This window comes from Galeopterus variegatus, unplaced genomic scaffold, assembly GCF_000696425.1.
Source record: "Galeopterus variegatus unplaced genomic scaffold, G_variegatus-3.0.2 Scaffold5268, whole genome shotgun sequence".
NCBI lineage: Eukaryota > Metazoa > Chordata > Mammalia > Dermoptera > Cynocephalidae > Galeopterus > Galeopterus variegatus.
Genome location: NW_007731379.1, coordinates 1 through 63,619, shown reverse-complemented (window position 1 = coordinate 63,619; position 63,619 = coordinate 1). Strand labels below are relative to the sequence as shown.

The 63,619-nt window shown below is 38.1% G+C and overlaps 1 protein-coding gene across 1 annotated transcript; it reads right to left on the bottom strand.

Moving 5' to 3' along the window:
* Positions 1-11,002: 11,002 nt before the first annotated feature.
* On the bottom strand, positions 11,003-58,831 carry ADAMTS18 (ADAM metallopeptidase with thrombospondin type 1 motif, 18; the record flags this gene model as incomplete). The annotated part of the gene is made up of 11 exons (XM_008589164.1): positions 11,003-11,646; positions 13,811-13,958; positions 16,340-16,552; positions 20,948-21,152; positions 24,602-24,728; positions 28,040-28,181; positions 46,317-46,561; positions 47,316-47,439; positions 48,276-48,406; positions 52,596-52,768; positions 58,683-58,831. Coding segments are annotated over 11 exons (1,773 nt in total), but the record flags the coding sequence as incomplete, so codon positions are not given.
* Positions 58,832-63,619: the final 4,788 nt, after the last annotated feature.

The following is a 63,619-nucleotide window of genomic DNA, read 5'->3' as shown; positions in this document are numbered from 1 at the left end:
AAAAAAAAAAAAAAAAAAAAAAAAAAAAGAAAAAAGAAAAGGGGATATGATGGACCCGGACAATTCCCTTTGTCCCTGCCACTTCATGGAGTGGGTATAAAGGAGCCGGGGCTGACATCAAATTGTCACTTGATGAAGGGGAAGAAGAAGAGGGGTTGGGTGGCAGAGGACGAAGAGAGGGAAAAGGTGAAGGGGCTGGTGGAGGATGTGAAGCATAAGGAGGTGGTTGGGGAGCAGAGTGGTCTGACAGATCAAAAGATTGATCCAAGTCTGGAAGGGGAGGTTGGGCATGAGCTAGGAGAATTTGAGACATAGGACAGTTTTGATAGAGAGAAGGATGCCATCAGAGATAGAAGAAGGCTTGAACATAAGGATTCTCTCCAGCCTTGCCGCTTTGGGGACAAAAGTTTTCTAGGTCTCTGAGAGTATCCAAATCGAAAGTGCCATTTTCTGGCCACTGGGATCCATTGTCTAGTCTGTATTTAGGCCAAACCTGATTGTAGTAGAAAACAAGGCATTTGGGTTTAACATCTTCCTGGAGGCCAAGAGGTGGGCCAGGAGACAGGCCAGAGGGCATAGAGATTACAGTAGAAAATGAGACATTTAGGTTTAATGTCTCCCTGGAGGCCAAGAGATTGTAAATTGGCCAGGAGACAGCCCAGAGGCATAGAGCATGGAGGTCTGGATTCTGAGGACCCCATTTAGAGGGTGAGAAGGAGGTGATCCATCCCACTAGAAGAAGGGTAACACCAAGGAACATCCTCCTTGGTGTGTACCTTCCTTTCAAGAGAGGAGCCACCGACTGGCTAAAAGAGTGTCCTCCAATAGCTGGGGGGCATGAGAGGGGTTCCCTCAGCCAGGCACCTGGGCCTCATAACAAGTAGATAGTAGTCACAGAGAGTACTCAGGGGATCCCATAGAAGTAGGACAGACCCACTGACTCATCCTGAATTGAGGCCAATGGTGGATGCATTGGTCTGAAATGGCAAAAGGAGAGAGTCCCAGAGGTACCCAGTTTGACAGGCCCAGGAAGGGCGGCTGGGAGGGCCAATCAACCCAAGAGAGAGGAACATCTGAAGGTCCCAGCCAGGACCCTTCCCGGGTTTCGGCACCAAAATGAAAGAAAGTGAGCCAAAATGCCAGGTACCGAACAAGCTTTATTAAAGGAAGAAAATCTGCTGGGCTGTGCTCAAAATGGAGGGCAGTGCCAGGTGCGGGGGTGGGGAAGCTTATATAGGCTGTAGGGAAGACTGACATAATCAGGGAGGGGTTTGGTGCTGGAGTGGAAGATAAGGCTGGCGGATGCAATCAGGTGGAAGGTTGCTCCCATGCAGAAGTAGAGAAGTTTCTATTTCTCAGAAACCATGAGGTTTCTTGTAAGGGAAAGGCTGGTGGCCATTTTGTGCTGAGTGTGTATAAAAATGGTGCCAGTCATGTCCAAGATGGTGCCAGTCACGTCCAAGATCCACCACTTTACCCTCAAAAGATCCTTAGCTGTTGCAGGGGCATCTGTTGACTTCTTCACTGTTGTCTTCTTTTTCTTGTTTTTGTAGTTACCATTTGTTGAGTATTATGATGTGTCAGATATTCCCCTTTAGTGAACAATACCTTATAAAACATTCAAAACAATTCTAGTTACTATAGTTACTCCTAACTAGGTCAATCACTAGTGAATGAACGACACATTGGTTGAGAGTCTACATGGGGCTGTCTTGGGGAGTAAATTTCCAGGTACTTGTGGTTTTCTGTGCCTGCAGGTAAAGTGGGTGCTCACAGGGCTAGCATGCCCTTGGGGAAAAAAGTGAAGGTGATAGATTTGGGAGTAAAATCACACCACAGGGTTGAGCAGAAGGAAATGGCTAAGGGATCCAAGCAGGTATGGTTAGAACACTATGTATCTTCTGCTACAATCATACACCTTTTCTGCTTAGCCTTATCATGGTTGCAATTTTGCGTTTGTCTGGGAGACTTCTTGGTTAATGGCTGTCCACACCAAGAATCATTAGCCCATTGAGGGCAGAAACCCTGTCTCTTCACCCTTTTAGAATCCAGCACAAGTGGTGCTAACTTTTTGTTGAATAAATGATTAAATGCCTGTTCCTAGATGAAGAAATTAAGGCTCAAAGAAATGAAGTGACACTGCCATTGACCAGGTTGGTTCTTTGGGGGAACTCAGGATATGAACTTGAGGTTTGTGTGGAAGCAAATGCCTTGCTGTTAATCAATATAATAGGGTCTCCATGAATCCAGTACAATTGTATAAAATGTGTGTAAGCTTTGGTTCATATGCAAAATGAGAAGCATTAATAATAATTTCACATGTTGTTTTAAGATTCAGATAATCACATAAATTTAGAATTTTATATAGAAAATACAAAGTATTCCCCTTGAACATAGTAGACACATTAAAATCAGTTGTTGTTAACATCATCATTATATCATCATTGCTTTTTCCGGATCTGCCTGCTCCTATTGCTAGTCTTTGGGAACTCTATCATCTTTTATTATTTATTTATTTATTTACTAATTGACATATAATGCACATATTTATGGGGTACAGAGTGATATGTTGATACATGAATAAGATGTGTAAGGATCAAATCAGGGTAATTAGCATATCCATCACAGCAAACATTTATTGTTTCTTTGTGTTGAGAACATTTAAAGTCCTCTCTTTCAGCCACTTGAAAATATACAATAAATTGTTAATTACAGTCATCTATTACTACTATAGAACACTAGAACTTATTCTTTCTATCCAGTTGTAAGTTTCTCCATTAACCAACCTCTCCCTATCCTGCCCTGCCCCCAGTCTTTCATAACCACAATCTAACATCTTATTACATTGTCATTCTTGGTTTGTCAGGTAGGTCCTAGGAAAATGTTATGAAAATTAGCAAAGTGTTAAAATTTCATCAGATGACCCTATAAAGAAGATTTCCTTTAAGAGGACTGCAATACTGTTATAATCTTTGTTTTAAAGATCTGTTTCAGGGCCGGCCCGGTGGTGCACTGCTACAGTGCGCCGCTTGGGAAGTGCGGCATTTTAAAGATCTGTTTCAGGGCCGGCCCGGTGGTGCACTGCTACAGTGCGCCGCTTGGGAAGCGCGGCAGCACTCCCTCCGAGGGTTCGGATCCCACATACAGACCGGCCGCTCACTGGCTGAGCGAGGTGTGGGGGCAACACCGAGGGTTGCGATCCCGTTGCCGGTCCCGGTCCGGTACGGGCACGACACTGAGGGTTGCGATCCGTTGCCGGTCACGAAAAAAGACAAAAAAGGAAAAAAAAAAAAAAAGATCTGTTTCATAAAATCCACCAGGTATTAAAAAACACTGTGTCCCAAATCCCTTCCCCTACGTATTTTCTCTTTTAATGTGTGTAGTAGAAAGAAGAGAGTAATACCAACTTAGTTCTTATCCTCTACCCTCACCAACCCCAGCCTTATCATAGATATTTTTACCCTTTGAGATGGCAGTGGCTACAACTACAGATGTGGCTGCTCCTGTGGAGCTCTTAAAAAGTAGGTTGAATGTGTGAGGTGTAAGGCCAATGGTAGGCTGCCATTATTTCAAGTGTTTCTGCAACCAGAGTTCAGAATTTTAAACTTTCCACCCTTCTCTTGTCTGGAAGAAACAGGTTTGCTCCTTACAGATCCCTGTCCTTCAATGACATCACAACAGGTGTGACCACAGACAGTCCTCATTTCTAGCATCTTCTTTTTAAACATATTTATTGGGATATAATATACATACTATAAAACCCATCCATTTAAAGTGTCCTGTTCAATGGTTTTAGTATATTCATAGAGTTTGCAACATTCAGCATTATTTGTAATTCATCACTCAGGGCAAAGCAATTTCTCAGTTCCCTGAAGATAGTGTACTTTCAGAAAGGTAATGGGTCAGATAGTTTTAAAAATTGATACATTTATAAGGTTACCTTTCCCCTACACATAGGGAGTATGAAAACATTCTCATGTTTTTCATAGAAGCAGAGCATTTCCTCTGGGGGAGGGGAACTTAAGTTAATATCATGTATATCATATTAACTCAGCAATGTTTCTTATTAGATTTTTATCTGAAATGCACTACTTCTTCATTAAAATTGTCCTTAAACTGAAAATAGTGTTTGCCTGTCAAGTAAAAATGAATAAATATTTTATAATACTGTGAAAAGTATGCTTGCCTGAAAATGATTGTTAACTGACTTGGACTTACATTAACTCACTGGGTAAATTTAGGAAAGGTCCTAATAAGTATGATTCTCAGTCTACATCTGTGAAATGAAGAGAGAAATGCTTGCTAAATTTTCTTCCAGTTCTTAATTTTTATACATTAATTTGCAGTGGACCACTCTCTGCTTAATGCTATAATTTTGTGATTTTCTTATTTTAAAAGAAGGTCAGAAACACTTTTGCATGATCCTGATGTGCGTATGTGATATTGACAATAACAGACTAAAAAAAAGCATTATCAAATGTTGGCTAAGGTGAATGTAAAAGTGAGGGCTTTAAAAAAACAATCTTAGGACTCTATGGCCTTGTAAAATTGCCTAATTGTTGCATGGATAAGCATTCTATATTTTCAAGTATAAGAACTTTTGGGTCAGGAACAAGATATTTTTCCATGCTTGGTTCTCACATTACAATTGATGCTCAATAAATGCTTGTTAAAAGAATAACTGTAGGGCCGGCCCCGTGGCTCACTCTGGAGAGTGAGGTGCTGTTAGCGCTGAGGCCGTGGGTTTGGATCCTATATAGGGATGGCCAGTGCGCTCACTGGCTGAGTGTGGTGCTGACCACACTGTGCTGAGGGTTGTGATCCCCTTACCCGTCAGAGAGAGAAAAAAAAAAAAGAATAAATGTATTTTAGTTAGCCAAAGTGCAGGAAAAAAAATGTGAGTTGAGGCAGAACAACCTATAAAAGGGTGAATGTGACACTTTATGTCAGAGGGACTTTAAGCATGAAAACAAACACTAACCTCTAAGAAAATGTGAAATGTCCCCTCAGCAGACCTAGCTGCAATAATAAAAGCCCTGGACAATATGGGCATCATAACAAAGAAAGAAATTTGCTGAATACAATGACAATTATTATTTTATTGGTTTCAGACTATGCAGATATTTAAATAGACAACATGTTAATTTTTAAATATCTGGAACCAATCTTTTTTTAAAAAAAACCACAAAAACTGTGAATTAATAAAATTAGCTATTGAACAGAGAAATCAAAGGCTCAGAACACCACAAATGAAATTAAGTTGTTTATACTTATCTTGGCCAAAAAACATTATTCTAGCAGCTCTTCCCTATATCATCAAAGTTTTTTTTGTTTTTTTGGTTTTTTTTGTCTTCTGTTGTACAACAGAAGTTACCATTTCATTCAGTCAAGTTTGTCGATGCATTTTTGGTGATTTATAAAGATGGTGACATTCATAAAAATGATTAATTCATTTCTTAGCACCTAATGACCAGGGAGGAAATAGAACAGCAGCCTTCATTTTTCCTGACTCTGGATCTCAGGAGCACAACTGTTTTCATGTGCTGCGGGTTTTCCCATTCATATACACACGAAGACCTGGGAGTAATTTGCCAAAGACATGTCCCCATGGGTGTCCTCATTGGCTTCTCTATTGTACACCTTTTCTTTAAAAAACCAAAACAAAACAGTACTCTAGTTCTTGCCTGTGGGTGCTGGGCTGAGAAAAACAGCCGACTTTCCTTAATACTGCTGCTCCCCATCCACCAAATCCAGACCATAGGCTACCAACGTGCTCGGGAATGAGAATAAACTAGAGAAAGATAACCAGGACACTGGGTCCCTGCATGTGAATCCTTGTCATGACCAGCCAAGAGTTTCCCAGGTGAAAATCTATGAAGAAGATGAGACTAGGCAAAGGGCCACTTAATGATTAGCTGAATTTGGCCCAACCACTGCAGAACTGCTCTGAATGGCATGGTGACAAGGGGACTCCTTTGTCTAACTAGAAAGACAGACCTGGGCACTTTCTTATTGTGCCCTACACCAGTGGTTCCTAAACTATCTGTTCCTCACTGAAACTTGAATGCTTTAAAAATGTAAATTCCCAGACCCACCGCCAGGCTTAATGAATTCAATTTCTTGAAGGGGGCATGGGAAGTTTGTGTATAAAATACCCACAGGTGATTGTGATGCAACTAGTTATTTAGAAACCATTGTCAGGAGACTTATCTAGATCCACCTTGGCTTTCAAAGGTCATGGGAGCAGGAGAGAGAGGACCCTCTTTTCCAGAGAGAGGAGACACTATGTCCCCAGCCCTCGTGTATGGAACAAGAGCACAGGAACTGAGGAGCGTGCTAAAGAACAGTAGAGCTGGTGAGGCCCTCTGCCAAGGGGGGCTGCCCAGTCATTCCTGGGCTCCAGCACAGGAAAGAAGGGACAGGAGGGAGTCAAAGGAAGAAACTTGCCTGGACCTTGTCTCCAGCAGGAACAGCCTCTGGCCCTGGTTCACCTTCAAAGACCATCTCCTCAAGGGCTCAGATGGTTAACTCATCACAGCAAAAGCACCATTCTTTGTACTATGCATCAGTTTTAAAGTCTATTAACCATGAAGACAGAGGACTGAGGAATACTAAATGTTTTCCTCTAGAATAGTGTTTCCCAACATGAAGCATGGGCATTTTGGCACAACACTGGGTAATGTCAGGTGATATCCTAAACCCATATGGGGCAGAGGCAGCTTAAATGGGGAGGCCAAGGCTATGCGAAGAAGAGGAGAATAGGAGCAGAAAAAAATGGAGCAGGGGCCGGCTGGTTATCTCAGTTGGCTAGAGCACAGTGTTATTACACTAAGGTCAAGTGTTCAGATCCCCATACCAGCCAGCCACACACACACAAAAAAGAGCAATATCCTACAGGGTTTCCTTTTCCTAGGCATGGGAGCCTCTTTCTCAGCCCAATTAGGATGCTGGCAACAATCCTTGAACCTCATTTCTCCATTAAACCACCTAATGATTTAAATTACTTTTTGTTATTGAATGACCCAAATGTAGACTTGACCATACCCCTCAATAAACATAGTTTAGAAAAATGCTTAGGAACACCTTGCAAGTATCTCTTCATGATGTTCTAACAAGATGATGGTGTGTGGATGGGTATGACAATTTTCTATTACTTTGCAAAAACTAATAACTGGATATGTTCAGAAAAACACATTCTGGATATTCCTCTCGGTATTTTTCTACACAAAAAATTTGTTGGACAAAAGTCCCTTGCATTGTGACTCTCAGTGTCCTGCTCTATCAACAAAAGTACAATTAAATGGATACAATTTTACCATTCTGGGTACAAATGTGAATTGGGATTCAAGATAAAAATAATTCACTGACAAAAAATTCTATCTTTATCTTAACCTTAGTGATGCTAAACTAGATATTTCTGGGTAACAATGAACAGTTCACTTATTCTCATTCAGAAATTCTTTTCTATATTTTACTCATATTTTTTATAAAAATTAGCAATTTAAATATTAATATTTATCAGGCTTACTTTTATGGTTACCTTCTCTTTATGCCATATAATATAGACTATTTAAAGAAGGCAAGAGAAATTTGCTTTTTGAACAAAATTTTCTTTAGAGCAAATAATATTTTTACTCAAATAAATTGAAATTAAAAATCATTAAAGGTGATGAATCATTGTGGGGAAATCCTGATGACAGTCAATGAGTGATAGCAGTTTGAGAATCACTTCTCACGGGTCTGTGGTCTTCTCTGGAGGAGGAAGGTACAAATCACCCGGATACAAGGGTGATTGATGAAAAGTAAGTTCATGTGTTAAAACCAAATCCTGATGACAGTCAATGAGTGATAGCAGTTTGAGAATCACTTCTCACGGGTCTGTGGTTTTCTCTGGAGGAGGAAGGTACAAATCACCCGGATACAAGGGTGATTGATGAAAAGCAAGTTCAGGTGTTAAAACTTTAGGCATTAGTGGAGACCACAGAGGTATTCAAGGAATTAAGATTTTGGGGGAAAGATGACATAAGATAGACAAAGCATGAAATCCTTATGCATATTTTTACGTTTTCTGAGATAAAACCATGTAGCACATAAATAAATGATCTTTTCCTCATCATGTTTAGCAGTAATGGGTTCTATGCTATTAATTCCATAAACCATTCCTTGCATGATACACATTGCGGTGGGATCATCTTTCCCTACAGTTACCATAGAGAACCCACGCCAGGAGCATTCCAGCTCGGGCTCTCTCCATCCTAATGGACTTGGAACACAGTGGTGCTCTTATCCAGGAAATACTATCATCCCTGAGAGAAACAGTTATTAGAAAATAAAGACTTAGATATACAACAAGTCTTTAACATTCTTTGTTGAAAAGATTGGCTAAATGGGAATGTATTACCTCCTATCCCCAATTCCCCATCTTAAATTCCCAGCTCTGCCCATAATTCATCATTGTTAAATCATTTATTGACAGACTCTATTCGCATACATCTCAGAGGCCGTGAGAGTAAAGTTCTAAGGCCTGAATGTCCTTCTCTTTATCTCTCCCAGGTTAGTGCAGCACAGCTACAGGAGAACCCCTGTGGACCTGGGTTTGAATCCTGACCTCATCACTTGTTGACCATGTGCCCTTGAGCCAAATATGTAATTTCTGTGAATCCCAGAGACCTTACCTGCAAACAAAGGATAATCCTATTTCTGTAACCAAGCTGATGTGAGGATTAAATGAGATAGCATATATAAGGGGTTTAGCACAGTACATGGCACCCCCATTAAACATTAATATATGAACTTCTAATAATAATATTTTATTACTAAAAGATATAAAAATACCTTCTTTTTTCTCTCATTTATTTTATCTGTTGTCTATTCCATTTTAAATTCTTAACCATAATTTATTTTTTGTACATTTGCTAAATAGTAATAATAAATATAAAAATCCTCTTAAATATATTTTAAAGATATGCATGTGAATGTGTGTGTGTGTGTGCGTATATATATATATATATACACACACACACATAGAGAGAGTAACAGATGTAGGAAAAAATACTGTATGTTCAGGTCAATTGAACTTACATTGCTAAGATAATTCTTATTCCCCATTGTTCTGATGATTTAAAATTTGGAAAACCTGAGAACAACTGCTTTATAATCATTTAGTTTTTTTTTTCCTTTTTTCCTCTCTTTTCTCTCTCCTGTCCCATTCCCCCATTCCTCTATCCCTCCAGTCTCCTCCTCTCTCTCTTTTTGCAAAAATATTTTACTAGAATGCCATTTGAGTAGGAAAAACATATGAGGGTACTTCAAAAAGTTCATGGAAAGATTCATTTTAACTTTCAATTCTATTTTTCCATAGACTTTTTGAAGTACCCTTACACATATACGGTAGCTTTATCTTAAGTTATTTCCATAAATAAATGTTTACATGCCCATTACAGTAGAACACAATAATTCAGTGTTTCCTCACCATCGTAAATGTGTCATCTATTTCATTCTAGCATTTGACAGTTTCAGATTTCCTCATGCCCAAACAAAAAACCATTAATTATTGAATGTCTTATCTGAGGCCTCCCCTCAATGAAGTTACTCTCTGAGATTCTTGATCAACATTTACATAGTTTAATTATCTTGGAAATAACTGACTTCTTATTAACTTATTCAAGAAATTAACAAATTTTAAAGATAAAGAAACAGAATACTTTATTATAAAACTTATAAAATAATTAAATATTACACATATATTTTGACATTTCTCTATAATCCATGGTTTTATTCAACATTTTTCCTTAGAATTAATATCACTTACTCAGAGAAGCAAGTGAGAACACATAAGAATAGGCTATTAATTAATAAATTAATTTTTCCATAAAATAATAAAATGATAATTATATAAAGAAACAAATAACTTGCCATTTTTCAGAGTGCAAGGGGGTGGTGGTGTGGAACCATTGTTCTTTCTTTTCCTGGATGATGAAATGGCCACTACTCCAGGCCAAGCCAAGTAGATTGAGAAAAGGTCTTAAGTATTATTTCTCTGAGATTCAGGAACTCATGATTTTAATTAGAATGGGAACAATGAATGCTGCTAAATTAAAAAACAAAACAAAAACAAACACTGTCTAGTTGGTTATGCTGAGCTGGCTAATCCCTGTTTGAATTGAGACTTTTTAAAGAAGTAAAATTGGGTTACATTCATCAAAGAAGTTGAGGAATAGAGTAGAATTATATAAATACGCCCTTTCTAACCACTTCTCAAAAAAATTACAGAAAGATACAGTCTTGTAAGTTACTTTGGTTTTGGCAAAATAGTGTGGTGATTTTCCAATTGAGAACAGTTTTAAGCTCATTAATGCCTACCAACAGCTGGCTTCTAATGATTGAAAATACCATCTGCAAGACTATAAAATACTCTTATTCATTGAAGGTTCTTAGCATATTATAATTTATTAATATTAACGTAGCAAGAAGACAGATGGATTTTTCTGTTGTACTATGCTTTTTTTTGTTTTGTTTTTTCTTGTTAACTAAATCCTAGGGTAAATTTAAACATGTCTGTTGGTGGGAAAAAGCCACACACAGCCTTCAATTTTCCAAGCAACCCTGATAATATGCATGGAGCATTATAAACGATGTTCTCTTCTCCTTCAAAACACTACTATTTTACCATTTTGCTCCTAGATTGTTATCAGTAATGAACATTTCACCAATCTCCTTCCCAAAGAGCAGGCTTTGGCCTCCAGTCTACTTGTTCAGTAAGCACCAAAAGTTGAGGTTGATATGTGAAGGGCATCAGTATTTGTCTCTGGTATGAGTTTTTTTCCCCAAGAGTGAATTTCCAGAATATTCCTTAGAACACTTTTCAAGTTAGTCTTGGAGACCCTCTATAAGTAGTATATACTTTAAACAAAATAATAAAAAACACACACGCACTAAATAACATAACATGCAGCTTGCTAGTCCAGCAGCAAGCACAATATCAAGCACCATTTGGCTTTTCCTCTAACACCTGGTTTGGGTGTTCACAGTTTTAGTCAAACTGTGAACTCCCAGCAACAGTTAGGCAAGGTGTTTTATCCATCTTTGATTTCTCCAAGTCTCAGTCTTTGACCTGAAGTCTTAAAGGACCCTTTAAAACAGGCGTCTTTGTGATTGAACCCTTTCAAATTCAGAAGGGGGATCTATCCCAAAGTTGACAAGATTCTCACTTTGTCAAAATTAAAACTTGACATATTTCAGTGTGATTGATCACTTCTTTTGTGTTACAGTGCAAATCAAAGATTTTGTTTTTGGTAAGTCAGATTTGTCATCGCTTCCCATTTTCAAGTGCTTTGGAGTACCATGTGTTTTGGAGAATTAAATAAGGAGCCTGGTGGCAAGCTGTCCTTTCCTCAGAGCTGGCTCATCAAACACCTCAGCAGTTCACAAAGGGTTTGTAGTGCTCTCCTTCTGATCTGAAAGGTGGCTAGTCTCTTCAGATGTTGAAAGGTAGGACCCTGGCCCTGTGTTGTTGGGGAAGATGTCAAGATCAGCTCTTCCTTGTACATGACTTGCAGCACTGTTTACCATAAAATTTGTGGTTGCAGACACCATGCTGAGGAACTAGTTGACACCAGCTGAACAAATCTACACAGGATGGATCCTCTAAAGTGAGAAAACACATTTATCATGTTAGCTAAGGCTCTCAGAATTTTTCTTAAGGTGAGGGCCTGCAGAACAAAGACCTTGGGCCCACCTACTTTGTGACTCTGTATGACTCTTGCCATAGTACGACAGGAATTTGGTAAGGGAATGAAGCAGTGGTGGGATTAAGATACCAAAAGGGGCTATGACCATTAGCAAAATTTAAACAGGTGGGGAAAAATGGATGTTAAGAAAAAGAAGTCTTATACAGTCAGAAATCAATGTCTGATCCTCTCTATATAGCCTGGGAGCTACCACTGAATGGAGTGTCCAAAGGAAATATCCTAGAATAGCACATTAGAAGTTCCCTGGGGGATCTTGTTAAACCACTGGTTCTAATTCAAAAAGTCTGAGGCAGGAGTTGAGATTCCACATTTTTAACAAGCACCAGAGGGTGTTGGTATTGCTGGTCCACAAACTATTCTTTGGAGAGCAAGGAGCCTAATATATTGGGCACCTGGATTTGATGCTCAGCTCCAATATTCTGTGTAGGTTTGTTTAAATCAGGCAGTTTGCAAATAAGTGCATTTAAGTCAACACCGGTCCTTTCCAATTTCTTTAGCTGCTTAAGTAAGATGACAGATGTGATCATCCATTGGAAGCAAGACATTGTACATTAGAGATTCTTATTCAGAATGGCCTCAGGAGATACAGAATGCATGTGAAATTGTATGTAAAATTTTCTTTATGTAAACATAAAAGCGTGTTTTAGGAGCTAAGGCTCAGTCATTTTACTACAGTCTTAAGGCAGATTTTTGACTTCAAAACTCAGGAGATACAGAATGCATGTGAAATTGTATGTAAAATTTTCTTTATGTAAACATAAAAGCATGTTTTAGGAGCTAAGGCTCAGTCATTTTACTAGTCTTAAGGCAGATTTTTGACTTCAAAATTATTTAGGGTCTTCACTATGCACGAGTAAAATATCCTCATTCATTGCTAGATTTGTTTTCTCTTTTCTCTATGCAAGCTTTAAGTTGCCTCAAGCCCGGCGGTCCTCCCACAAGCCACATTCTACTGCTTCCCTGTTCAGAGTTCTCCACCGATTTCCATCTTACTCTTCCCCATGTAGAATTCCAGCATGGACTGGAGCTGATCCGGCTCTGAGCAATTGCTACATAACTAGTTTTCCTGTCTTGTGCAAGCCTCAGAAAAGATAGGGAAGGGAGCAGAGGAAGGAAAGTTGATGCCCCAAGCCTGGCGTTAAGACTATAAGAAATAGATAAATAAGAACAACTTAGAGGTGGACAGTGACAGGGCAGAGCAAGTAATGGTCATGAATCTGATTCACCACAAAGTGGAAAAAATGGGGTATGAGCTTGGACCATCTTGGAAAAGCTGAGATTGGATTTAAAAAAAAAAAAAAAAACACGTAGGAGTTATGTGCTAGAAAATGAGTCTTTAGCACAAGGAAATCTTATTAGACTAAGAAATATTTCCCAGTGTTTGTCTTAAAAAAAAAAAAAAACACATAGGAGTTATGTGCTAGAAAATGAGTCTTTAGCACAAGGAAATCTTATTAGACTAAGAAATATTTCCCAGTGTTTGTCTGATTACTTTAAAATAAGTGGATGAGTGAAAAATGGTACAGCTCATTCAGATAATTGAATTTTCCATCTCCCATCAGTACTCTCTGCACCTCACTTGTACTGACTTAAACTAAAAAAAGCTTTAAGGTATAGTCCTAGGACAATACGTATTCATTGTGGGTGATTTTAACTTGTCTATCTCCTCAGTTAAAAAGAGAGCTCCTCGAGGGCAATTCTTGTTAGCTCTCATATTCCCACTAATTAGTGTAATATCTGAATGGTTATTTCTTCATTTGTTTATGCGACAAATATTGAATTTAAAGAAAAGGACTTGCAAGATTACCATTAAGAATCAATGGCTAAAAAACCTTAGCCCAGAATTAAATGTTTCCTTTGGACCCTTATGAACAAGATCATTTTGACAGGAACTGCCCAAAGCCATGCTCTGTGCAACCCTAGGAGGCACCACTACACAGACTTTGATGAGAGCAGCACACCCCAGAGTTGTGTGATGCACAAGCAGCAGAACCAGATAGAGTGGGCTTTTGAAGAATTCTGAAGGTCTAGTAAATTGGCTGGAGCAGGGTGCCCTTTACCTCTCTTCTCGGGAGCTGGACAAAAGTTTGTATTGCAGGCTCGTAGCCCAGGAGGCTTCTGACTCAGCAGACAACTTGAGGAAGGCCGTCCTTGCTGAACACAGTGGACTGATCGGGTCTGGACCCCTCCCCCACAGGTGACCGTGCACTGAAAGAAAGAGAGAAGAGTCAGAAATGTTCAGCTGGCTGGTGTCCTCTCTGAGGTCAGTGATATCACAAAAAAGGAATCCACACACTTGATGATTGTCTGGAGCCAGGTACATGTGCTTATGGTCCATAGAGTCAATCCTAACACAAGTGAGCTTTTTGATTTGATATGAAGAGCAAATGCTATTTATCTAGCCCAAGAGTGTGTATCTCCCAGTTAAGTGACTCATAAAGAAGAGAGGTTCCAGAAACACAGAAGCTGTCATACAAACACAGAAGTAAATACAGACACATCTAGGGAATTAATCACAGTATTCAAAAAATTCCAGACAATTCCTGTGGATGCAAGAGTGAAGTAGGTAGTTCAAAGCTAGGACAGAAAAAGAAATGATAATCTGAGACAGCTTTGGAATTATGCCCTTGGTGTCCAGCCAAATTTTGAAATAGTATGGTGAATTTGATGCTTCCTAGAAGTCAGTCATTTTACCATTCAATTAAAAATTTTTTAAAATAGACAACTAACAAGGACTATCAACTTTCTTATTTTTTTCAGATAGAAATATGAAAAGTTAATACAAAGATATTTCATTACAAAAAAATAAAATAGGGAATATTGTCAGAAAATATGCAGCCCTTTAAATTGATTTTTTTGTTGTTCAGCTTTAAAAATTCACTACACTATCCTTTTGTTGTTGTTGTTTTTTCTTATTTTATTGCAGACAGATGAAGGCTTTATCTTGGACAACCATCATATATGGTCTGGTATCGGGGAGAAAAAAAATATGTTGGCGTGGAAAGAGTATGAGTTTGGAATTAGCCCAATATTCGAATATAGTAGTATGATTGTCATCAGATCATCTAAACTTTTCCTGTAAAGGGTGAGATAGTAAATATTTTAGGCTTTATGGGCCATGTGGTCTCTGTTGCAATTACTCAACTCTGCCTTTGTAGCACAAAAACAGCTATGGCCAATATATAAGCAAATGAGCATGGCTGTGTTCCAACAAAACTTTATTTACAAAAATAGGCAGAGGTTGTGGGAGCAGACTGGTCTGCTGGCAATTGCTTGTTGACCCTGATCTAAATAATATTATAAGAATCAATTTCTAAATATGTTAAATGAGTAAAATAAAACTTTAAAATTGAAATCCACAGCAATGTGTATATCACCCAGCACAGTGCCTAGCCAGTTAGATGACTAAATCATGCTAAGTTTTTTTCCTTTTTTCCATGTTTTAGTTTCCAGATCCTCCCAAACACATATGTACACACAACACATATATACATATGTACATATACATATATGTGTAAACAAATACATATACACACAGGTATACATATGCATGTATCCATGTATATATAAACACACATATAAATACACACACATATACAAACACAGATATGCATACTTATATATTTGTGCCTGCACATAACCCCAACCAGCTCCTGTGTTTAATGTTGAGGTGAGCAGCACCTCTCATGCCCAGGAGTCCTTTGAAGACCTGTGAAACATCTGTTGGTTGGGATGCCACAAGGACCATGACACAGTTTTGGGTTCCTGAGGACATGCTGTTCTCTCAGACTCAGCATCAGATACCAATCCTAGTCAATAAGAACTAAACCAACATGACCGAAGTCCATCCAAGTCTTCTCAGAAAGAGGATACCTCTAACATTTGATGAGCTTAAAAGCTGGGTGGCCTTAGCTGAACTGTATAACACTCTGAACTTTACATCCACAAAACAAGGAGAATAATACCCACCAATAGCATTGTTTCAAGGATTAAGTACAAGAACAGAGAATGCAGGTACTTAGCACAGTGCATAGTAATGGTTTGACAAATGTTAGCTATTGTCACATTAGTAGGGAACTTGAACCAAATGTGTAAAGACTGTGAGCATCATTACTAAAATATGAAAGACAATGCAGGTACTTAGCACAGTGCATAGTAATGGTTTGACAAATGTTAGCTATTGTCACATTATTAGGGAACTTGAACCAAATGTGTAAAGACTGTGAGCATCATTACTAAAATATGAAAGATGATAGCAGTGGTTTTAGTAGCAGCAGCAACAACCAACATCAGCAGTATGTGAGGGGCCTGTTGCTAAGTGCTTTATATTCATTATCTTATTTATTTATAAAAAAAAAAAGCAACTCTGCCATATATTATCATCCTAATTTTCTAGATGTGAAAACTGAGGCTTACAGATTATGTCACCTGCCCGGGGTCACACAGGTGGTAGAACAGGTCAAACAATGCAAGCCTTCCTGCCTCCAGAACTCCAGCACTTTGTCCTTTACACTCCAACGACTGTTGATGGAGTAAGAGCAAGGGACACCTCCTTTTCTTGCATCTCAATTGAGTATAAGCCTCCCCACCTGTTGCCACGGTGATGAATACCAGCCAGCTGCCATACTGTACACAGGACGGGCTGGACAAGCCCTTCGGTTGCAGGTTTCTTCCAAGTCCAGGTTTGGTTTCTTAATACTGCGGCATCTCCGCTCTGGGAAAGTTATCAGCTTTCCCTGGAAGGCCTTCTCGCTGCATCTCATCTCCCTCTTCCTCACACCCAAACCACAGCTTGCGGAACACTAGGAGCCAAGAAAGAGGGTGTAAGAGTGCAAAGGTCCATGGTCACATCTGCTGAGCAGATGCATTTTGACATAAGGTTGCACCACTGACATGAAATTAGAGGGATGGGGTTAGGGAAGGTCAACCACATACACATGCACACGCATGCATGCACACGTGTGCACTCAAGGACCTTAAAGGTCCAGCAGCCGAGTTCCTCATGCTGCAGGTAAGGAAACCAAAGGTCAGAGAACTGGAGTGACTTTCCCAAAGTCACAGGGTTCATGAGCACCATAAAAAAGAAAGCAGCCACTGTTCAGCAGGGACTGTGAGATGCCACGTGGACGTGGGACAGAGCCTGAGAGAAAGACAAAATTGGTAGAAGGATGAGATCAGGTGTGGGGTTAAACACCTGTGGTCCAGGTGCATCTGAGACCTCTCTGAGGAGTTGGGAGTCTGAGAGCTAGGGAGCTAGGGCACAGAGAAAAGGGTTAAGAGACAGCCGAGTAGGAAGAACCACTGGATAACAAATAATTCTCCTTTATTTCTACCTTGCCTCTCCCTCATCTGAGATATAACCTATTGGTGTGTTATGACAGGGAAAAAAAGAAAGAGAGAGGGAGGGAGAAAGAGAAAGATGGAGGCTGATGAAATAAGTATGAAAAAACATGTTTTTAAAGGGATTTTAAACAGTATTATGGGATAATGTATGGGGTCTTGATGAAGTGAATAAATCAGTAAAATTGGTGTCAATGTAAACATCACAGACAATAAAGGATGACACCGAACTTCCTACTTACTACCCTACAAGGGAGGGGTACCTGTTAGCTCCACTGTACAGATGAGGAAGGCGAGGTTTAGCCACGTCTAAGCTATGGCGGTGACTAGCCAAAAGTCACATCCATAGTAAATACTGAAGGCTGATTTCAAATAATTACAGATAACCAATTCAATTTGGTTTCCAAATTTAACTTCTGATTTACCAGCATTTTGATGTTTTAATTAAGATATTGAATCCAAATATTTTGTTTTCACAAAATATTTTTGTGGAAATATTCACAATAATGTTTTTGTGATATTTTGGATAAAATATTCAAAATAAAACGATTTTACCCTTTGGATAAAATCTGCAAATAATTTGAATTCCATCTTTCCCTAAGATAATAGATTTTATTTTTTAATAATTTTAACATGTAGAATCTCAGTTTTCAAGGCCGATGTGGATTCTAGAACCATAAAGTGATAAATACAACCTTTTGAAAATAGAGTGAGATTTAACTCACATTGCATACATCTTACGAAAAATATTTTTCAGAGAAAAACCACTGGTGAATTATGTGTGGAAACCGTAAGATTCTGCATCTTATACCTCCCTAAGGGCATGGTGAACATACAAACAAATAGTTGAACTTGCTGGATATGTACTCACACCTGTCAGCTGGGATTCTGTTTTGCTTGTTTAGTGGCATCCTGCTACCTTGCTTTCAATGTTCATTTCAGAATTTCTTATCGGAAGCATACAATTTTTTGGTGAATAACTGTGTTTTTTAGTTCCTGTAGTGTATTGAATTATGTCCCCCCATAACACACTGAAGCCTGAATTGTGTCTCCCAGGTTTTATGTTTTAGAAACTTGGCCTCCACTGTGACTGTTAAGAGGGTGGGAAATTCTACTATGGTAATTGAAAGGTGGAGCCTTGAAGAGGTGATTAGATTGCAGGATCATGCCTTAGAGAATGGATTAAAAATGGTGGTCAGGGGCATGATTCTGAGGGCTTTAAAAGGACAGTGCATGAGTAACTGTCCCTCTCTTATCTCTCTGCTTCCACCATCTTGCAATGTGAGATCCCTGGGTCACTGTTGTCACCACCAGATGGACTTTGGACTTCGCAGCCTCAGAAACCATAAGCAATAAATTTTGTTTTTCTTTGTAAATCACCCAGTTTCAGGTATTTTGTAGCAACACAAAAATGGACTAATACAGTTCCTCAAATAGGAATGCTGCTTTCTCTCAGAATTGTGTTTGTTTTTACTTACATGGTACTATTCCTTAAAATGGAATCTGAGAAATGATAAAAAGTCATTCCTGCTATAACGATTAGTAGTCAGTACAGCTCCTTGGGTTGAAGCAGGTTCACTTTCAGAAGGCACTTACTGAAACCACATTGGGCTACCCAAAAGTTAATAGTTTACTTCCATTGAATTTATTCGTTTAGACTCTTTCCTATGCTTAGTACACACCACGTAATAACTTCGTATAGCATACATTATACGAAGTTATACGACAGCCTTGAACATTTATGTTATGCCTTCCATGTGATGATGCATTTTAGCGTGTTTACCGCAGCCTGCTCATACCACCCTCTAACAACCCCATGAGATAATTACTATTAACCTGTTTTACAGAAGAGGCACCTGAGAATCAGAGAGCTTAGGAATCTCAACCAAGATCAGTCACACAACTGTTAAATTGCAGAGATGATCAGACAGGTTTGTCTGATGCCAGGCACTAGAAATGAACAGCTGAACACATCATTACTCTTTCCTTTTTTTTTGGTCTTTTTTGTGACCAGTAAGGGGATCACAACGCTTGGCTTGGTGTCGGCTGCACCGTGCTCAGCCAGTGAGCACACCAGCCATCCCTATATAGGATCCGAACCCGTGGCAGGAGCGCTGCTGTGCTCCCAGCGCTGCACTCTCCCGAGTGAGCCACAGGGTCGGCCCATTACTCTTTCACATACAACATTTCTAAATAGTTAGTTCCTTTTCAATAAAATTCTTATTTTATATTTGCAATTCTTTTTCAGAATGGTGAAATTTTTTAATTGATCTGCAAAGTGTTCTCAAAGACATTGTTTCTAATGGAAGAACACGTTGTAACAACAGTTCTGAAGGTCCACTTTCATATTAGTGATGAATATGTTCTCAAATGGACACGTTTGGTTTCATAGAGAGAAAGAGAGAGAGAGAGAGAGAGAGAGGAAAGGAAGGAAAGAAAGAAAGAAGAAATAAAACAAGAAGGAAGGAAGGAAGGGAAGGGAATGGAAAACAAAGAAAAGAAACAAAACAAAACAAAAAAAGCAAAAAAAAAAGAATCAAAAAAGAAAAAAATTATAAAACCACTCAAAATATTTCTCTGTGAAATTTGGGGTAAACCCTGTGAACTAAAGCTCCTTTATCCATGCCCATCATACAGATTTGGCTAAAACAGTCCTTTGAATTCTTTTTAAAACTATTATTCCTGACTGCAAAGAAAGAGACCAGACTCAACACCATATATGAGTACTGGTGAGATTTACCCTTGGCTATAAACACATTCTCTCATTTGAAAGTACCCCAAGCATGCACAAAGATATTCCTTCCCACTCCCAGCCCCTTATTCCCCTAACAGGTATAGTTCTAACACTAAAAAAAAAAAAAAAAAAAAAAAAAAAGAGCCTGACTCTGGCCTCTACTGGGGATGTAGTGGTACATTGCTTTATTTAACCAGAAATCGACACCTTACAGGACATAACGTACCTAAAAGAAAGCACAGCAGAAACGTGATCAGTGGCTACTGCCTGGCTTCATAGTTCAGGTGATGAAACTTATGCTTTTTTTGGATTCTTCTCTAAAATGTACTGGCCATCTGTGGTTTAGCAGAGGTCATGCTATTAGCTGTCAAGGGATGCTACGGGGCAGGTTTTCTCACCTCCGCCACGATTGACATTTTGGACCAGATAATTCTTTGTTGTGGGGAGCTGTCCTGTGCACTGTAGGACATTCACCTCTACCCACTAGAAGCCACTAGCACCCATTTGCCCCTCCATGTTGTATCAATCAAAACAGTCCCCTGGGGAAAAAACTTGCTCCTAGTTGAGAACCTCTGCAATACAGGGAATTTCTGAGTTGTGAATGACAGTTCTACACCTCTTTCAACTTTATAATTTTATGTCTTCCACTGGGAGTTTGTGACAATAGCAAACTTTATGCCCAGCTTCTCTCTGTATTCTTCTAACTCTACCTCTTTCTCATTGAAGCAAGAGTTAAACAGCTTTTCTACGCCTCGTTTTTTGTTTGTATTTTCCATTTGCTTTGGAGAATTCAGTAGCCAGCTCTATATGCCAATCATCTGACACTTAAATTTTTCCTAGCTGTGCTCGTTAACCTTAATGGTCCCATACTTTAATCTCTGGACCTCAAAGGAGGATTCTAGGCTCTGGGACAGGCGTTCCCAAACTTTGGGTCTCATAAGAATCACTAAAAGCACTAGTTAAAATGCAGATTCCCAGGCACAACCACATTAACTCAGTGTGATTTCCATGAAGATATAACTAGCTGAGAGCCTCTTGGGAAGCAAAGACACACGTATTTTTGCCATCTTAGCCTTGCATGGGGAATAAGACCAATCAGTGACTGCAAGTCTTCACCAGTTACCTGAGACCAGGGCCCAAGGCTCCATTCCGGAGGGCAGGCATGGCTGTTGCAGACTTGAACCTGAGTGGGCGTGCTCACTGGGCAGAGGGAATGCAACACTGCTTCCTCCTTCTGGAAGGGCTTCTTCTGCACACACTGGATCTTCCGGCTCTGCTGGCCCCCTGCACACGACTTGCTGCAAAGGCTCCACTCACCTGGCATCCAGCTTTCAGTGAAAAACAAAATTACTTTCCATGAAACTGAGACTTTGTAGCATCACTTCCAAAGCAGTTACTATGAAAGATTAACCACCTGATGAAAGCCTTAGATCAATTTTAGAACTAATAAGGGCAATCTGTACTAATCGTTGTTTTATAGATTTTGAAGCTTACACTAATGTGGCCCAGACATAAGGAATCACACTTAATCACCACACAGTTCTAGGGAAAAATTTATTACTGCCTTCTGCATGGGAAGAAACACATGTCATTTTAATGTCTGACCAATTCATTCAGCCAAATTTATTGGGATCTTAACTATGTGTCACGGACTCTCCTAGGCATTAGGGTTGGAAAAATGAATGAGGCAGCATTCTTTCCATTAAGGAGCCTACAACACAGTGAAAAGGTGGATATGTGAACCAATAAAGACAATACTTTCTGATATGTGCCGCAATAGGAGTTGACACAAAGTACAAAAATGAGGCTCATGGAAGAGCAATCAATGACAGAGAAGTAAAGGGGAGGAAAGGGGGACATATTCAGAGACCATCTCACAGAAGATATTTCTAAGTGGGCGATTCTGCAAACTACTTTTCTGGTTAGTGTTAAAATTTACTGACGGGTTAGAGATCTAACCTCATGTTCTTTATTTAAAGATTGCCAGATCAGTTTTTTCACAGCTATCAGAGACTTGGTATATCTTTGAAGGGTGATCAATGGAAACTATTAATCCTTTTCAACAACTCCTTTTTATTAATTGAAATTCTATGACTTAAAGACCTAGCATTAAAAAGTTACACCAGATCTGATTGTGATACATTTGTGTCACAGGAACAATGTCTAAAACTGATCTTGGATTACAAATATTCTAAGTATCATCTTAGGAAATAACACATCAGTAAGACCAAATATGTTTTTGCTATGCTTTTAGCATTTCTATCACCTTTTCTAGTTTTATAACTTTTTCCTCTGGTTTCCTGTATGTGAAATTAAAGAGCTTTAGTCCAGAGCATTTAGCACATGAGTTCTAAGGTTATATGTGTTCTAAAACATTGTATAATGCATACTATCCTATTTAGATAAAGAAAGTTAATATCAATAGATTAATTCCTTATATTTGTACAATTATTTATATCTTATAAGTTATAAAGAAAACATGTTATTATGAAATTATCAGTTTCAACTTCTGCCTATTAAAATGGCATGTTTGTCTACCAAATTCAAGTTTCTTTCCTTATGTGACAAATATGATTGTAGAAGTACTAGTAAAAGCAAAACACGAATAGACCTTTTGCATGACATGCATGGTCTTCCACATCTAACTCCAGCTAACCTCACCCTCATCCACTCCTGCCTCCGAGCCCAGACCCCTCCCCCCACTGCCCATTTTACCCCTTACTGCTTTTTTATATGTAACATTTTTATAGCACAGATTGCACTGCATCTCAGTCCTTTCTTTATAGGAGGGTACTTCAAAAATTCGTGGAAAAATAGAATTAGAATATGAATCTTTCTGTGAACTTTTTTTTTTTTTTGTCTTTTTTTTGTCTTTTCCCGTGTCCGGCAATGGATTGCAACCCTCAGTGTTGCCCCCGTACCGGACTGGGGACCGGCAACGGGATCGCAACCCTCAGTGTTGCTCCCGCGCCTCGCTCAGCCAGTGAGCGGGAACCGGTCTGTATGTGGGATCTGAACCCTCGGGCGGGAGCACCACTGCGCTTCCCAAGCGGCGCACTAGCGCAGTGCGCCACCGGGCCGGCCCTCTGTGAACTTTTTGATACCGTTGTACATCCCTCATTTCCATTTGATTGTGGTTCATTGATGGCAGGAACTATATACTATTCTGCTTTGTACCTCAGTTCTCAGCTCAGGACCTGGCATACAGTAAGTCCTTATGACATGGTTGTTACATAAAAAAGTGATGAAGTTAGCTAAGATAAACTTCTTTGTTTTTATAGCCCTAATAGTCTAAGAGTCTAAACCTTTCTTTCTAGTGTATCTGTGGGGAAGAATAGTTCCTGAGAGGCTCCATTATTCCAGCCAAGAATACAGAGAAATAAATAATAGGGTGGAGAAAGAGGAAAGGGAGCAGAAGACACTGACCATGTCACCACTCCTACTCTGCAGAGCCATTGTGAGAGGCTACTGGGCTTTTAAATAGCCAGTAAATTACAGCACAGAATATCATTTTTACAGGTAGTCATCAGGGGAGTTCTAGGAGTTGGGCATGACCTTGGCTGTCTCCCTTTTCAGGGATGTACCTATGATTGGGGTCCTTTTCTTTGGTTGGCTGGAATAATCAATGATGGGAAAGAAGCTCAAAATCAAAAATCCCTACATGTATGTAAATGCCCACACATACCATCACCACCCAAGGGAGGGATTACTCCACAAGGGTCAATAACACTGTTTGGTCATCACATTTTACAGACACTGGAATATTTCTTAGTGTCACATATTTCTTAGCAAGAGGTAAATCCACAGAAGCTGCCCAAATTTCTTTCTTTACAATACAGCTGGTTTGAGATCCTAAGAAAAAAATTGGGTTGACTTTGGGCATATATGATTGGCAGAAGGCTGAAGCCCCCCCAATTATGACAAATGCACTATTATTTACAAAGAAAAAAATGTGTGTATATATATATATATATATAATGTATATATATTATATATATATATTTAAAATGTATGCTTGTGTGTATATATATATAAAGAGATTTCATAATATGATTGTATCACCACAAACCAAGTACTAATTATTAAGATGATCTGAAACACTGGTAAACACAAGATTGCTTTAGAAGAAATTCTACTCTATATAAATAAATTTGGCAGAAGATAAATCACATAAGAAGAGACTCCATTTGGTTGGGAAGAACACTTACAATTAGTGTTCAAATGATAATGTGGCCAAATTCAATCCAAGAACAAACCCACTGAGCTCCCCACTGGGTACCACCGTCTGTGGTGGAGTCACCACTCGGCCTCTACTCCTTTCTTCTCATTTTGTGTCTTGCTACTGTGTAATTTGCATTTGGGGTTTTATGGTCTTCATAGCATTATGAATTTTAAATTCTTGGATGACTCACATAAGTTATGCATACAACCACATGTAAATTTAACTAATATAGGATTCTGTGTTACTTACATATCTGTTTGATTTAGATCAGAGAAGAGGGGTCTCTATGGCAAGATTGTTTTAAAAAGACACCTTCATATCTCAAGGTTAGGTTTGCATAGCCGAAGTCAAGTGAATGTCTCAACCAAATTGATGTTTTTCAAGTCATATATTTCAACCATAACCATTTTCTTTCTTCTATTACTTTTCTAGGTATGGCATCTACCTTTGAATCACTTTCAATCAAGTATTGACAGTGGGCTTTTACTGTCGTGTACCAACATTAAAGGCATTTAAGTACAAATATAAACAGAAAGACATTTCCAGATGACTTACTAGGCTGGGCAGGAGAAAGCATTGCATGTTTTGGGTTCAGTTGCTGGCTTGGTTCTCGCATTGCAGAATGAGGAATTGACTGGAGTATTTTGATCTTGTAAGCAAATGGCCTTTACACTTATGTAACCTAATAAGACATCAGAATTACAAAGTGAAAATTACAGATAACCAATTCAATTTGGTTTCCAAATTTAACTTCTGATTTACCAGCATTTTGATGTTTTAATTAAGATATTGAATCCAAATATTTTGTTTTCACAAAATATTTTTGTGGAAATATTCACAATAATGTTTTTGTGATATTTTGGATAAAATATTCAAAATAAAACGATTTTACCCTTTGGATAAAATCTGCAAATAATTTGAATTCCATCTTTCCCTAAGATAATAGATTTTATTTTTTAATAATTTTAACATGTAGAATCTCAGTTTTCAAGGCCGATGTGGATTCTAGAACCATAAAGTGATAAATACAACCTTTTGAAAATAGAGTGAGATTTAACTCACATTGCATACATCTTACGAAAAATATTTTTCAGAGAAAAACCACTGGTGAATTATGTGTGGAAACCGTAAGATTCTGCATCTTATACCTCCCTAAGGGCATGGTGAACATACAAACAAATAGTTGAACTTGCTGGATATGTACTCACACCTGTCAGCTGGGATTCTGTTTTGCTTGTTTAGTGGCATCCTGCTACCTTGCTTTCAATGTTCATTTCAGAATTTCTTATCAGAAGCATACAATTTTTTGGTGAATAACTGTGTTTTTTAGTTCCTGTAGTGTATTGAATTATGTCCCCCCATAACACACTGAAGCCTGAATTGTGTCTCCCAGGTTTTATGTTTTAGAAACTTGGCCTCCACTGTGACTGTTAAGAGGGTGGGAAATTCTACTATGGTAATTGAAAGGTGGAGCCTTGAAGAGGTGATTAGATTGCAGGATCATGCCTTAGAGAATACACACTGAAGCCTGAATTGTGTCTCCCAGGTTTTATGTTTTAGAAACTTGGCCTCCACTGTTACTGTTAAGAGGGTGGGAAATTCTACTATGGTAATTGAAAGGTGGAGCCTTGAAGAGGTGATTAGATTGCAGGATCATGCCTTAGAGAATGGATTAAAAATGGTGGTCAGGGGCATGATTCTGAGGGCTTTAAAAGGACAGTGCATGAGTAACTGTCCCTCTCTTATCTCTCTGCTTCCACCATCTTGCAATGTGAGATCCCTGGGTCACTGTTGTCACCACCAGATGGACTTTGGACTTCGCAGCCTCAGAAACCATAAGCAATAAATTTTGTTTTTCTTTGTAAATCACCCAGTTTCAGGTATTTTGTAGCAACACAAAAATGGACTAATACAGTTCCTCAAATAGGAATGCTGCTTTCTCTCAGAATTGTGTTTGTTTTTACTTACATGGTACTATTCCTTAAAATGGAATCTGAGAAATGATAAAAAGTCATTCCTGCTATAACGATTAGTAGTCAGTACAGCTCCTTGGGTTGAAGCAGGTTCACTTTCAGAAGGCACTTACTGAAACCACATTGGGCTACCCAAAAGTTAATAGTTTACTTCCATTGAATTTATTCGTTTAGACTCTTTCCTATGCTTAGTACACACCATGGCCTGTCAGTCACGTGAAGGGATTGCTAAGTCAAGGCAAGGAGGAATTCCACAACACACTACTCTTATCCTCTCCTTGGCTAAATTCCCTGTAAATGGAAAATGAATCAAATCTCTCTCCTTCCCAAGGAATTGTGCTCTCCCTGGAATATAAGGAAGCTATTGGAAATGTTTTGAAAGGACATTTGATATATGAAAAACTGCTTACAATCCAACACTAAGAGAAAGAGCAAGTGTAAAGATATAACTACCGCATGATTTCTATTCAGTAAAAAAGAACGCAGAATGATGCCTGTGGTACGTGTCTGGGTCTGTCAAACACACGTGTGTTTATGTACGCATAGGAAGAAAAGAGAATGAAACAGACCAAACATTGGCTGTTGCTGATTAAGGAATTGGTGGGGATTCATTTCATTCTTTATAGCATATTTTCTTTAAAATATTTATTAATAAAAATGTATTACCTCTTATTTTATATATATGAGGGTACTTCAAAAAGTTCATGAAAAGATTCATATTATCTTTTAAATATATTTTTCCATGAACTTTTTAGAGTACCTTTGTATGTATGCAGTGGTCCCTCAGTATGCAAGGGGGATTGGTTCCAGGACCCCCTTGCATATACCAATGTTCACAAATACTCAAGTTCCTTATATAAAATGATGTAGTATTTGCATATAACCTATGCATATCCTCCTGAATATTTTCAATCATCTCTATATGACTTGTAATACCTAATGCAATGTAAATGCTGTGTAATATAATTATACTGTATTTTTAAGATTTGTATTATTTTATTATGGTAGTTATCTTCTATTGCTTTTAAAAATATTTTCTGTCTGTAGTTGGTTGAATCCATGGATGCAGAATCTGTGGCTATGGAAGGCCAACTATATTTAAAAAGTATTTCTTCATATTTTGTTAATTACCATCAGCACCTGAAGATAGGCCCTACAGACATAAGAATTCCTTCATCTTCTGTATATTTGCTCTGCCCCTGATCACCAAAAGGCCCTGCATTTTGCTTAGTGAGATAGACCTAGTAGGAAGACCTGCTGTCTCCAGGTGCTCTGAGTAAAAAGAAATCAGTGACCAATCTTCATGCTTTGGTTCCACAGACCTATTCATAGGCTTTCATTCTTCATCCCAAAGGGGCAAGTGTGACCCTAATTGACTTACCCCAAAATGTGACATTTTTGACATCTAAATAAAATGCCTTTTTTCGACTAGCTCAGTGGATGGTTGCTGTTCCTGCCTTGCAAGGGTTATTTCTCATATTTCAGCCATTTCTCTACTGAGAGAGACTCTGTTGATCTTACCCCTGAAGGCATGGAATGACACACCATCCACATTTTGGACAGTCGTCTTAAGTTTGCCTTCTATGTGTTCCCACTTGTCTTGACCTTACCCTTTGTAACCTCTGTAAACCCAGAGGGAGGTTTATAAAAACAGGAAAGCCAGGAATGGGGAAACTGAAAATTAAAAAATATTTAAATATATATATATATATATGCATGTATTTATAAGTAAATATATATATATATATATATATTTTTTTTTTTTTTTTTTCCTGTAAGTTTCAAGTGTGCAACTTTTGAGCCCTGGTTGTGGTTGATTTGAGCTTTGTGAGAATGATTCCTTTCTACATAGAAAAATCCTCAAATATTACAATAATATTTGCTTTTTACAGTGACAGTTCCCATAAGAGTCAGTGCTTCAGTGGCTTATTTAAACCATATAGTGTTAAAGTGGTCTGTAGTGAAAGAACCTGTTTTAAGAAGACACAGACTTGGAATATGGAATTAGAAAATCAACTACCTCCACCGCAGGAGACGGAGCAATCTGACTGTACTGTACTCCAGGCATAAGGGTGTCTTTTTGTGGTTGGCTGAGTTCCATTCACGACCTTGGGAAGTGCATACTTCCAAGCTATCCCCGGATTTTTGCCTTGCATCAGAATCTGGACAGTGTAAGATAAAAATCAGAGATCAAGATACAGGTCAGATCCTGGAATTCCAGAAATCTTGCTGAACATTTCAAAGATATTTGCATGACATTTTGACCTTAAAATTGGTTTGCCTTATTGCTCCCAAGTATGTTTTATGTTGATTTGAAGTTTTTCCATCACACTTTAAAATGTGTATCTTCATTTTATGAAAACTGTGATTTATAAAGATGCTAAACAGCAGAACATAATTTGGCATTTGCCATTAGCCTACAAACCTCAACTCTAGGTATACCCATTAGTAAATATTATAATAACAATAAATATTAAATAAATAATATTGATATTATTATCATATATATATAAATAATAAAGGAAGGAAGGCTATACAAGTATTTTTGGGTCTCAACCCTAACTTAAACATGAAAGCCCAGCATGGTACACAGACGTAGAGAACAGTTGCCCCACAGATAATAGCTGAAAGTGAATCCACATATATATATATTTTAATGCTCTATTCTGGGTCACCCATTAAAAGCTGTCTCCTGGGTGCCAGTAGAAGCTGGGTACAAGGAAAGCACTCTAAAAACCAAGGAATGTCCCATTTAGAGTTGCCTATCATAAACTTTAGAATCCAAATGGGTTTCTAACAGAATTTCCAAAGATAATTTGACCAAAGAGAACGTGTCTGTTGACTGTATCCAAGGATGAGCAGGTAAGAAAAGAAATATGATTGGAATCAGGAATTGGCAATATATGTACTGAAATGGATATAACCTCAAAAAACCAAGGACTCAGGATAAATCTGATCCTATCTAGTAAATCTGATCCTATAAGATCTGACTACTATAATAAGAGCAATCATTCATTGGATGTTTTCCAGGTACTGGGCACTCTGCTGGGCATTTTCTATGCATTATCTCAAAATATTCCTCTAACAACTCCATAATGTAGTTGCCTAGTTTTTATTAAAAAGAAATTGAAGAGAGACAACTTGTGCAAGATCACACAAGTGACTAGAAAATAAGCTTAAGTAAAACCTCCAACCAAATGTGCCTAAATAATGCAATATATATCACCTTGTTTTTGATGTCAGCAAAAACAATTATTTGCCTCCCTTCTTGATGCCTTCTTTTCTTAACTACTCTTTTTTTCAAGCTCAAAGCATGAATATAAATAGCTGGTTTTCTGCCATCCCATGAGTCTTGTGGCAAATTCTTTACCACCAGAACTGGGCATTCATGCCCATGAGCAAAGCCATTGACAGTTAAAAATAGGAACCTCTGGCTCTATCTCTGTCTGGTGGAATCCATCTCAATTAAAGTTGGGGTGGGTGGCAGCCGTTCAAGGACCTCCATTATACCAGACCACTCCTTAGAATGCTACAAAACTGTTTTGACTTTGCTATAAGCTGAAATATCTCCAGGAATATTATGGATATCTCTTAAGATTCCATGATGTGGACATCACTTTGTAGTGCAACAAAATAAATCTTGGTGCTAGAAACAAACAAAATGTCAATAGATGGATATGTATTCCCCCACCCCCACCCAAAACAAAATCAAAACAAAGTAGAACGGGAAGTGCCATTAAAATGCACAAATACCAAATTCTTATCAGTCACCAATGAAAACCTTCCCCAAATCAGTCTTAAGAGTCTTTTAGTTTTGAGGATCTTTCCCTTCTCTATTTTTTGCAGCTAAGTCATGTAGCTGTTCTTAGAATCATGTGTTCAAGTTAACATAACATTTCACACATTTTGAATAAATATCACACTTTTTAAATTTGGCACTTCTGCAGTGTTTCTGTTAATGTTTTCATGTGATATTTAATAAATAAAGAATCTTTACAGTTTTATTCACAATCAGAATAGAATTGTGAGTGCAGTTTTACATTAGATGATAACTTTGATGTTGATTGATATTTCCACTCAATTTCTTCTTCAATTAAGGCTGTATATTCAGATGAAAAACTTTTGGTTTCTGTTTTCTTCGTGCAACAGAAATGAAAAACTCTTGCAAGGGAGAAAATACTGTAGTGTACCACATTTACATGTGTGGCAATAAAATCCAAGTGAAATGCGTAAGAGTTGTAGGGCACTAAGTCCCACGAGGCAGGATGGTATTACAGTACAGAGGAATGTATCACACACGTGTCTCACGTGTAGTGTACCACATTTACATGTGTGGCAATAAAATCCAAGTGAAATGCGTAAGAGTTGTAGTGCACTAAGTCCCACGAGGCAGGATGGTATTACAGTACAGAGGAATGTATCACACACGTGTCTCACGGAGGCAAATTACAGTGAAAGTGCTAAAGAGAAAGAAATTTACTTACCTGCCTCCACTTTTAGTACCACCTCATTCCCTCCATTCCAACTTGAACCTGATTTCTACCACCATAGAGGAATGGATTCTCAGTGGAAATGTAAATTAAATATAAAAGAACATTAGTAGTTGTAGCCTTTTGAGCTTCAAGGACTTATGTTTTGGTGATGTAAGAGTGGTTTAACAAATTTTCTGTGTGCATTTAAAATATATTTACTTTCACCTTTTAGACATATTCTAGAGCCTAAGCCATACATAACATGTGGTTTCACCACAAAACATTTTAAAATGTTACTGTGAACAGCAGGATGCATTTAAGAAAAAAAAAATTAGATTGTAAAGATAAAATTACCATCACTATAAAAAAAAAATCAAGGTGTCAAGTTTCCCCAGACCTCCACTTAAGCCAACCATACAAAATCATCAATGCTACTAACAAGAAGAGAACTTATACAACCTCCCATCCTCAAGCCTGTTGCTGCAGCTGTATCCACATACACCTGCTCCCCTTCTGTTACTCAGGATGCCCTGTCCTGGCTCCTGTCTAAGTCCACGTCTTTCACTAAGCACCAATTCCATCTTCCCTCACCTATGTCAGTACATCACTACTATAGTTGATAGTTGCCTTCTATCTTGTGAGACTCACTGAAATTTCCCTGTCTGCTGGATCATTCCCATTGACATTCAAACATGCTATTACATCTTTCCTCTTAAGAAAAAAAAATCTTAACTTCACACATCCCTTTAGCTCATGTCCCATTTCTCTGTTTTAGAACAAAAAACCCTCTAAAAGTTACCTGTACTCTGTCTCCATGTTTCCTCATTAGCCCATGATCTTTGTCAATCAGGCATTCCTCCCCACCATGTCATTAAACTGTTCTGTCAAGGGAACGTTGTCATGCTCAATTAGTTAACAGTCCTCCCCTTATTCAACCGATCACCAGCACTGGACATAGTTGATAACTTCCCCCCGTTTCCCATCACTGGAAACCCTCTGTCTCAAGACTTTTCCCATCTCACTGACCTTCATTCCTCCTTTCTTTGCTGGGTCCTCCTAATCTCCTACCTATTCAAGGTCAGAGTGTCTTCCAACCTCTTGGCCTCTACTCCTGTTTATCTACGATCACTCTGCTAGGTGATCTCATCCAGTCCTCAGGTTTTAAATACGATCTACATGTTGACCACTCCGAAATCCAAATCTCTACACCAGCACTTTCAAATAGAACTTTCTGCAATGACCATAATGTACTATATTGTGTTGTTCCATATGGTAGCCACAAGCCACATGTGGCTACTGAGCACTTGAATGGTGCTAGTGTGATTGAAAAACAAACTTTTAATTTAATTTAAATTCAAGATTAACTTATCATATGTGGCTAATGGCTACCATGTTAGATGCATAGCGATAGCTAAAACCCAGCCTCTGGCCTCTATGTTCACAGACTCAACTGCCTACTTGGCATCTCTGCTTGAATGTTGGAAAGGTCTAGTAATGTCCAGGACTGAATTCCTGCCTCAGCCTTTCCCTTCTCATAAAATAGCAACCCATCCTTCTAATTGTTCAGGTCAGAATAAAAACTTGGAAGCACTCTGGACTGCTCTCTTTTCCTCATACCCCACATTTAATCAACCAGGAAATGGCATTACCTTTACTTTCAATATATCTCATGTTTTACCACCTCTATTCTTACTGCTGCTGCTCTGACCTAAGCCACCACCATCTCACTTGTGACTTCCATGGTCAAGGCACTGAAAAAAAGCAATCCAGGGAGGCGGAGAAATGATATCCTCCAGGAGAGAAGATGAGACAGGTCCACGTATAAAAATAATGTAGTGACAGTTACTTAATATATTAAAAATCAAGTGCTAGAGAGCCTGCAAAAGGGAAATCATATGCTTCTGAGGTGGGGGGCGGGAATCACATGACCATCTAAAAAATTTTGTAGCTATCATTTGGTTAATAATGTGTCACGGTGTGAAGATTTCAGCCAAGAAACCACAAAGCAACAAAATAGAACTTGAGTTTTCTTTAAGGATTTCTAATTCCCCCCTTCAAAGAGACAAACTGATATAGAAGCGTACTTCAAAAAGATCATGGAAAGATTCATATTATCTTACAATTCTATTTTTTCACAAACTTCTTAAAGTACCCTTGTATTGCATATCCTACCTCCCCATCCTCATAATTGAAATGAAAATATTAAAAATTTTCCAGAAAAGTAAAATTCTTGAGCTAAAAGCAAGAATAGCACTGAACAGAATATTTAATAGAATATAGAAACTCTTTCATTTTATATCCTCAAGGTAATGAGAAGTTTACATATTTGGCCAAAGCAAGAAGAGAAATAACTTACAATTTACTGTAAATATTCACAGGAACATTCAACATTAAATTACCAGCTCATAAAATATATCATAGCTGGTTATGTGTAAGTGTTTTACTATTACAGTTTTATAGCCAGTGGAATATATAGCATATTGTTTGTATTTTATTTGTTGAACATATTAATGCATTCATTGAATGCATAGATGAATAAAATCCTCTCAATATTACAAAAAATATGATGCAAGGCTTCACACTTTAATGTCTCTTTAGCTATAAATTCACATGTATGTGTACTCACACAGGCTGAAAGACAATATTTATAAAAACCAGTAGAAAGTTGACTTGAGAATTTATTTTAACATCAGTTCATAAAGCCCTTTATTTTTATTTATTTATTTTTTTTAAAGATGACTGGTAAGGGGATCTTAACCCTTGACTTGGTGTTGTCAGCACCACGCTCAGCCAGTGAGCGAACCGGCCATCCCTATATGGGATCCGAACCTGGGGCCTTGGTGTTATCAGCACCACACTCTCCCGAGTGAGCCACAGGCCGGCCCCATAAAGCCCTTTAAAAGATGTAAGGATTTAAATAGGCACTGAGACCAAATATATAAAAGATGAGTATGTGCCAATTATAATGTATTATTTGCATTATGATAATTAAAATACTCTCTGCCCTTTTCTTTATCCTGATTGAAGAGAAAAGTGACCGAGAACAGAATACACAACACACCTTATCTCTTACTCTTTGATGCCTGCAAATAGTTAATGCTTTGGAGATAGACTGTCCATCTGGCTAATAGAACCTCTACGGGCCTCTCCTTCACTCCCGTTCTCAAAAAGACTACTTTTTAAAAAAAGAAATCAATCCCATCCTCAAGAATGGCTACATAATTTGTGGTACCCAATACAAAATGAAAATTCAAGGCCCCTTGGTTTAAAAACTTAAGAATTTCATAATTGCAATATCAGGGCATTAAACCAAAAATAGGGGCCCTTCTGAGTACAAGGTCTTCTGTGACTTTGCAGGTCCGTGGTCCGTGAAGCCATCCCTGGACAAAGTTAAGGTCCAGGTTTTCTCAAATGGATCAGACTTAAGACACAATTTAAATTTTTTCAAATTCTAAATGACTCTGTAGCTCAACAATAACTTCTCCTCTTCTTCGCGGATGGAGACTGTAGCCCCCTATTTGGTGGCCTTGTTTATACTTAAGCACCTCAATGTGACCATCACCACCAACTAAATCACAGACAGCCTCTCCCACTGAAGCTGGGATGCAGGAAGACCTTGGAGAGATGCACATACAACCACATAGCTAAGATTCTAATTTCCCCTCTGAACGCTGGTGAACACATCTCAAACGATCCATAATCTGAAAATGATAGTTCCCATCATTCACATCTATTTTAAAACATTTTCAGTGACCTTGTCAAGAGCAGTCAATAACTTTCTTCAGCACTAGCGGAGAACATAAACACCCTCCAAGTTACAGAATCAACACGTCCCTCCTGTAATGGCACAACATCATAACGAGACCATTGCTGACCACCCCCACGCTGCATGTCAGACTGTATAGCCAAGCTGTTAAACGCACACATTTGGAAAGACCGCCAGTGATTCAGTCTACTTAACTGGACTTAGTCCAGAGAATTTTCCAGCCAACTGGCATTGGGTCTCTAATTTACAGCTGGCAAGAAACCTCCTTAAATGCTTCCAGGTCCTCAGTAGAACTGTTTAATGTCTACCTTTAACACACGAACCACCTGACTTCAGACACAACACTCAGCAGCTTTGACCACAGGGTGCAGAGCTATAAAATTTACAGCTGCTTAAGTTGGAAAACCACAGACAGGGGCTGGAATCTACCAACTACCCTCTGAAGGAGGGGGATGCAGTTTCTGCTCAGGGCACACAAATTTAAAACAAGGGACAGTTTGAATAATCTTGGGTAAATAACTTTCTTTTGCTCCCACTTTTAATTTTTAATGTTAAAATTATAAATTCCTTCAACCAGCTTTATATTTGTCTTCTTATTTAAGGCTTTAAAAAAAAATAGAAGTTGTCCTCATTTTCCCATGAAAATCAGAGAGTTACAGACAGGTTTTAAAGATTGGCTTCTTAGTTAATGCATACTAGGAAACTTGTATCTTGCCCTCAATCACATATTTGATTGGTTTAAAAAAAATATTACCAATACCTATCGAATGTTTGCTGTGTGCCAGGCAAACTGTTGTACATGCATTTCCTCATTTAAAATCAATTACAATATTATAAAGAATGCACTATAAATATTCTAACAGTACAGATGAATAAATCAATACCCAAAGTCACATAGCTAGTAAGAGACAGAGCTGGGACTCAACTCTCTGTACTGTCAAACTCCAAACCCTGATATCTTAACTCTCACAACTCCCCTCTGCAGCTTTGAAACACAATGCCCAGGATTCTTACTAAAAATTCTTAAAAACTGTATTCACTGTTGAAAAGATTTTATCACTGGTATTCAAGAGCATACTACATTTACTTTGTTGATACTGGGTTCAAACCTGAAAATTTTATTTCTTTAATATGGTAATGTCTGATTTAAGCATACATGATTCTTAATCTCCTCAATCCATTTTCCTCTGCATTGATGGCAGTGTTTTATTTAATCATTGTTTAACAACTGAAATACGATAGACTTTATTGATTGATCCTTCCTTGATCAATCTCCATGATTCTTAATCTCCTCAATCCATTTTCCTCTGCATTGATGGCAGTGTTTTATTTAATCAATTGTTTAACAACTGAAATACGATAGACTTTATTGATTGATCCTTCCTTGATCAATCTCGAATTGCACCATACGTCCTACATCTCACGGATGGAATAGTTTTGTGGTACAGATTCGTGTTTTTGTAAGTTCATGTGATTTTTGGAAACCCTTGTGATGTTAACATTCAGTCAGTTTTCTTTGCCTTCTTGTTTGCTTTAAAGCTTGAAGAACATGACCAGGTATCATCGTTGCTATTATGTGTGAGTGAGTTGGATTTGACAAGAGACAGTAACACAAAGACCCATGATTAGGGACTTGGAAACGCATCTGTTAGTCAACTTCAAAGGTGTGGGTTGACACCCTGAGCCTCGACTACAGTTCTAATTCAACTCATCAACATTCCTCAGAGTTTAGTGGAGAGAAATAAATAGCGTTCTCCAAACCGTCACAAAAGTATTTGCTGTGAATTAACTGGAGGCCCCACTTCAAACAGCAAATGGCAATCTCTGGACAAATGACGTGCCATCACAAAAGTTCCTCTGAATTGTCCTCTTGAGCCTGAGTTTTATATCATCTGTTCTGAATTAATTCTCCATTACTTCTTTGCCTCTTTTGTGTTCTGTGTCTTCACACAGTCCGTGCTGCTTGGCTAGTCTCCTTTCCCTCACACTGATTTTATCTAGAGGCACATTTTTACTCCCTCAGCCCTTTTACCCGGGGAGAATTCAGCCAGCAAGGTCACAAGGGAGTAGCTAGATGAAAAGGTTAATACTTTGTCAATGGTGTTCACACACTGTCATCTCAATGATCAATGTGCCTGTCCACCTGGTCCCCCGCCACCCCATCATCTCCTTTTGCCAAAGAGTGGAGGAAGTTGTTTATTATAGTAATTTTCTTTAGATGTCTTTTCCTGCCTTGAAACTAGCCTGTGGTTAACCTATTTCTCACTTACTATCATTACAAAGGCTGCTGCATTTTTCAGCTCCAGGATTCTCTCTTGGTACACTGTTAAGTAGGAATGGGTTTTCAAAGAGTTAAACACCCTCTTCTGCCACTTAACAGGGAGGAAAAAAATTCCCTAACATAAAGGAGAGCTTTTTATTTTTTAACACTTTAAAATAATAATAATAAAAAAAGAATGCTGTAAAAACACAGGTGATCGTATTTCAGGCATAGAACAGCAACCTGTATTATCATGTCATCCTGAATCTCTCTGTTTATCAGACAGGGATGAAGTTACTTTATAATGAAACACTCATGATGAATTTCCTCACCTCCATTCCAACTGCGTGACAGTTTGATAGAAAATATGACTCATTCATTGTGTGTGTATGTATGTGTGAGAAACAGAGAAAGAGACAGAGAGAGATTGGGGGGTAAGGAGAGGTGAGATGGGGGCATGAACTGGCAAGAAAGCTCATCTTCAGTCACTTCTTAAGAATGTGTCATTTCTAAGTGGACACCTTAGCTAATTATAAAATATATATAATTTTTGTGCTTTAGTTCCTATTGCCATGACCTCCTAAAATTGTATATTACACAGGCCTTTTCCACAGTGTGCAAACAAAGAACAAAGTCAATGACCTTAAATAACCTATATCTAAATCTCAAAATGGAAAAATATTAAGTTTTCAGCCATACTCAAAAATCCCAGCATATATTTATCTATTTCAAATGAAATGACTGTTTAATCGACAAAGCCCTGTATAAATTTTAACTCTGATCCTCAATTTTCAAATTTCTATCACTTCAAAATTTAATTCCTTATACCACACACACACACACTAAATTTTGCTATTTAGGGGTGCAGAATTAGCAAAGATTTAGTTTTTCTTGGTGTTCCCAAACCCAATAACACAAATATAATGCAGTGATTGCTACATAATATCCTAAACACATAAGCCAACTTTTAAATCTTTCAGATGACTAATAAGTATACTAGTTCAATAAGAGCTTCCTTAGTTTTTATGCCAGACTTACGTTGTAAAGAATAAGTTGAAATATATGAAAAGTATCTAGTTTTGTAATAACTGCATCTATAGTGATCTTAGAAAGTACATGATTGCCAAAGCAATATTTATTTCTTTCTGTGCTGGAGTGTGCATATATGTGACTACTTTTTTTCCCCCCTCTGGGCAATGCAGAAATATAATATATGGTCATGAAAGTTAGCTACTTTTCTCCAAATAATTTATAGGTATATGTGTGTATGCATGTATTTTAAGATAAAAAGTTGATTGATGAACTTAAATAGTGCCTAAGCAATGCAGAAATATAATATATGGTCATGAAAGTTAGCTACTTTTCTCCAAATAATTTATAGATATATGTGTGTATGCATGTATTTTAAGATAAAAAGTTGATTGATGAACTTAAATAGTGCCTAGAAATTTTAAGACCTAAGACAATCATACTTTGATTACCCTTAGGAATTTCCCTTGGCCATGGAGAAAATCAACTGGGCCAGTACTGTTTAAATTGACATCAACCTGTCGCAAATGTTGAAATCATTTTGAGTCAAGGATCTAAGGAGAATGAATGCCTGTAATAGAGACGGCATTTTAAAAAATTGGACTGGCACATGACTTAGTGATAAAAGTGAAGGTCTGTTTTCCATTTAGTTTAAATGCTGAGCATCCCATGAAGACATTCTCTAAAGTTCTGACATATAAAAGTGACTAGAAGCAGAAGATGCTTTTATTTGGTGTCAGGCCATGAACTTATTTCTTGGAGTTAACTGAGGGCAGTTATTCCCAAGATTTTATTACCTTGCCTTGCACTAGAAATCACCCAGAAATAGGCAGAAAGTTCTAGTAAACCCACCACCCTGGGAGGACAAATTGCTATTCTCCCATATTGATGTGAGTCTACTGCAAACTAACTGGTCAGCAAATTCTTAAGTGTGAATTATTCACTTTAGTAAAGGTAAGCATTTTAGAAAGCATATCAATTCATCAAACACATTTTAGGAGATCAAACTTCATTACCTTAAGTGCTATTCACTATAATTAACTTTAAACCATATGGTTCTAAGACCAGTCTTAATAGATGATCAAATACAGTGATTTTCTTTTTCTTTTTCTTTTTTTTAATGTGTACTATAGAAGTCTAAGGATCACAGAGAACTTCAGGGCTAAAATGGGTAAGGGGAAGCTGGTCTCTGCTCCCTTCTCTCCTGACTTGGGTGACAGAAGTTCTTTCTTTCTTTCTTTCCTTCCTTCCTTCCTTCCTTCCTTCTTTCTTTCTTCTGCTCCCTTCTCTCCTGACTTGGGTGACAGAAGTTCTTTCTTTCTTTCTTTCCTTCCTTCCTTCCTTCCTTCCTTCCTTCTTTCTTTCCCACCCCTTCTCCGCCTCTAATAATCTCTCCTTTTGAAAGTTTAACATATTTTTGTGATTGTTCTTTTTTCTTATTTATTTTTTTTTTTTTGAGTGTTCTATGGTGTTCCAGAAACTATGCCAGTTGTGAAAGCTACAACAATGAATAAGTCATTGTCTGATGACAGGATTTGGGGTGCTATAGAAGTGCCTCAGGACAGTGCTGTGGAATATAGCAGAAAACATAGCAGTTCAGACTGGGGAAATAATTTTCTAAATAAGGGAATTGGGACCCAGATCATTTAAAAGTGATTCATCCCAAAGTAGAAGAACATCTCATATCACCAACTACTTATACAGATGCTCCCTGTCCAACCCATGTTGCTTCCAAAAAGAATGGGACTTGCCTACTAAAACCTGCTCTTTACATTTCTTTAAGACCTTAGACCATAAAGTTTTGATGACATGATTTAGGTCTTAACCATTTGTGCATCTCCAATATCTGGCACAGGGCTGGGCATTGAATGGGTACCCAAAGAATGCTTAAAGTTTTCATCAGACATTGACAGGAAGTGAACAGAAGAAAATTGTTTTGACAATAGTTACCTAAATTGATACATACCAATATGGTTGAAGATGAGAACTACGAGAAAAAAAAAGGGACATTATTGTTACAGTGCCATCCTCTTGTACCTTGGCAAACATACCCTCCTGTTGAATTTTACACTATAATTGAACTTAGTGAACATATAATAATTTTAAGTGGTCAAAAGAAAAAGTATGTTCATAGACTTATACTTTCTGTGGATGAAATAGCATTTTTCATTTTGGTAGGTTCCCACACACTGATTTCAGCAGCCCACATGACTGTAAACCTTATTCAACATTTTTATATTGGAGTGAACATATTTTTGGCTCCAAAAGTATTCATTTTGGTTTAATTCATAGTGGTTGTAAGGCATATGAACTTTATTTAAGTTCTTTTAAAGTATACAGCCATAGATCACTTGAATATCAATATCCAGTCAAGTTTTAAAAAAACATAATTTATTACTTACTGCAATTTTAAGTTTAAAAAAAACTATGTTCCATTAATTTTGGAGAGATATAAACATGTGATAAAAACTGAACAGCAATCTGATGACGTTCTCTAGAGAACAATGAAGTGTAATTTACATATTAAAAGCATTAACTCAAATTCTTTAGAAAGTTAAAATAGACATAATACTACATTACTGGATTTTTTTTAGCTTTGAATATATTTGCAACTTTTGAATGAAACCATAACTCCTTTAAAAATAGAAGCAAGTCCTGTCCAATTAATCATACCAGTTTTCATCAAGATTGCTTTCAGACAGGTCACATTCCTAGGTCATTAATTTAAGCTTTCATTGACTCTATATGTAGAATGAGTACATAAAGTAAGACTTTGAAAAACAATAGCCAAGCAAATGTGACCTTACTCCACCATGGTGAAACAATTTTGTTACTAGACATATTACTGTAGTCTCATTTTAATTGCGTACAGTAAAAAATTACTTTAAAAACATATTATACATATCCAATCGAACACAGAGAAGACTATTATGAATTGAGTTGTGTCCCCCCAAAAGTTTAATGTGTTGGAGGCTTGGTGTCCATTGTGACAGTGTTAAGAGAGTAGGAAATCCTATTGTGGTAGTTGAAACGTGGGGCTTTTAAGAGAGGTGATTAGATTGCAGGACCATGCCATAGTGAATGGATTAAAAATGGTGGTCAGCGGCATGGTTCTGAGGGTTCTAAAAGAAGAACACATGAGGTTACTCTCTCTCCGCTTTGCAATTTTCAGCCATGTGAGACCCCTGGGTCACTGTCACTACCACCAAGACCCTCACTAGATGTGTTCCCTGGACTTTGGACATCCCAGCCTCTGAAACTGTAAGCAATACATTTCATTTTCTTATAAATTACCCAGTTCTGTGTGTTTTGTTATAAGCAACAGAAACGGGCTAATACAGTGAACAATCCAAAGGTTTAGATTTCATCAGGGATAAATAATGTAGAGGAATTAGATATGGAGCCGTGCTTAGATGAAACAAAACAGAAACAAAAAAAGGCTCAGCATGAAGCTGATACAATGTTCAGTGACAATGCGTCAATTGTCTAGTTAATTGGATCAACACAGACAAGGGGAGATTTCAGGTTCTAAAGATGAAAATGAGAAGAAACTCTGTCATTCTGTTTTGTGCTTTCCATAATTTCTTGTCTTATTCTTTGTTGTGGCTTTCTTGCAAATAATATATGTTTAACAGAAAAGCTTAAATTACAAACAGAACTGTGAAAATCTACTGGAATGACTTTGTGTTTATGAACAAAATCAGAGAGAGAAACAACCACCAAAAAAGGCTGCTTGTCAAAAAGTAGTAAAAACCATATTTCTCATCAGGAATGATTTACACTGTGCTCTGATTGCCCGTGGCAGACGCCATGAGAGGCATCTAGCCCTGATTCCCTGTTTAGGTTTTTGTTCAGCCACAGAACTTGGTTTTTGTACATTTGCTTAGAGATGGATCAAAGCCCCCTGGCAAAACTGATGAAGCTATGTTGTTCTAAAATGATACTTTTCAAGGTAAATAATACTTCGCAAAAGGAACAGAGTAAAAAATAAACATATATAAATTATCAGAATATTACATAAAAGTTAAAGATTAAAAAAAAGAAAAAAAAAAAGAAGGTTGCTGCTCAGACACTTGATAGAAAATAAATAGAGAAAGCGTAGACAGGTAAAAAGAAAAAAAGGATTAAAAACCCTGGAAATCTTTAATCAGAGAATTCAATTCCTATGCCTTAGGTTTCATTAAAAAGTAATTTCAGGGGCTGGATTCTGGTTTGTTGACTCCAAACTGCCCTGTCCTTACTCCAATTTCAGTTGGAATTCCTACTCTTTTCCTGTAAAATGAAAGCGCTGAGAGGGTTGGAGGAACATTTTCTCACAGTCTCTCTCAAGTAAGTGTTGTAAATTTTCTGAGGGATATTCCATCACATAGAGAGAAGTGATAGGACCTGGTATCTCAAGTTTGGAAGATCCTGATTGAAGTGTATGGCCAAGGTTGCAAACCCAAATATTTACTGGAGCCAGAAGTTCCTTTTTCATAAGCAATTTAAACATCCATATTTTTACAAGAAATCACCTGATATTAAAAGCATTGACACACTTTGTTTTAATAATATGCAGATCTGGGAGCCAGATTTGGTTTGTGTTCATCAGTTTGCTAAGTATGTTCTGAGGGTTAGTATTTGTCTTGTTTTTTTTTTTTTTTTTACTATATAAGTGATATGCTCAGAAGGCAAAATAATGGTTATGGTGACAAACATTATGTACTAAGTACTTTGTGGGCACTGAACTTATCTCAAATTACCCTTTTAATAGCACTGATAGTTAGCTAGTATTGTTTGCCCATTTTGCAAATGTGAACATTTAGTGACACAGAGATCAAGAAACTAGTCCAAGTTACATAGCTAGTTAAGAGTTTTTATCCTTATTTATTCATTCATTCATTCATTCATTCATTCATTCATTTTGGAGCTGGTCGGTACAAGGATTGAACTCTGGACCTTGGTGTTAACAGCACTATGCTCTAACCATCTGAGCTAACCAGCCAGCCTGCACTCTTAACCATACTATGCATAGAATATCTTAGAATCTGAAGTTACATGTGGGTTTTTTGTTGTTTTTTTTTTCATTGTCTTCTACTCATCTTCCTTAGTAAATGTTTAAGGCTAGTGCTGCTCAATAACCACTATGTGGAGAGTCATACTATGCATAGAATATCTTAGAATCTGAAGTTACATGTGGGTTTTTTGTTGTTTTTTTTCATTGTCTTCTACTCATCTTCCTTAGTAAATGTTTAAGGCTAGTGCTGCTCAATAACCACTATGTGGAGAGCGATTCTTAATTTGGTACCACTGTGGCCTAAAAAATATCTGTTTCTATGATCCACAAACAGTCCTTTGACATTGTAGGAAATACTGTGCTTTTGAGATTTTCAGAATAGGTTGGGTGGTCTTGAAACGACAAAACTGACACTTAACAGTTTTCTCTGGTTGCCTCCAGAGAGAGTCTTGAATTTCATCAAGGGAATATTTGCAAAGCATACTCTAAATTGCATTTGCATAGCTTTTGAGTATGGAATTCAGACACAGATTTTAAATACCTTAAAATCTGTAAGGAAATATACTGTTGAAACAACAGTAGAAAAAACATCTAGGGGGATGCCACCCCTATTGTCATGAACAAGGAAGGACATCTCCACTCTCGTGTCTGTGAGTGTGCAGGTAAAGGGCTAATACATGTGTCACAATGCCAGGGTGACAAGAGATGTATGTCTACATACGAAATCCCATGACTCCTGTGAGGGTCCCATTTCCAGGCCTAGTCATGCCTGTCCATTCTGAGTATGTCAACCAGGGTTCAACAGTTTCTTCACAAGGCACATTCTTAACATGACAATTATTTGGATACTCCCAAGAGGCAGCTTATCAAAGAAAACTGGGACCCACATGCTCTGCTCAGTTAACAAATGATATACTATTATACCACTTTATGTGTTTTCAGGAACTGATTTATATATTTATTCCAAGGCTTTTTTGGATACATTTTAAACACTGCCTACCTGATAGCTCCTTTTCAATATCTAAGATGCATCTCTCATATTAAGTGGCTAAAATGGAATTTTTCCCACTTTCTAAAGCTGTTTCCAGTCATCCTCAAGATGGTTATGGTGGTAAGACATCCACCAGACACTCAAGGAAAAAACCTGAGACTATTTCTCAATGCACCTTCTCTCTCAGACTCCACACATCTCACGTAACTTTTCTAACAACTTCCTGTTCTCAATCCATAATACACTGCAGACGAACCCACTTTCCTCCACCTCCACAGCCACCATCTCAGTTTCGGCTCTATCACTTCTTCCCTAGAATTCTAGAAGAATCATTTTCCCATTTCCCCAGTTTGTTTCTTGCCCCTCCAAACACTTATCGATATGGAAGCCGAGTGAATTTTTAAAACTGGACTTTTTTTTTTTTTAGCTCTTCTAAAACATTACATTCATTCTCAACATGCTGTTTCCTCTGCCTGAACGTCCTCTACGCTGCACCTGGCTGATTCTTCTCACCCTTCACGTTTCACCTTAGATGGCAATTCTCAGAGAATTCTTCACCACCTCCCTAGTCCAAAGACAGTCTTCCTGTTTTCTTATACTTACTTTCTTCTAACGAACTTACTGCAATCTGTAACTCTATGTTCACATATGCATTTATTTATGTAACACTATACTGTACCGTCTAATACTCTAAGTTTTAAAGTAGGGGGATTTTTTTTTCCTAATTCAGTTTACTGTCAGTGTGAGATCCAATAGAAGCTCAGGGCATGAGCTAGAGAGCAACTCAGTTATTATTTAAGGCATGAATATTTCCATATTTCTGCTTTCTAAAGTTCTAGCAAATCTTAAAATTCATTAGGGAAACTTCAAGATGTCATCTAAATTCATCCGAAATAACTCAACACACATGGAATCCAAACACCCACAAGCAGACATTCATTTCTACTGCTTTCACCACCAAACCATCATGAGTTGCAAGAGGTCATCACCCATATCGTAGGAGCAAAGTAATGTTCAAAGAATTGTCTGGTCCCACTGTGCACAGGACTGAAGAAGATAACAAACTGAGTGCTTCAGTTTAGACAGAGAAGGTAGCTGCCTATGAAAATTGCTTTATTGACTACAAATCTGACCAAAATACTCTAGAATGACTGAGGACACAGCATGCTACAAGCTCCGTAAGAGAAGTACTTTGTCCCTTTCCTCAGCACCGAGAACAAAGTAAGGGCAGACAGTCTTAAAGGAATTAATGAATATATGTATAAATATAAATATAAATATGTATATATATAAAACTAAAGGAAGGAAATAAAGAATTTTAAGTGAAAACCATCAGACAAGCTTCTGACAACAATCTTCTTAATGATCAATTTTCAGAACAACCCTCTAACTGCCATAGGTTTATTTCTGAGTCAGGCAAAATACAGGGACACGTTCTCACTGTTTTATGCATTCAGATCTGGATGGCAGATGTTTCCAAACAGCACACTATCTATTCTCCACCTCTTGTACACTTATGCACCTCCTGCAGAGACAACCACAGCAGTATCACATTGAGAAAAACCTTACCATGCGAGTGACTGAGCCTCGCCTGCATCCGCGGGATAAGGTAATGTCATGGGCAAGTGAGTCAGAAACACTTTAGTTCAAACCTCAGTCCTGCCACTTACATGTAACACAGTCTCTCTAAAGCTCTGTTTTCTCATCTGTAAAATGGGGATAAATAACAGCACCTACTTCACAAGGTGGTTGTGAGCATTCAATGAAACTGATTAGTATAATGCCTGAATGTAGGAAGACTTAGTATATTACAGTCTTACTAATAATGTTAATAATAATAAGAGCTGTGTTAATCTTATGTTTCCTTTATTTGAGAAGAAAAGAGCAGTATGACTGGACTGAGTACTGACATCGTACTCCTGGATGCAAAAAATTCAGATTCCAGCTCTGCTGTTTGCCTAGCTATGTGAATTAGGCCATTCTTTTAACCTTTTCTTCACACTGGATTCCACATTTTTCTAGCAAGTCAGTGAGGTAAGCTTTCTATCCCAATATTGCAGGTAAGAAATTAAAGCTCAAAATGACTAATATGAGTGTCTTGTGACATAAGTGTCCAGTAAGTGGTAGCCAGTGTCATTTCTATACAAATGGAAGGATGTCACCTGCCTGTGAGAGCAAAATCAGCTTCATTTTACAAATGGGAAGGAAAGCAAACTCAGAGGCAAAAAAATGCACATATGATAACAGCCTTGCAGAGTCATTTACATATATGGAGGTTGTCTTAATTATCATTAGTATTACCTATTAATTTTTCTTTTCTGATCTCTAGGGAAACTACAACCTACAAAATTATAGTGGGTCAGTATGAGTAATAAACTCTGCTGACACTCAAGTGTTTCCTCAATTTTGTAATTTTGTCTCCTGGCCTGTTGACCTATGTCATGAATAGCTACAATGGACTTTCCAAATGGTGGACCCAGACAAACTGGAATAATCTAAAAGGTACTCCTGCTATATTTCTTAGTGTTCATGAAAACCAAGGGTAGCAGTGAAAGGTAGGCATCCAAACATAAAAATTAATGCATTCTCTTGGAGGCCAACTGGATCTCTATCCTCTTCCCAAAAATGGAGTTATTGTCTTCTCCCTTTGCACTTTGAAATCTTGCCTCATAGAGAACAAATTTGAGCTAGAAGGACTGGAGTTCTTTTAGCTAGCTCAAGTGGAATCATTGCTACCTGTGTAGCGAGAAGCATAGAGAACTGAATCAACAGAAGGGGCTTACTTCAAAGACTAGCGTCTCGTTTGTGGGCCCTGGTGCATACAGGCGTTCCGGGCGGTTAAGGGAGCGCTGGTACTCAAACGTGGTCCCGGCAAAAGGGAACTCCCCAGGCCAGTCGATGCTCCAGCCTCCTGTGAGGTAATACTTTTGACTGAGGCTGCGAACTGCAAGATAACTGGAGGAAATCTGCAGCTCCTGGATTTCGATGCTTCGGGCCCCAGCTGGAATGATGACCACCGGATAATACTCTAAATGAAAAGAACAGAACATTTCTGTATTCTACATTGTGCCTTGGAGAAAGGTGACTAGAAATGCCCAGAGACATGCAGTGTCCACTTTTATAGAGTGGGGTTTTCAAATCATCAACTGACCTTCATTCTTATTCTATGAAGTAAATAAGATCAATTTTTTTCATTTTCCAAGGGATAGGAACACCAGAGAAAGAAAATGTATGTGGCTTTCCCAATGTCTTACCAAGAAGGTTTTTGTGGACAGAAGATAAACTCTTCTCCTTTCCAGACCAATAAAGACTACAAACTTAAGAGTACTTTTTTTTTTTTTTCTAAATCTACCTAGAAGAAACTTAAGAGCCATGTATCCTCAACAGTGATATTCAGAAAACAGGGCTCAAAAGTTTAATTTTACCCAAAATGTTTATATAATTGCTTCAAGTATTTATTTAATGCTGTGGGTATAGATCATCTAAGGTTCACAATAGGTTTCTTTGTTTAACAGATGCATGTGGGGCATATGACAGCCTGGTCAGCCTATTAAAACTGCAAAGTAAGAAGGCATTCCTTTAACACATTTCTGAGATGTAATGTATTCACAAAACACCTCACACGAACAAAACATCTATCCTCCCTTGCTTTTGCACTAGTGACAGAAGCCATCATCATTAGTATGTCAGGCGACTTACAAAAAGGCTCAATCACATTCAGTGTGACTCATACTTGTTCAGCAGCAAAAGTTGTATAACAATGAAACAATGGTATCTCTTACCATTTGCTTTATGCTGGTCGAGGTACAGGCCTTTATAAAATTTGCAAGTTGAATTATCACCTTTACAAATACCACATGCATCCAAAACTGCTTTAGAGCCAAGTTCGTGATCACATCCCACTGGCTGAGACCAAAAAAAAAAAAAAAAGGTGAGAAAATCAAAGATCAGAGAAACCAGTAGCTGCAAATAATTAAGAGGTACATGGTTTTCTGTGTTTTCAGAATATTAGGGAGTAAGTACAGCTTATTGTTAAAAGCACAGTCTCAAGTTAGACTGACTTGGGGGTTCAAATCCATCCCTTGACATTATTACATATGTGACTGGGCAAGCTGCATAACTTATCCAAGGCTTAGACTCTTCATCTGTGAAAACGGAATAAAAAGTCACCATTGCTACTAATGCCAGGTGAGTTTATTCAGGCCAGCTCTATGACTGAAACATAAAAATGCTGGACAATACAAATGCATGTGGGTACACACACATGTATATACTCTTATTGAATCAAACAGCTCACAACTGAATTAAAATAAAAGAGAAAGTGAGTACCCACAGAGAAAGGAAAAATAATTGGAATTAAAAATATTTGGAAATAGTAGTACTATTTTGAAATACATTCGTGAAGTTCTAACCATACAGTGGATGTACTTAGTAAATGTGCAAAAAAGTTTATTATCGTTCATGTTCTTTAATTTTCACTATGTAAAGTGCAGGATATAGGATCCCGCCGTTCTATATATGTGGAAAGGGAGTGAAAAAGACACTAACATAATTTCATGGGGTCATGCAAAAAAGTAACTGGGGTATTTAGAGATGGTGCTCACATCCAAGTTGAACATTTTGCCCTTTCTCCCTATGTCACCTGCTTTCTCCAGAGTCTCTTGCAACACTCTGCACCGTATACATTTGATATGAGGAAACACAGCATGATCATACACCACAAAGCAGAAATGTTCTCTTACTTCACAAATCCCATCAATACAAACATCATTTTTGTTTGGAGAACAAAGAGTTCCATCTTTCACCTTGCCGGACATTGCAAAAAAGAATTCAAAGTTCTCAGCCTTGCAGTACAGTTTACATCGATCTTCCTCTAGAAGCAAAGAGATCAAGGTAGGACATGGTCAAGAGGAAGTCGTAAGGGAAATGATATGACCATCAAAAGGAAAGAGAAAGCTACCATGATCAAAAGAGAAAATGTTACGGACAGTTTTGTGCATATGTGTGCACATATGTATGTGGTTTTTAAAAATATGAATCCCATGTAACAATCCATATAAAACTGATTGAATATTAATACATAATTTTATTTTTCTAATCCTTAGTGGTAGTCACCATACACATGATTGGTGGCTTGTGTAGCTAGCCTCCCTGGATAGTTAACATTTTAGGCTTTGTAGGCCCTATGGTCAGCCATTGGCATTATGATGAAGGGATATTGCTGTGTTCCAGTGAAACTTAATTAAAAAAAAAAAAATATCCAGATTTCACCCACAGACCATAGTTTGATGACTGCTATGTGTTAAATGTGTCCCCCAAAAGTAGTTTCATGTCTTGGAAACCTAATCTCCATTGGCACAGTGTTAAGAGGGTGGGAAATCCTATTCTGATAATTGAAAAGTGAGGCCATGAACAGATTAATCCATTCATGGTTTAACGGTTGGTCATGGGCATGCTGCTGATGGCTTTAAAAGGACCAGCAAGTGAGGAGGTTAGCTCCCTTGCTCAGCCCATTCTCACCATGTGACACCTATGACTCTGTGGAGAGTTCTCACCAAGAAGGCCCTCACCAGATGTGTTTCCTGGACTTTGGACTTTTAGCTTCTAAAGTGTAAGAAATAAATTTCATTTCTATATAAATTACCCAGTTTCAGGTATTCTGTTATAAGCAACAGAAACAGACTAACACAATGACCCAGATTTAAGACATGAATTACTTTAGACACTTATTCAGTCTGTTAAAAGGAAAAGCTTTAGGTATTTTGGAAAAAAGGGATATGGTCAGGAATGTCTGTAAAAACATACAGAGAAAAATCATATCATGAAATGGAAGAGGAAGCAAATAAACTAAAGTTGAAGGCTAAAAAAGTTATCTTTTATTGACTAGTAAGTCCCTGAGAAGTTTCTGGTATCACAGGCAAAAAGAAAAAAATATATTTAGGGCCGGCCCGGTGGTGCACTCGGTAGAGTGTGGCGCTTGGGAGCGCGGTGGCGCTCCCGCCGAGGGTTCGGATCCCATATAGAGACCGGTCCGCTCACTGGTTGAGCGCGGTGCGGGCGCGACACCGAGGGTTGCGATCCCATTGCCAGTCACCAAAAAAGACGAAAAGGAAAAAAAAAAAAAAAGAAAAAAATATATTTATAGAGCTCTTGTTATCAGAAAGGAGTTACTGTGCCAATTTCTCAAATAGAAAAAGCTGTTCTTGGCCAGGAATTCCAGATGATGTTTCTCACATGAGACCTTGTGGGGGTGACATGGAGAGATATCCTTAACAACAGCTTTACAACAAATGTGTAAATAATTTGCAAATACTGGTGCTCATAAAACCTCTCAATAAAAGCCAAAGTCAAAACTTAAATGTAAAAGAAATTGATTATAGTCCAAATATGCAGATATATGGATGGATTAAAAGTTTCTCTTTCACCTACAATTTTTTTTAAATAGCTTTATTTAGTACCTTCTAACTTTTCATATGAGATTAGTGAGTTGAATGACATGAGTATATGTTCTCTCTTTTCTCTGTCATTCCCTGGAATTAACATATTCTAGAAAGCCTTTTTCTAGCACAGATTCCTAGTCAAGTGTCTGAACTAGTCCATTAGAAACACAGAAGGAAAGAAGAAGAAAAAAAGCTCGCTACTATAAGCAAAGACTGTCTACATTTGTGAATAAAATCTTCCTTGTTTTTCCCGAACTGCAGGAATGTCACAAGACCTTCAAGTCATGGTCAGTCTCTTCTGATATAACTGTCAAATGGAAAAAAGAGAGGGATAAGAAGGCCTTAAACTTTCTGTCTCTCTCCAGTAGGACATGAGACCCTAAGGCCAGGGACAATATTTTAATTAATGCACTTTCCTATGCATCTAACCAAGTGTCTCCTACACAAAACAGCTCAGTAAACGTCTGTTGAGTGAACAAATAAAATTGCACACTTCCTACTTAGTGAAAACTGCAATAAATATAGTGAAAGAACTTTGAAACCAAAAAGCATTTTCCAAGTTACAACATTTATTTATTTAACTTTCTCTTTATGTATTCAACACAGAAACCTATTTAAAGGGTGACAACAGAAGAGAGTCCATCAACGCTATATTTGAACGAAAGATGTACTGTGGGAAAGGCCAAGGAGTATCTAAAAAGCCAAAGCAAAAAAACAGAAGGAGAGGGGAAAGGAAAGACAACAGAGTATTGGAGCATAAACCGCAGATCAGAAACATGGGATTACAGCTGTCTACAACCAAGGGAAATAAGTCTGCAAATGTCAGAACTGGAAGCAACTGCAGCTATCCTGTCTAACTGTCCACCAGAACATGCTGTGGAGCATATTTTCTAGGTAATTACTCAGTTCCTTCTCGAGTGCGTCTAGTGATGGAGAGCTTACTACTTTTTTTTTTTTCCTTTTTTTGTCTTTTTCCGTGTCCGGCAACGGATCGCAACCCTCAGTGTCGCCCCCGTACTGGACCGGGACTGGCAACGGGATCGCAACCCTCGGTGTTGCTCCCGCGCCTCGCTCAGCCAGTGAGTGGGAACCGGTCTGTATGTGGGATCCGAACCCTCGGCGGGAGCGCCACCACGCTCCCAAGCGGAGCACTATAGCAGTGCGCCACCGGGCCGGCCCCTACTTATAAAGGGAACATGCTTCCATTTTGGACAGTTAATATGTATTTGTTTGTTTATTCATAGCCGGTAAATAAATATATACAAAGTGCTGTTTTTAGATGCTAGAGATACAAGCATGCTCAAGACCCACAAAGACTTTGTCCTTGTGGAATCTCAATTCTTGTGAGAAGAAAGATAGAAAGTGATAGATAAAAATTAAATCCATGCACTGATAAGAGCTATGAAGACAAGTGGGGTACAGAGTTCAGAGAATGACATTCTGATAGGTTGGCAAGGAAGGTCTCTCTGAGAAGATAATATGGCTAGAAAATTCTTAGCCCTTGAATTAATTCTGTTCTCTGAGGCAATTTCAAACAAAACTAAAACCCCTGCTATTCAATATCTCTTTGAATGTTTGAAAGTACCCAGTTTCTTTTTTACAGTAAACACCCACAGGCCCCTCGTCACTTCCTCCTGAGACACACCTTTGGAATGTTCATGTCTGCGGCTCCCTGCACTTCAGAACAAATAGTCATGACCCAAAAGCAGATCGTGGCTCCTATAGTGGCTGGTCTGGTGTTGAGCAAAGTTACTATCCTCCCTTTTGACTTGGAAGCTCTACTTGTTATAATGATGTTTCTAATTACATTAGTTTCCTTTATGGTAATTAATAATGTAGGTTTGCTTTGAGCTTTTGCACAGGAACAGCCCGTGAACTGTCATCACCGTTAGCCTCTTCCCGTTCTACACATGTGTAGTTGGGATTCACGTGGATCTTTTTTCAAGGCAGCATGGCCGAGTTTTGCTAAATCAAGCGCATGGAAATAATAGAAACAACTAGAATAGTGACAGCTTATTCTACATAGATAATAGAAAATACATTAAATTCTCCTATTGTAACTAAATGTTTTGGTATTTAGCCAAAACAAAAACCGTTTAGTTTAAAAAGTAATATAAGTCATAACTTTAAGTTGTAAAAAGTACTGAAAACACAGTGGAAAGAGATTTCTGTTATTTATTATTATTTTACGGTTGTCTACACACAGGCCTTCCATGCTTGTAATCCTCTGACAATGTCAGTTACTGAGTATGGTGTCTCTATGGGGCATATATGGTTTCAGGAGTTTTTGGTCTGGACAACTCACACTAATTTCAATTAACATCCCTGGGAGATTTAATTGTTGAAATGTCAAAGGTAAGTTTAGAAACATAAGTACATTCAAACACATGAACCTTTTGGCTTACAGATGTGGGAGACAAGGGGTGTCTTATGAAAAAAAAAAGGGGTGGGAAAATAAACAAAACCTATGGAACTTAACAAAAAATTGGGCCAAGATGGGTCTGGGGAATAAAAGATAAATGTTGAAACATTTTTACATAAGCAGCAATTTCTTCTGTGTTGTTCATTCACGTTATTGTCCACAGAGACATATTTATTCAAGTGTCATAGAGAGTGAATTACCTTCCACTTTCATGTAGGGTTTCCACTGGTAGAACCATCCACGGAAAGGTTTGCTGTTATATTCTGCACACTGCTGGGCTCGAAAATCCAAGCTATTTTCATTACAAGGGTTAATGTTGCACAGCTGATAAATACGGCTAGAACCTGGACAGAACTTGCCACCATACTGAGGCCTAAAAATAAAATTAAAGAACCTTAATGCTAGCAATCTAAGGGCTCACTAGTGTCACATTCTATAATACAAGGTGTCCGCAGGAAGTTCACGGAAAGATTCATATTATCTTTTAATTCCATTTTTCCACTAAAGTTATTTTTTTTTCTTTTTCTTTTTTTTGTGACCAGTAAGGGGATTGCAACCCTTGGCTTGGTGTCGCCCGTACCACGCTCAGCCAGTGAGCGCAGTGGCCATCCCTATATAGGATCCGAACCCACGGCAGCTACGCTCCCAGCGCCGCACTCTCCCGAGTGAGCCATGGGGTCGGCCCTTTCCACTAAAGTTTTGAAGTACCCTCGTAGAAGGAGGAATAAGCAAGCTGAGCAGTGTCATAATGCAAGCAGTTGAATACAATCTATTCTAGGAATGGAGATATGTAGTGTACAACTCACCACATCCCTTCTTTCATCCATGACAGATATAACTAATCAATCGGAGAATTGATTTTCTTTTTTCTCAACATAGCCTTTAGTCAACCACTATTGCTGCTTATTAATCGGAATTGGCATGCTAGATCAAACTTACTTGCCATCCCTGATCTAATTTTTACATTCTGTCAATTTCCTTAAAGACTGATAAAAGGATATTAGCACTCATTGCATTAGCTCATGTGTTAAGGAAGTCTGTAAACACATCTAAAAGTTCTTATTAATGTATATGTATGCTTGTGTTCCACACACATTCATACCCTATATGTTGGCATCAAAAGCTCTTCAAATGCAAATCCAACCAACAGCTCCAGCTTTCTCCCATCTCCTAACACTCTCCTCACTTCCTACACTTTGCCATGCACCTGCTGCTCAGGACACTGGGCAGAAGGAACAGAAAGTATCCTTTGCCATGTTCTCCAATCCAGCTTTGTCAAGATGATATTTTGATTATTATCTGACTCTTGTGTGTTTTATTCCAATTGATTCTAAACTCTAAGGGAAAACATTCCCTTGTTTTTAATCAGTATAATCAATTTTAACTTTGCAGGTGGCCTACTCCTTGCCTGCCAAGCACAATGGGAAATGGATTTCCAGAGTAGGGAATCCCATTAGCACATAAATAATTATGATATAATAACAAGCTCTTTAAAATCTTGGTAGGCAGATTCCAGTCTGCAAAAATCAGAAAGCAAAATAAAGAAAAAAAGAACAAAAACACAGTGGAAATTACCCATAACATCTTACACAGCTTACTCCATGCACAGAGCAATCGCTTCTTTTCACTCTTCCCTTTTTGTAGTTTTCTACAAAGGCGAAAATTCAACTATAGATCATCCTGCATAAACACTCGATGCCAAAATGTTACATGAAAGGAAGCTCCAGGTTAATAAATTTATGTGATTAAAATTCCTTGTCTGTTTAGGAAGCACAAGTATGCCATAAAACACCCCTGGATTTGCTTCGGCATATTTTATCAAGTCCTCCTACAACTGCATGCTAAAATGGATTCAACAGAAACTGGAAGTGTCACGCTGCCAGAATGAGATTTTTATGTTATTTCAAAACATTCTGCAGCAACTACTTAAACATGCAGCAGCCATTGTGCTAGATCAAGTCCCTGAAGACTTCTTAAATTATTATCTAAAAAGCATTTGGAAAAACTTTAATGTGCCATATCATAGCCTCAATATTCCTGGACATCATCTCAGTTTAAGACTTTGCTGTCTGAGATTTAACAAATAACCCTCATTTGGACTATTTATATTTAATAAAGTGAAATAGGACCACACTGTGTTACTTTTTCAACTCGCAGAACTTGTAACATGGAAAAGACCTCTAAACTTAAATAGCTATCCCTGCATTTTACAGTCAAACAGAAAAACAGCAAAGCTTGCAGAATGATGGTCACAAGGCTACAGACAGAGCAGAAATCAACTGCAGACCTTTGGACTCTGTCCAGGATTCTTTTCCTGCTCAACTATGCCTGAATTTAACTGTTAGGCCATAGTGGCCAGTCATGGGAAGAAAGAGGAAGAGACAGTAATGCACAATAGTTAGGGAGTTGGACTTTTACAATAAGGCAGACCTAGATTTAAATATTCTCTGCCTCTTCCCAGATTGACTTCAGGCAATTTTGATCAACCTCCTCCCCATCAAAATGGGGACAGTTGTGACAATTAACTGATATAATACTCATAAATAGTTTAGGGCAGTATCTAGGACAGAATTAGCACAAATAAACTATTACTACTTTTAAATGCTTTATACTTTTTATATTAAATGCCCACACTGTGCTGAGTATCATGCAATCTGGTTTTGATATACTTACATATTTCATTTTTTTTATTAGCCGATAAGATCAAAGTGATCAAAAGTAATGACTGGCAAGAATTGGAGCTTTTCTATAAATCCTCAAACGTAGGTACATTTTTCTGGAGCTTTAAACATGAGTATTAGGATACATTAACAGAAAATTCTACCATGATATCCCTTGGTGTGATAAGGTTTTATGATTAAAGATAAAAATAGAAACAGTCAGAAAACAAAAGTCTAGGCACGTGGTTTTGTCCTTATGTTAAACTACTATAAATTGGACCTGTATTTGCTTCTGCCTAATTTATCAACTACAAATGGTTATAAGGTTGGTTGTCTGGATGCTCATTAGAATTACTTGGGGAGCTTAGTTTGAAAAAAAAAATTATACAGATTCTTGGGGTCTTCCACAGACATTCTCAATAATAATAATATATGATGTGGAAGATCCAGAAGTCAGTGTTTTTTAAAGTACACCTGGTATTTCTGATAATCAGCCAAACCTGGAAATTACTGGTTGTAAAATCGGCCACAAGTTTGACTTAATTATTATTCTGAAGCCGAGACCTTCCTCCATTTGCTATGTTTCATGAGAGTAAGTGGTATATCATTCTTTCTTAAATAGACTTGTGTTTTAGGAAAGTTCTAGAACACCTTAGCACATCACTAATAATTTTCTTCAACAGATCTTATAGGAATTTCACTGGGCTCTCTTATGGTGTGATAATTTAGTAGACAGGGAAGCAGAAAAAATATCAAAGGACTAAGACTGTGGGATCTTGGTCTGACTCTGCTGTTACCATGTGGGGACCTGGGCAAGTGATGCTGTGAGTGGGACCCTCTGCCTCCCCCAGTTACCCATCTGTAAAATAACTGGATTAGACAACAGCTGTCCACTCATGTGTCAGTCCCAACCGGATTAGGAACAAAGCCTGGAAAAGTGTTTTGAGAAGGTTGCTTAGGCACAGTAGGGCTAAGTAGAAAATAGGACTTCAATCAATTAAAATTGTCTACCATAAGCACAGGAAAAAGGAGTATCCCGTGGGCCTGGCATTGACCATTCCAGAACCAGATAAGTCTTTTCAACCTTTTAACTCTTTAAAAGCTCAAAAAATTTGATAAATCCATAAGTCGGCCAGGAATCATTCATTTTTTATGAAACAAGATATGTTCTGCGAAAAACATCATTATATGAAATAGAAACCTCACACTGCTTTCTCAGATGAGAAAAGGAAAAAGGTTAGGCTGAGGGATATGAACAGAACCAAATGCTTAAGCCGAAATGAGAAAGAAATCAGTAACTTGACAAAGGGAGAAAAAGCAGCTTGATTACAACAAAGTGAAATAAGAACAGAGAGAGAACAATTAACTTAATTGTCTTGAGATAGCCTGTCATCTACTTGTTTATTTGTGACTTCATACACAGTCAAGATAAACAATGCCCTGATTATCTTTAATCTTGTTTAAAATGATAAAACTGCATTGAGTAGAAACATTTTAGTGATTAATTCTCTTATTAAGCATCTCTAAAATTACAATATAATATTTCCATGAACAATGCTCTATTATAGCAAGAGTTTTCAATCCCACAGATATAAGAGAGGTTTTAATTTAAATCTCAGGGGTGAAATTCATGCACTTTACCAGCAGAGCTATTAAATTAGGTAATCTGTTTTTTTCCTTGGGAAAATAGGAAGATTGTGAAATGTTGTGATGTATGAAAACCAGATTTATGAAATATGCTTCAAAAATGTACACTAATATAATGATTTTAACAATTCTATCCAAGACACAGCCTACATTCAAATTATCAGGAGAGTGGTTTTAATAATCTGGTATAAATTGTAAATGTATCACAAGCCTCTCTAAACTTATACCCAATTACTGAGTCTGATTAGACCAGTGAGTCTCAATGGGGGATGATTTTGCTCTCTATAGGACATTTGGCAATGTTTAGAGATATATTTGGTTGTCGCAACTCAGGGGTTGGGATGATGGAGAGTAATCTTACTGGCATCTAGTGGGTCGAGGCCAGGAATGCTGCTAAACATCCTGCAGTGTACAGGACAAATCTCCAAAACCAAGAATTTTCAGCCTGTAATGTCAACAGTGACAAAATTGAAAAGCCCTGAATTAGCCTGAGCTATCCCAAATAGTGTCTAACAAATCACAGTCAAAATACTTCCAAATCCTCCCTTATATTTGGGAAAAAAATTAGCCTTTTTATCCAGCTCAGACAGCTGACTCAGATAAAGTACCATTTGTCTCTTTTGAAATTCCTTTCACTCTAGTTTCATTATTTATCTTAATTCTCAATTTACCAAACATTTATGCAATGCTTACAACATGCCAGGCCCTTTTTAAAAGCACTTTACAAATATTCAATCAGTTCCTACCAGGTGATGTAGGTACTATTATGATCCCATCTTTATAAATGAGGAATCTGTAACAGGGAGAGAAGTTGTCCCTGGGCACACAGCTAGGAAGTAGCAGAGCCAGGAGGCTATAACCCAGGCTGTCAAATCTACGTTTGTAACCCCTGTGCTATGCCACCACTCACATTGTGTTGTAAAATTAAATCCATTGTTTTCCAAGTTCCCGTCGCAATCTGCTCACCCTGTTACTTTCACCAAAGTCTAGTTTCAACAGTAAGGCCTCTTTTCTGCCTCTCCCCATCACTTCTGTGGGTTGACCTGTGACCGCATTTTCCGGGAGAGCTTGAGATGAGGACAATGAAAACCACACAGTCCCAGGAAACTTTTGTTAAATGCCCACTGTCAGGCATTCTACAGATGCAATTTCTAATCCTCCTCCAGTCTTATCAAGTTTTCATCTCCATTTAATACATAAACCCAAGGTCAGAATTTAAGCGACTTTCCTAAAGCCACCCAGTTAAGAAGTGGCAGACACAGAATTTGGAGACTTTCTATGTCCAAAGCCAGTGCTCTTTCTGTGTCACCATGCAGTTGGGAACTGTGCATCTTACACGTGTTTCATGTGAAAGATAATGCATATAAAAGTAACAGAAAACCAACTGCACTCTCCCAGAGCACAGACTGCAGTTCAGACTCCAGCATGACTAGACCAGAGGGTGACCGCAGGTAACCATGGGCAGTTTCTAGCCACAGATGATTTGATTATTTCTCACAGTGGTTTTTAAAGGAAAATTGAAGTTCTTGTCAATATTTTAAAAATTGGGAGATTTCACACGCAACATTTTTTTGTATTTCTGATTTCTCTTGAAAAGTCAGGCAGATCTGTCAACACATGTCGATGTACATTCCTCCGAGGCAAAAATCAGCATATTTTCCCCAGTTCACTAGTTTAAGAGACATGCATACATTCTGCCAGCCAAGATTCTCTGTTCTACAATACTGCAGGCATTTTTGTATGGCTGTATAGTCCTAGTTTAGATTAAGAAAGTAGCTCAGATTAATGCAAGAGTCCTTGATCAGCATATTTACACATAGAATAACTCCTTAGCTGTTTTTGGTTTCTGGCCACTGTACCTCTCCCCAGTACCCATAGCCTTTATGTGCAAACAGTAAAGCCTTGGTTGATTGCTATTAGCAGGAAGGAAGAAAATTGCACTTAAAAACAGCGTGTCATGGGCTGAAGGTTAATGCTTACTTGGGGTTATTGCAGTGTCTCTCCTGATACTGGACCCCTCCACCACACGTCCGGGAACATTCTGACCACCTAGACCAGGCGGACCACTGGCCATGGATGGGCCGGGGCCCATGCTCTCCAAACTTTACACACTGGCCTTGCCGACACCACTGTGAAAAGAATGTGTTACATGGTTCTTAGAGACCACCTGGGAAAGCACAGGGAGATGCAACACCTGCCCAGTAATAGGAAAAACAGGTCTGTTGGCAAAAAGGAAAATGCATGATCCCTGATAGATCCCTTTCTTTGCTGTGCTTTATAAACACTTGGTTACTCCACCTTTACTGAATGCATTTGGGAAGGCTGACATCTGGAAAGAAGTGGCCTCTCTCACCAACAGGCTGAGTAGCCCATGTTTCAGGGGCTGTCGAGGAGAAATGTTCAGATAAGATTCCACCTAACAGCCGAGGCAGTCAGCACAGACAAAATAACAGAGCCCCCTTGCCTCTTAAAAGCAATACTACTTACATAGAGAACAATTCAGATCATTCACTTAAGGAGAAACAGTTTTCAGATACGAACACAGAATTTATCATTTTGAATGATTATCTCATCATAAAAACATAATTATACATACATTATATTTTTATTTTAAACCATCACTATAGTGCATTTCTTACGAAACTGAGTAACTTTCAGTCCGCACAAATCATGCGCTTCAGATACACTTCGTCCTTTTGTCTATATAAAAAGTTCCTACTTCAGACCCTCTGATGACTTTGAGCTCTTTCAGTGTCTTTGATGAATTAGCTCAGGCTCTTTCATTTGTCCATGATCTGCACAAGCTAGGCTGTTTTCTATGTTAACCTTTCCATTTTTGTAACAGATTCCAGGCTTTGCTGATCATCTCTCGCCCTGGGGTTGCATTAGCCTCTGGTAGTGTTTTGTTTTGTTTTGTTTTCCCCTGTGGTGCTTTTATTATGAACAAGTTCTGCATGGTTTAGCATAAATGCACACTTTCCTAAAAGCCTCTGCAATTAGATCCAAAGGGTTGGGGTTTGGATCCTGCCAGGTTTTGCCAAAGAGTAGGAGTTTGGTTACAGACATAGGGGGAGGTTGTTTGACATTCAAATCTGCACTTTTTCCCTGTGATACATTTGGCTTTGCAGCTGTTTATTGTGTTGCTTGGTTGTTAGTGCACTTGGTCTAGGTTAAGATATTGCTTCCTTCCTTCAAATTCTTGCCATGTGCTGATTAATTCTTCTGTTTTTAATTCTTCTGTACCCTGGATTAATTGCCATTTCGGAGTTTACATGAAATCATATAACATTGTGGAGAACTTTTGGGGGAAAGCGATAGGTCATTTGAGGATTTTGTCTACCCTAAGCACACATCTTCCTCACCAGGAATCACAGGGCCTCTACTGGACTGAGCTCAGCGGCTGAGGCAAAATAACAATAGCCAACAATTACAGCAGCAGAAACAACAACCACAGCAGCAGCAGCTACTATTTATTAAGTTGCTTCTATGGGACAAATATGGCGAGGAGAACTTTGCATGCAGTATCTTATAGAATCCTTGCAAAGCATTTAGGAAGTTAAAAGCTATTTTCTAGAGGAGAGAAATTTAGCAAAGAAATACTAACTAACTTGCTCAGAATCAAACAGCCACCCAAATAACTACACACATAGCAGAGACAGGATTTAACTCAGTAGCCGAAGTTCCTAATCAGGATACATTCTACTGCTTGCCTTGGAGGCAAATTACTGATCAATGTATGTTAATTCCAACCTAATTTCTTTTTTTGGAAATGTGTTTTTTAGATCTGTTCCAATCATTCCATTAAACTGACTTTCTATTATTTCAGTATTCATCCTATTATTGGGTCAGACTGCTGATAGATTGTCTCCCTCTGGCCTTTCTTTTTTTTTTTTTTTTTTAAAAGATGACCGGTAAGGGGATCTCAACCCTTGACTTGGTGTTGTCAGCACCACGCTCAGCCAGTGAGCAAACCGGCCATCCCTATATGGGATCCGAACCCATGGCCTTGGTGTTATCAGCACCGCACTCTACCGAGTGAGCCACGGGCCGGCCCTCCCTCTGGCCTTTCAATCAGTGTAGAAATCAGGAATATGTAGGAATATACACACAGAATGCAAGCATCCAACATGTAAATATAAAATTCTACATATAAAATGTAAACACAAACTACTTACATATATAATTTTATCCATCTATCCATACATACATATTTCTAGGGCTGCTTTTAATTTCAAATTAAATGGCCATGACCTGGGCCAATACCTTTTAATAGATTGCATGCACAAAACTTTTTTTTCTCGGCATACATATCTCTAAATAGAAGTGGCTTACACATTCTCATATGTTTATTGAGTATTCATAGTATAAGCATTGCTGAAGGACAAGGGACTGGAGAAGGAAGGGAAGGAGACGGTTGGGTTTTAGTTACCAAAAAAAAAAAAACAAACAAACAAATCAAAACAAAACGTTAAGCAGCTGCTACTCTGTGCCATACACTTCAGATAAAACATATGTCATGGCCCCGGCCTTCCTGGAGTTTACAGTGTAATAAATAGGCTGTTATACCCCTGGTGAAGGAAGAATCAGAGGAACACATACATGAATGCAATATTTATTATACTGGAGTGATGAAGGTGGAACTTATCGGGATGCTTTCTGCTGAGGGTGACCTTACTGTGAGGGTTTTCCCCCAGTATATAACTACAGCCGTGGTTATAAAATAATGGCAGGAGAGGTGTAGTGATATTAAGACATTTCTTTCTAACTTCTGGCTTTATTTATCTCATGCTCTGTTTACTGAAGTCTAATCCAGGTGCATTTTAATCTCCATGGATCTTAGATCTCTGGTGTATTTATGTAATAAACCTTAGACCTATGCTATGTATCGCTTATTTTTTTTTACTTATTTATTTATCTTTGGCAGCTGGCCAGTATGGGGATCTAAACCCTTGACCTCGGTGTTACAATGTTGTGCTCTAACCAACACTATGCTCTAACCAATGGCTCTAGCCAGCCCTTTTTCTCATTTGTTATATCAATCTTTTCTTGTATATCCCTTCTTAATGTTTAATGCCGTTGCTTTTTTAATGAAAAATAAAAAAAGCCCATTAATCCTTATGTTGCAAATTCTAAATTTTGAAGTAGGAAAAAGGAAGGGGGTGAGGGGTTAGCAAGAAATTGGCTAATGGACATAAAGAATGATTATGTTTTATAAAGATGAATATGCTAATTATTCTGATTTGACCATCACATATTGTACACAAGTATTGGTAGTAAACTTTGTACCCCAGAAGTATGCATAATCAATTATGTTTCGATAAAAAAAAATAAAAATAAAAATGACTTGAGCAGTATTTATATTTTCAATTATTCAACTAATTCAGTGTTTTATATTATCACAGCTACAACATTTCTATTAACATTTTCAATGAGAATCCTTACTGGGATTTCCTAAGACCAACCAGTACATCTGATTAAAAATCACACATAACTCCTCAATTTCTAAAAATTTTTATTTTCTTTAAATAAAAAAAGTGAAGCATTACAAATCTTCAAAAAGAAATGGAATAAATGCCCTAAAAAATATTGGAAAGCATTTGCTGCACACCCATTTATTTTCATGTGTCTGTGCCCTTGCCTCTGTTGTTGGTCTCTCCCAGGAGAGTCTCTTATCCCACTGAAGAACTCCAACTCAACCTTCAATGTCCACTTTGGTGTTCCCACTCATTGTGGATAATTTTTTTTTTTTTTGAAAAAGATGGCCAGTAAGGGAATCCTAACCCTTGACTTGGCGTTCTCAGTACCACACTCTCCCAAGTGAGCCACAGGCTGGCCCTTCACTGTTGCTACTTCTAAGTGCATACCTAATCCCAAGTGCACACCTAATCCCAAGTGCATACCTAATCCCAATTACATACCTAATCCCAATTACATACCTAATCCCAAGTGCATACCTAATCCCAAGTGCATACCTAATCCCGAGCAATATTCATTTCTCATTCATCATGATTTGTTCATCAGGGGACTTGATGGCAATTAGTGCTTAAAGAAGGTGTGTTTAGAAAGAGAGAGCTGTTGGCTCTGCATAGGTTTCCCCACTGGACTGTGAATTCTTGAATTGATAGAACTGAGTTTTATTCACCTCTAAATCCCCAGAGTCTTCTGTCTCTGATATCTACTAGTCAACAAATTACTGAGGAAATGAATTCACTTTAAATGACCAATTCTTCTACACAGGCTTGTGCTGCCTTGAGCGAGAGCCAGTAACAGAGATCAACAAAGCTGTAGCATCTCATACTCTGTCACCATGCAGAGCTCCTCTATTGCAGTCTTTCAAGTGAACTCCCCAAATCTAGACCATTCTGACACCTCAGTTGTATCTTTCCCTCCAGACTCTACCAGGAAAGGGTAAGAAAAGTAGAAACTAATATACGAGAGTTCTTCACTGGAAACATAGAGAGCTCCCATTATCTTCCACAATGGAGATGGTTTTTTACGGTTGAAGATGTTCACTAGCAAAAAGACCTTATGGGACAAGCTAGATGGAGATGTCTCTCGCTCTTTAATAGGAAAGCCACCATAAGTGATGGGAATCTATGAGACATGTTAGAAGCTCGAGGACAGGTCCTGCGAGTTGAGGTGAATAGCAGAGGCCTTGGTCTAGAAGGACAGTCATTTTTTTTTACTACTAACGGGGACATCTGCTCCCTAAGGCTTTTACATATTGCATCAAGTTTAAAAGGCAAATAGTATACAATGAAATCTATTAGCTCATTGAAATTTTGACCGAAGCCTCCATCTAAGCAAGGAAAACACAGGCAAAAAAAGAAAATCTTCTTAAACACTTGAGCTAACTGGGTTATACTAGCATTAAGTTTTATAATTGCTGCTAAATAATGCTGGTTAATTTAAAGAGA